This window comes from Anas platyrhynchos, chromosome 3, assembly GCF_047663525.1.
Source record: "Anas platyrhynchos isolate ZD024472 breed Pekin duck chromosome 3, IASCAAS_PekinDuck_T2T, whole genome shotgun sequence".
Lineage (NCBI taxonomy): Eukaryota > Metazoa > Chordata > Aves > Anseriformes > Anatidae > Anas > Anas platyrhynchos.
Window position 1 is genome coordinate 26,130 of NC_092589.1, and position 60,948 is coordinate 87,077.

The 60,948-nt window shown below is 49.5% G+C and overlaps 1 protein-coding gene and 1 long non-coding RNA gene across 3 annotated transcripts; one reads left to right on the forward strand and one right to left on the reverse strand.

The window, feature by feature from the left end:
* Nucleotides 1-39,769: 39,769 nt before the first annotated feature.
* On the reverse strand, nucleotides 39,770-41,645 carry LOC140001982 (uncharacterized). Its single transcript, XR_011807816.1, has 3 exons — nucleotides 41,441-41,645; nucleotides 40,005-40,183; nucleotides 39,770-39,905 (listed from the first exon to the last, which is right to left on the reverse strand). It is a non-coding gene; the product is annotated as an uncharacterized lncRNA (long non-coding RNA).
* Nucleotides 41,646-52,268: 10,623 nt separating this feature from the next.
* Nucleotides 52,269-60,651, forward strand: LOC140002055 (RANBP2-like and GRIP domain-containing protein 8). 2 transcript variants are annotated; one of them, XM_072035147.1, is made up of 6 exons: nucleotides 52,270-52,605; nucleotides 54,567-54,634; nucleotides 55,142-55,253; nucleotides 56,230-56,382; nucleotides 57,266-57,323; nucleotides 58,480-60,651. In XM_072035147.1, exons 1-6 carry the CDS (start codon nucleotides 52,531-52,533, stop codon nucleotides 58,584-58,586), a joined length of 573 nt encoding a protein of 190 aa, XP_071891248.1. In that variant the 5' UTR covers nucleotides 52,270-52,530; the 3' UTR covers nucleotides 58,587-60,651. The 2 variants fall into 2 exon arrangements, with proteins under 2 accessions (XP_071891247.1, XP_071891248.1); XM_072035146.1 differs by lacking the exon at nucleotides 58,480-60,651 and having other exon boundaries at nucleotides 52,269-52,605; nucleotides 57,266-58,376.
* Nucleotides 60,652-60,948: the final 297 nt, after the last annotated feature.

Sequence of the window (60,948 nt, forward strand, 5' to 3'; positions counted from 1 at the left end):
GGTGTGCCCCGCAAATGCGTCCCCCCGGCGACCGCACCCCGCACACTTGGTTCCCCCCTCATTTTGGTTCCACCCCCCCGGTGCGCCCCGCAAATGCGTCCCCCCGGCATGCGCACCCCGCACACTTGGTTCCCCCCTCATTTTGGTTCCTCCCCCGGTGCGCCCCGCAAATGCGTCCCCCCGGCAAGCGCACCCCGCACACTTGGTTTCCCCTCTCATTTTGGTTCCCCCCAACCCTTGGGGTCCCCCCAAGCCCCATGGACCCCCCCCCCACTTGGTGCCCCCCCCCAATTTTGTACTCCCCGCCGTCCTACCCGTGCCCGCAGCAGCCGCTCGCGCTCCGCCAGCGCCTCCCGCACCCGACGCTGCATCTCGGCCAGGTGGAGGCAGGCGCTGGGGGGGGGGGAATAAATTGGGGGGGGTCAATTTGGGGGGGGTCTGGGGGCATTTGGGGGTCTGGGGGCGCATTTAGGGGGCGGAGGGGACTGGTTCTCACCTGTAGGACTCGGCGTCGAGCCCCCCCGGGGGCAGCTGCAGGGCCAGGATGCCTGGGGGGGTGCGGGGGGGGGCATGTCAGCACCCCCCAGACCGAAACCCCAAAACCGCTGCCGTTGACTCCAAAACCGCTGCCGTTGACCCCAAGGTGGCCGCTGGTGACGCCGGTAGGGCCACGGGGCGCCCCGCGGGCCACTGGGAGCGGAAGACGGGCATGAAGCTGCCGGTGGACGGCGGCCACGCTAAAATGCTAGGTCAGCCGCGGGTTGGGGCTCTGGGGGGGGCACCCCATAGGGTCACATCCCCCCCAAAACCCCCCCGGCCCCATAGAGACCCCCCCCAGCCCCATAGATCCCACCCCAAACCCTGTAGGTGCTCCCCCAAACCCTACAGGCACCTTCTCCAGATGTTCCCCACAACCTCCCAGCCCCACAAGTACAATGTGTCCGGGCGGCGCTGCGCTAAAATGTGTCCGGGCGGCGCCGCGCTTAAATGTGCCCGGGCGGCGCAGCGCTTAAATGTGTCCGGGCGGCGACGCGCTAAAATGTGTCCGGGCGGCGTCGCGCTAAAATGTGCCCTAACCCTAACCCTAACCCTAACCCTGCATTTCCAGGCATGCTCTGGGCACCCAACATGGCCTCCCGGAAGCCTGGTGCCAGAAAACTATATTTACCAGCATTCCTTGGACAGCCGGCACAGCCAATCACGGGCCGAGTTTTCAAGAATTACATTTACCAGCACGCACTGTAACCCTAGCCCTTACCGCCTTTACAAAAAAGCCTCAAGCCCTAACCCTAAAAATCCTCGAAACCCCTACAGACATAACCCAAAATATTTACCACACTAAACACCTGAAGACCTATGCCTAAAACTCCTAACCCAATAAATTAAGACGTTCAAATCCCAAGCCCACAAAATTAAGACGTTCAAATCCCAAGCCCAAAAAACATGAATCTCAAAACCTAAACCCAAAAACGCTCCAAACACTAATCCAAAAAAATAAGACGCCCAAAGCACTAACACAAAATATTAAGATGCTCAAAACCCTAACGCAAAAAATTAAGATGCTCCAAACCCTAACCCAAAAAATTAGGACACTCAAAACCCTAACCCTGGAGAACCTAACCTGAAAAAATAAATAAATACATAAATAAATAAATAAATAAAAATAAAATTTAAAAACCCTAACCCTAAATAATTGACCAAAAAGAAAATCCTAAAACCCTAACCCTAAAAAACCTTTCAACACTACAACCCATAAACTCTAAAACCCTAACACACAAACCCTGAAAAACTTAAAACCTTAACCCCCAAATCCCTAAAATACTAACCGTTAAAAATCCAAACCTAAACAACTTAAAATCCTAAACATAAACCCTGAGAACATTTACCCTGAAACCCAACGCTAGTGCCCTACCCCTGAAACCTTAAAAGAGTCAATCAATCTTTGGAAAATAACATAGGCTCAGGAGAGGATCTCACTACGCTTACCCTGATTCTGACTCTGACCCTAACCCTAACCCTAACCCTAACCCTAACCCTAACCCTAACCCTAACCCTAACCCAAGCCCCATGGACCCCCCCCCGGTGCACTCCGCAAATGCGTCCCCCCGGCAACCACACCACGCACACTTGGTTCCCCCCTCATTTTGGTTCCTTCCCGGTGCGCCCCGCAAATGCGTCCCCCCGGCAACCGCACCCCGCACACTTGGTTCCTCCTTCATTTTGGTTCCCCCCCCCCCGGTGCGCCCCGCAAATGCGTCCACCCGGCAACCGCACCCCGCACACTTGGTTCCCCCCTCATTTTGGTTCCACCCCGCCGGTGCGCCCCGCAAATGCGTCCCCCCGGCATGCGCACCCCGCACACTTGGTTCCCCCCTCATTTTGGTTCCTCCCCCGGTGCGCCCCGCAAATGCGTCCCCCCGGCAAGCGCACCCCGCACACTTGGTTTCCCCTCTCATTTTGGTTCCCCCCAACCCTTGGGGTCCCCCCAAGCCCCATGGACCCCCCCCCCACTTGGTGCCCCCCCCCAATTTTGTACTCCCCGCCGTCCTACCCGTGCCCGCAGCAGCCGCTCGCGCTCCGCCAGCGCCTCCCGCACCCGACGCTGCATCTCGGCCAGGTGGAGGCAGGCGCTGGGGGGGGGGGAATAAATTGGGGGGGGTCAATTTGGGGGGGGTCTGGGGGCATTTGGGGGTCTGGGGGCGCATTTAGGGGGCGGAGGGGACTGGTTCTCACCTGTAGGACTCGGCGTCGAGCCCCCCCGGGGGCAGCTGCAGGGCCAGGATGCCTGGGGGGGTGCGGGGGGGGGCATGTCAGCACCCCCCAGACCGAAACCCCAAAACCGCTGCCGTTGACTCCAAAACCGCTGCCGTTGACCCCAAGGTGGCCGCTGGTGACGCCGGTAGGGCCACGGGGCGCCCCGCGGGCCACTGGGAGCGGAAGACGGGCATGAAGCTGCCGGTGGACGGCGGCCACGCTAAAATGCTAGGTCAGCCGCGGGTTGGGGCTCTGGGGGGGGCACCCCATAGGGTCACATCCCCCCCAAAACCCCCCCGGCCCCATAGAGACCCCCCCCAGCCCCATAGATCCCACCCCAAACCCTGTAGGTGCTCCCCCAAACCCTACAGGCACCTTCTCCAGATGTTCCCCACAACCTCCCAGCCCCACAAGTACAATGTGTCCGGGCGGCGCTGCGCTAAAATGTGTCCGGGCGGCGCCGCGCTTAAATGTGCCCGGGCGGCGCAGCGCTTAAATGTGTCCGGGCAGCGACGCGCTAAAATGTGTCCGGGCGGCGTCGCGCTAAAATGTGCCCTAACCCTAACCCTAACCCTAACCCTGCATTTCCAGGCATGCTCTGGGCACCCAACATGGCCTCCCGGAAGCCTGGTGCCGGAAAACTATATTTACCAGCATTCCTTGGACAGCCGGCACAGCCAATCACGGGCCGAGTTTTCAAGAATTACATTTACCAGCACGCACTGTAACCCTAGCCCTTACCGCCTTTACAAAAAAGCCTCAAGCCCTAACCCTAAAAATCCTCGAAACCCCTACAGACATAACCCAAAATATTTACCACACTAAACACCTGAAGACCTATGCCTAAAACTCCTAACCCAATAAATTAAGACGTTCAAATCCCAAACCCACAAAATTAAGACGTTCAAATCCCAAGCCCAAAAAACATGAATCTCAAAACCTAAACCCAAAAACGCTCCAAACACTAATCCAAAAAAATAAGACGCTCAAAGCACTAACACAAAATATTAAGATGCTCAAAACCCTAACGCAAAAAATTAAGATGCTCCAAACCCTAACCCAAAAAATTAGGACACTCAAAACCCTAACCCTGGAGAACCTAACCTGAAAAAATAAATAAATAAATAAATAAATAAATAAATAAAAATAAAACTTAAAAACCCTAACCCTAAATAATTGACCAAAAAGAAAATCCTAAGACCCTAACCCTAAAAAACCTTTCAACACTACAACCCATAAACTCTAAAACCCTAACACACAAACCCTGAAAAACTTAAAACCTTAACCCCCAAATCCCTAAAATACTAACCGTTAAAAATCCAAACCTAAACAACTTAAAATCCTAAACATAAACCCTGAGAACATTTACCCTGAAACCCAACGCTAGTGCCCTACCCCTGAAACCTTAAAAGCGTCAATCAATCTTTGGAAAATAACATAGGCTCAGGAGAGGATCTCACTACGCTTACCCTGATTCTGACTCTGACCCTAACCCTAACCCTAACCCTAACCCTAACCCTAACCCTAACCCTAACCCTAACCCTAACCCTAACCCTAACCCTAACCCTAACCCTAATCCAAGCCCCATGGACCCCCCCCCGGTGCGCCCCGCAAATGCGTCCCCCCGGCAAGCGCACCCCGCACACTTGGTTCCCCCTTCATTTTGGTTCCCCCCCCGGTGCGCCCCGCAAATGCGTCCACCCGGCAACCGCACCCCGCACACTTGGTTTCCCCTCTCATTTTGGTTCCCCCCCGGTGCGCCCCGCAAATGCGTCCCCCCGGCAACCGCACCCCGCACACTTGGTTCCCCCCTCATTTTGGTTCCTCCCCCGGTGCGCCCCGCAAATGCGTCCCCCCGGCAAGCGCACCCCGCACACTTGGTTTTCCCCTCATTTTGGTTCCCCCCAACCCTTGGAGTCCCCCCAAGCCCCATGGACCCCCCCCCCACTTGGTGCCCCCCCCCAATTTTGTACCCCCCGCCGTCCTACCCGTGCCCGCAGCAGCCGCTCGCGCTCCGCCAGCGCCTCCCGCACCCGACGCTGCATCTCGGCCAGGTGGAGGCAGGCGCTGGGGGGGGGGGAATAAATTGGGGGGGGTCAATTTGGGGGGGGTCTGGGGGCATTTGGGGGTCTGGGGGCGCATTTAGGGGGCGGAGGGGACTGGTTCTCACCTGTAGGACTCGGCGTCGAGTCCCCCCGGGGGCAGCTGCAGGGCCAGGATGCCTCGGGGGGTGCGGGGGGGGGCATGTCAGCACCCCCCAGACCGAAACCACAAAACCGCTGCCATTGACCCCAAAACCGCCGCCGTTGACCCCAAGGTGGCCGCTGGTGACGCCGGTAGGGCCACGGGGCGCCCCGCGGGCCACTGGGAGCGGAAGACGGGCATGAAGCTGCCGGTGGACGGCGGCCACGCTAAAATGCTAGGTCAGCCGCGGGTTGGGGCTCTGGGGGGGGCACCCCATAGGGTCACATCCCCCCCAAAGCCCCCCCGGCCCCATAGAGACCCCCCCCAGCCCCACAGATCCCACCCCAAACCCTGTAGGTGCTCCCCCAAACCCTACAGGCACCTTCTCCAGATGTTCCCCACAACCTCCCAGCCCCACAAGTACAATGTGTCCGGGCGGCGCTGCGCTAAAATGTGTCCGGGCGGCGCCGCGCTTAAATGTGCCCGGGCGGCGCCGCGCTTAAATGTGTCCGGGCGGCGACGCGCTAAAATGTGTCCGGGCGGCGTCGCGCTAAAATGTGCCCTAACCCTAACCCTAACCCTAACCCTGCATTTCCAGGCATGCTCTGGGCACCCAACATGGCCTCCCGGAAGCCTGGTGCCGGAAAACTATATTTACCAGCATTCCTTGGACAGCCGGCACAGCCAATCACGGGCCGAGTTTTCAAGAATTACATTTACCAGCACGCACTGTAACCCTAGCCCTTACCGCCTTTACAAAAAAGCCTCAAGCCCTAACCCTAAAAATCCTCGAAACCCCTACAGACATAACCCAAAATATTTACCACACTAAACACCTGAAGACCTATGCCTAAAACTCCTAACCCAATAAATTAAGACGTTCAAATCCCAAGCCCACAAAATTAAGACGTTCAAATCCCAAGCCCAAAAAACATGAATCTCAAAACCTAAACCCAAAAACGCTCCAAACACTAATCCAAAAAAATAAGACGCTCAAAGCACTAACACAAAATATTAAGATGCTCAAAACCCTAACGCAAAAAATTAAGATGCTCCAAACCCTAACCCAAAAAATTAGGACACTCAAAACCCTAACCCTGGAGAACCTAACCTGAAAAAATAAATAAATAAATAAATAAATAAATAAATAAAAATAAAACTTAAAAACCCTAACCCTAAATAATTGACCAAAAAGAAAATCCTAAAACCCTAACCCTAAAAAACCTTTCAACACTACAACCCATAAACTCTAAAACCCTAACACACAAACCCTGAAAAACTTAAAACCTTAACCCCCAAATCCCTAAAATACTAACCGTTAAAAATCCAAACCTAAACAACTTAAAATCCTAAACATAAACCCTGAGAACATTTACCCTGAAACCCAACGCTAGTGCCCTACCCCTGAAACCTTAAAAGCGTCAATCAATCTTTGGAAAATAACATAGGCTCAGGAGAGGATCTCACTACGCTTACCCTGATTCTGACTCTGACCCTAACCCTAACCCTAACCCTAACCCTAACCCTAACCCTAACCCTAACCCTAACCCTAACCCTAACCCTAACCCTAACCCTAACCCTAACCCTAACCCTAACCCTAATCCAAGCCCCATGGACCCCCCCCCGGTGCGCCCCGCAAATGCGTCCCCCCGGCAAGCGCACCCCGCACACTTGGTTCCCCCTTCATTTTGGTTCCCCCCCCGGTGCGCCCCGCAAATGCGTCCACCCGGCAACCGCACCCCGCACACTTGGTTTCCCCTCTCATTTTGGTTCCCCCCCGGTGCGCCCCGCAAATGCGTCCCCCCGGCAACCGCACCCCGCACACTTGGTTCCCCCCTCATTTTGGTTCCTCCCCCGGTGCGCCCCGCAAATGCGTCCCCCCGGCAAGCGCACCCCGCACACTTGGTTTTCCCCTCATTTTGGTTCCCCCCAACCCTTGGAGTCCCCCCAAGCCCCATGGACCCCCCCCCCACTTGGTGCCCCCCCCCAATTTTGTACCCCCCGCCGTCCTACCCGTGCCCGCAGCAGCCGCTCGCGCTCCGCCAGCGCCTCCCGCACCCGACGCTGCATCTCGGCCAGGTGGAGGCAGGCGCTGGGGGGGGGGGAATAAATTGGGGGGGGTCAATTTGGGGGGGGTCTGGGGGCATTTGGGGGTCTGGGGGCGCATTTAGGGGGCGGAGGGGACTGGTTCTCACCTGTAGGACTCGGCGTCGAGTCCCCCCGGGGGCAGCTGCAGGGCCAGGATGCCTCGGGGGGTGCGGGGGGGGGCATGTCAGCACCCCCCAGACCGAAACCACAAAACCGCTGCCATTGACCCCAAAACCGCCGCCGTTGACCCCAAGGTGGCCGCTGGTGACGCCGGTAGGGCCACGGGGCGCCCCGCGGGCCACTGGGAGCGGAAGACGGGCATGAAGCTGCCGGTGGACGGCGGCCACGCTAAAATGCTAGGTCAGCCGCGGGTTGGGGCTCTGGGGGGGGCACCCCATAGGGTCACATCCCCCCCAAAGCCCCCCCGGCCCCATAGAGACCCCCCCCAGCCCCACAGATCCCACCCCAAACCCTGTAGGTGCTCCCCCAAACCCTACAGGCACCTTCTCCAGATGTTCCCCACAACCTCCCAGCCCCACAAGTACAATGTGTCCGGGCGGCGCTGCGCTAAAATGTGTCCGGGCGGCGCCGCGCTTAAATGTGCCCGGGCGGCGCCGCGCTTAAATGTGTCCGGGCGGCGACGCGCTAAAATGTGTCCGGGCGGCGTCGCGCTAAAATGTGCCCTAACCCTAACCCTAACCCTAACCCTGCATTTCCAGGCATGCTCTGGGCACCCAACATGGCCTCCCGGAAGCCTGGTGCCGGAAAACTATATTTACCAGCATTCCTTGGACAGCCGGCACAGCCAATCACGGGCCGAGTTTTCAAGAATTACATTTACCAGCACGCACTGTAACCCTAGCCCTTACCGCCTTTACAAAAAAGCCTCAAGCCCTAACCCTAAAAATCCTCGAAACCCCTACAGACATAACCCAAAATATTTACCACACTAAACACCTGAAGACCTATGCCTAAAACTCCTAACCCAATAAATTAAGACGTTCAAATCCCAAACCCACAAAATTAAGACGTTCAAATCCCAAGCCCAAAAAACATGAATCTCAAAACCTAAACCCAAAAACGCTCCAAACACTAATCCAAAAAAATAAGACGCTCAAAGCACTAACACAAAATATTAAGATGCTCAAAACCCTAACGCAAAAAATTAAGATGCTCCAAACCCTAACCCAAAAAATTAGGACACTCAAAACCCTAACCCTGGAGAACCTAACCTGAAAAAATAAATAAATAAATAAATAAATAAATAAATAAAAATAAAACTTAAAAACCCTAACCCTAAATAATTGACCAAAAAGAAAATCCTAAGACCCTAACCCTAAAAAACCTTTCAACACTACAACCCATAAACTCTAAAACCCTAACACACAAACCCTGAAAAACTTAAAACCTTAACCCCCAAATCCCTAAAATACTAACCGTTAAAAATCCAAACCTAAACAACTTAAAATCCTAAACATAAACCCTGAGAACATTTACCCTGAAACCCAACGCTAGTGCCCTACCCCTGAAACCGTAAAAGCGTCAATCAATCTTTGGAAAATAACATAGGCTCAGGAGAGGATCTCACTACGCTTACCCTGATTCTGACTCTGACCCTAACCCTAACCCTAACCCTAACCCTAACCCTAACCCTAACCCTAACCCTAACCCTAACCCTAACCCTAACCCTAACCCTAACCCTAACCCTAACCCTAACCCTAATCCAAGCCCCATGGACCCCCCCCGGTGCGCCCCGCAAATGCGTCCCCCCGGCAAGCGCACCCCGCACACTTGGTTCCCCCTTCATTTTGGTTCCCCCCCCGGTGCGCCCCGCAAATGCGTCCACCCGGCAACCGCACCCCGCACACTTGGTTTCCCCTCTCATTTTGGTTCCCCCCCGGTGCGCCCCGCAAATGCGTCCCCCCGGCAACCGCACCCCGCACACTTGGTTCCCCCCTCATTTTGGTTCCTCCCCCGGTGCGCCCCGCAAATGCGTCCCCCCGGCAAGCGCACCCCGCACACTTGGTTTTCCCCTCATTTTGGTTCCCCCCAACCCTTGGAGTCCCCCCAAGCCCCATGGACCCCCCCCCCACTTGGTGCCCCCCCCCAATTTTGTACCCCCCGCCGTCCTACCCGTGCCCGCAGCAGCCGCTCGCGCTCCGCCAGCGCCTCCCGCACCCGACGCTGCATCTCGGCCAGGTGGAGGCAGGCGCTGGGGGGGGGGGAATAAATTGGGGGGGGTCAATTTGGGGGGGGTCTGGGGGCATTTGGGGGTCTGGGGGCGCATTTAGGGGGCGGAGGGGACTGGTTCTCACCTGTAGGACTCGGCGTCGAGTCCCCCCGGGGGCAGCTGCAGGGCCAGGATGCCTCGGGGGGTGCGGGGGGGGGCATGTCAGCACCCCCCAGACCGAAACCACAAAACCGCTGCCATTGACCCCAAAACCGCCGCCGTTGACCCCAAGGTGGCCGCTGGTGACGCCGGTAGGGCCACGGGGCGCCCCGCGGGCCACTGGGAGCGGAAGACGGGCATGAAGCTGCCGGTGGACGGCGGCCACGCTAAAATGCTAGGTCAGCCGCGGGTTGGGGCTCTGGGGGGGGCACCCCATAGGGTCACATCCCCCCCAAAACCCCCCCGGCCCCATAGAGACCCCCCCCAGCCCCACAGATCCCACCCCAAACCCTGTAGGTGCTCCCCCAAACCCTACAGGCACCTTCTCCAGATGTTCCCCACAACCTCCCAGCCCCACAAGTACAATGTGTCCGGGCGGCGCTGCGCTAAAATGTGTCCGGGCGGCGCCGCGCTTAAATGTGTCTGGGCGGCGTCGCGCTAAAATGTGCCCTAACCCTAACCCTAACCCTAACCCTGCATTTCCAGGCATGCTCTGGGCACCCAACATGGCCTCCCGGAAGCCTGGTGCCGGAAAACTATATTTACCAGCATTCCTTGGACAGCCGGCACAGCCAATCACGGGCCGAGTTTTCAAGAATTACATTTACCAGCACGCACTGTAACCCTAGCCCTTACCGCCTTTACAAAAAAGCCTCAAGCCCTAACCCTAAAAATCCTCGAAACCCCTACAGACATAACCCAAAATATTTACCACACTAAACACCTGAAGACCTATGCCTAAAACTCCTAACCCAATAAATTAAGACGTTCAAATCCCAAACCCACAAAATTAAGACGTTCAAATCCCAAGCCCAAAAAACATGAATCTCAAAACCTAAACCCAAAAACGCTCCAAACACTAATCCAAAAAAATAAGACGCTCAAAGCACTAACACAAAATATTAAGATGCTCAAAACCCTAACGCAAAAAATTAAGATGCTCCAAACCCTAACCCAAAAAATTAGGACACTCAAAACCCTAACCCTGGAGAACCTAACCTGAAAAAATAAATAAATAAATAAATAAATAAATAAATAAAAATAAAACTTAAAAACCCTAACCCTAAATAATTGACCAAAAAGAAAATCCTAAGACCCTAACCCTAAAAAACCTTTCAACACTACAACCCATAAACTCTAAAACCCTAACACACAAACCCTGAAAAACTTAAAACCTTAACCCCCAAATCCCTAAAATACTAACCGTTAAAAATCCAAACCTAAACAACTTAAAATCCTAAACATAAACCCTGAGAACATTTACCCTGAAACCCAACGCTAGTGCCCTACCCCTGAAACCGTAAAAGCGTCAATCAATCTTTGGAAAATAACATAGGCTCAGGAGAGGATCTCACTACGCTTACCCTGATTCTGACTCTGACCCTAACCCTAACCCTAACCCTAACCCTAACCCTAACCCTAACCCTAACCCTAACCCTAACCCTAACCCTAACCCTAACCCTAACCCTAACCCTAACCCTAATCCAAGCCCCATGGACCCCCCCCGGTGCGCCCCGCAAATGCGTCCCCCCGGCAAGCGCACCCCGCACACTTGGTTCCCCCTTCATTTTGGTTCCCCCCCCGGTGCGCCCCGCAAATGCGTCCACCCGGCAACCGCACCCCGCACACTTGGTTTCCCCTCTCATTTTGGTTCCCCCCCGGTGCGCCCCGCAAATGCGTCCCCCCGGCAACCGCACCCCGCACACTTGGTTCCCCCCTCATTTTGGTTCCTCCCCCGGTGCGCCCCGCAAATGCGTCCCCCCGGCAAGCGCACCCCGCACACTTGGTTTTCCCCTCATTTTGGTTCCCCCCAACCCTTGGAGTCCCCCCAAGCCCCATGGACCCCCCCCCCACTTGGTGCCCCCCCCCAATTTTGTACCCCCCGCCGTCCTACCCGTGCCCGCAGCAGCCGCTCGCGCTCCGCCAGCGCCTCCCGCACCCGACGCTGCATCTCGGCCAGGTGGAGGCAGGCGCTGGGGGGGGGGGAATAAATTGGGGGGGGTCAATTTGGGGGGGGTCTGGGGGCATTTGGGGGTCTGGGGGCGCATTTAGGGGGCGGAGGGGACTGGTTCTCACCTGTAGGACTCGGCGTCGAGTCCCCCCGGGGGCAGCTGCAGGGCCAGGATGCCTCGGGGGGTGCGGGGGGGGGCATGTCAGCACCCCCCAGACCGAAACCACAAAACCGCTGCCATTGACCCCAAAACCGCCGCCGTTGACCCCAAGGTGGCCGCTGGTGACGCCGGTAGGGCCACGGGGCGCCCCGCGGGCCACTGGGAGCGGAAGACGGGCATGAAGCTGCCGGTGGACGGCGGCCACGCTAAAATGCTAGGTCAGCCGCGGGTTGGGGCTCTGGGGGGGGCACCCCATAGGGTCACATCCCCCCCAAAGCCCCCCCGGCCCCATAGAGACCCCCCCCAGCCCCACAGATCCCACCCCAAACCCTGTAGGTGCTCCCCCAAACCCTACAGGCACCTTCTCCAGATGTTCCCCACAACCTCCCAGCCCCACAAGTACAATGTGTCCGGGCGGCGCTGCGCTAAAATGTGTCCGGGCGGCGCCGCGCTTAAATGTGCCCGGGCGGCGCCGCGCTTAAATGTGTCCGGGCGGCGTCGCGCTAAAATGTGCCCTAACCCTAACCCTAACCCTAACCCTGCATTTCCAGGCATGCTCTGGGCACCCAACATGGCCTCCCGGAAGCCTGGTGCCGGAAAACTATATTTACCAGCATTCCTTGGACAGCCGGCACAGCCAATCACGGGCCGAGTTTTCAAGAATTACATTTACCAGCACGCACTGTAACCCTAGCCCTTACCGCCTTTACAAAAAAGCCTCAAGCCCTAACCCTAAAAATCCTCGAAACCCCTACAGACATAACCCAAAATATTTACCACACTAAACACCTGAAGACCTATGCCTAAAACTCCTAACCCAATAAATTAAGACGTTCAAATCCCAAACCCACAAAATTAAGACGTTCAAATCCCAAGCCCAAAAAACATGAATCTCAAAACCTAAACCCAAAAACTAAAACCTAAAAACCCAAAAACCTAAACCCAAAAACGCTCCAAACACTAATCCAAAAAAATAAGACGCTCAAAGCACTAACACAAAATATTAAGATGCTCAAAACCCTAACACAAAAAATTAAGATGCTCCAAACCCTAACCCAAAAAATTAGGACACTCAAAACCCTAACCCTGGAGAACCTAACCTGAAAAAATAAATAAATAAATAAATACATAAATAAATGAAAATAAAATTTAAAAACCCTAACCCTAAATAATTGACCAAAAAGAAAATCCTAAGACCCTAACCCTAAAAAACCTTTCAACACTACAACCCATAAACTCTAAAACCCTAACACACTAACCCTGAAAAACTTAAAACCTTAACCCCCAAATCCCTAAAATACTAACCGTTAAAAATCCAAACCTAAACAACTTAAAATCCTAAACATAAACCCTGAGAACATTTACCCTGAAACCCAACGCTAGTGCCCTACCCCTGAAACCGTAAAAGCGTCAATCAATCTTTGGAAAATAACATAGGCTCAGGAGAGGATCTCACTACGCTTACCCTGATTCTGACTCTGACCCTAACCCTAACCCTAACCCTAACCCTAACCCTAACCCTAACCCTAACCCTAACCCTAACCCTAACCCTAACCCTAACCCTAATCCAAGCCCCATGGACCCCCCCCGGTGCGCCCCGCAAATGCGTCCCCCCGGCAAGCGCACCCCGCACACTTGGTTCCCCCTTCATTTTGGTTCCCCCCCGGTGCGCCCCGCAAATGCGTCCACCCGGCAACCGCACCCCGCACACTTGGTTTCCCCTCTCATTTTGGTTCCCCCCCGGTGCGCCCCGCAAATGCGTCCCCCCGGCAACCGCACCCCGCACACTTGGTTCCCCCCTCATTTTGGTTCCTCCCCCGGTGCGCCCCGCAAATGCGTCCCCCCGGCAAGCGCACCCCGCACACTTGGTTTTCCCCTCATTTTGGTTCCCCCCAACCCTTGGAGTCCCCCCAAGCCCCATGGACCCCCCCCCCACTTGGTGCCCCCCCCCAATTTTGTACCCCCCGCCGTCCTACCCGTGCCCGCAGCAGCCGCTCGCGCTCCGCCAGCGCCTCCCGCACCCGACGCTGCATCTCGGCCAGGTGGAGGCAGGCGCTGGGGGGGGGGGAATAAATTGGGGGGGGTCAATTTGGGGGGGGTCTGGGGGCATTTGGGGGTCTGGGGGCGCATTTAGGGGGCGGAGGGGACTGGTTCTCACCTGTAGGACTCGGCGTCGAGTCCCCCCGGGGGCAGCTGCAGGGCCAGGATGCCTCGGGGGGTGCGGGGGGGGGCATGTCAGCACCCCCCAGACCGAAACCACAAAACCGCTGCCATTGACCCCAAAACCGCCGCCGTTGACCCCAAGGTGGCCGCTGGTGACGCCGGTAGGGCCACGGGGCGCCCCGCGGGCCACTGGGAGCGGAAGACGGGCATGAAGCTGCCGGTGGACGGCGGCCACGCTAAAATGCTAGGTCAGCCGCGGGTTGGGGCTCTGGGGGGGGCACCCCATAGGGTCACATCCCCCCCAAAACCCCCCCGGCCCCATAGAGACCCCCCCCAGCCCCACAGATCCCACCCCAAACCCTGTAGGTGCTCCCCCAAACCCTACAGGCACCTTCTCCAGATGTTCCCCACAACCTCCCAGCCCCACAAGTACAATGTGTCCGGGCGGCGCTGCGCTAAAATGTGTCCGGGCGGCGCCGCGCTTAAATGTGTCTGGGCGGCGTCGCGCTAAAATGTGCCCTAACCCTAACCCTAACCCTAACCCTGCATTTCCAGGCATGCTCTGGGCACCCAACATGGCCTCCCGGAAGCCTGGTGCCGGAAAACTATATTTACCAGCATTCCTTGGACAGCCGGCACAGCCAATCACGGGCCGAGTTTTCAAGAATTACATTTACCAGCACGCACTGTAACCCTAGCCCTTACCGCCTTTACAAAAAAGCCTCAAGCCCTAACCCTAAAAATCCTCGAAACCCCTACAGACATAACCCAAAATATTTACCACACTAAACACCTGAAGACCTATGCCTAAAACTCCTAACCCAATAAATTAAGACATTCAAATCCCAAACCCACAAAATTAAGACGTTCAAATCCCAAGCCCAAAAAACATGAATCTCAAAACCTAAACCCAAAAACGCTCCAAACACTAATCCAAAAAAATAAGACGCTCAAAGCACTAACACAAAATATTAAGATGCTCAAAACCCTAACGCAAAAAATTAAGATGCTCCAAACCCTAACCCAAAAAATTAGGACACTCAAAACCCTAACCCTGGAGAACCTAACCTGAAAAAATAAATAAATAAATAAATAAATAAATAAATAAAAATAAAACTTAAAAACCCTAACCCTAAATAATTGACCAAAAAGAAAATCCTAAAACCCTAACCCTAAAAAACCTTTCAACACTACAACCCATAAACTCTAAAACCCTAACACACAAACCCTGAAAAACTTAAAACCTTAACCCCCAAATCCCTAAAATACTAACCGTTAAAAATCCAAACCTAAACAACTTAAAATCCTAAACATAAACCCTGAGAACATTTACCCTGAAACCCAACGCTAGTGCCCTACCCCTGAAACCTTAAAAGCGTCAATCAATCTTTGGAAAATAACATAGGCTCAGGAGAGGATCTCACTACGCTTACCCTGATTCTGACTCTGACCCTAACCCTAACCCTAACCCTAACCCTAACCCTAACCCTAACCCTAACCCTAACCCTAACCCTAACCCTAACCCTAACCCTAACCCTAACCCTAACCCTAATCCAAGCCCCATGGACCCCCCCCCGGTGCGCCCCGCAAATGCGTCCCCCCGGCAAGCGCACCCCGCACACTTGGTTCCCCCTTCATTTTGGTTCCCCCCCCGGTGCGCCCCGCAAATGCGTCCACCCGGCAACCGCACCCCGCACACTTGGTTTCCCCTCTCATTTTGGTTCCCCCCCGGTGCGCCCCGCAAATGCGTCCCCCCGGCAACCGCACCCCGCACACTTGGTTCCCCCCTCATTTTGGTTCCTCCCCCGGTGCGCCCCGCAAATGCGTCCCCCCGGCAAGCGCACCCCGCACACTTGGTTTTCCCCTCATTTTGGTTCCCCCCAACCCTTGGAGTCCCCCCAAGCCCCATGGACCCCCCCCCCACTTGGTGCCCCCCCCCAATTTTGTACCCCCCGCCGTCCTACCCGTGCCCGCAGCAGCCGCTCGCGCTCCGCCAGCGCCTCCCGCACCCGACGCTGCATCTCGGCCAGGTGGAGGCAGGCGCTGGGGGGGGGGGAATAAATTGGGGGGGGTCAATTTGGGGGGGGTCTGGGGGCATTTGGGGGTCTGGGGGCGCATTTAGGGGGCGGAGGGGACTGGTTCTCACCTGTAGGACTCGGCGTCGAGTCCCCCCGGGGGCAGCTGCAGGGCCAGGATGCCTCGGGGGGTGCGGGGGGGGGCATGTCAGCACCCCCCAGACCGAAACCACAAAACCGCTGCCATTGACCCCAAAACCGCCGCCGTTGACCCCAAGGTGGCCGCTGGTGACGCCGGTAGGGCCACGGGGCGCCCCGCGGGCCACTGGGAGCGGAAGACGGGCATGAAGCTGCCGGTGGACGGCGGCCACGCTAAAATGCTAGGTCAGCCGCGGGTTGGGGCTCTGGGGGGGGCACCCCATAGGGTCACATCCCCCCCAAAGCCCCCCCGGCCCCATAGAGACCCCCCCCAGCCCCACAGATCCCACCCCAAACCCTGTAGGTGCTCCCCCAAACCCTACAGGCACCTTCTCCAGATGTTCCCCACAACCTCCCAGCCCCACAAGTACAATGTGTCCGGGCGGCGCTGCGCTAAAATGTGTCCGGGCGGCGCCGCGCTTAAATGTGCCCGGGCGGCGCCGCGCTTAAATGTGTCCGGGCGGCGACGCGCTAAAATGTGTCCGGGCGGCGTCGCGCTAAAATGTGCCCTAACCCTAACCCTAACCCTAACCCTGCATTTCCAGGCATGCTCTGGGCACCCAACATGGCCTCCCGGAAGCCTGGTGCCGGAAAACTATATTTACCAGCATTCCTTGGACAGCCGGCACAGCCAATCACGGGCCAAGTTTTCAAGAATTACATTTACCAGCACGCACTGTAACCCTAGCCCTTACCGCCTTTACAAAAAAGCCTCAAGCCCTAACCCTAAAAATCCTCGAAACCCCTACAGACATAACCCAAAATATTTACCACACTAAACACCTGAAGACCTATGCCTAAAACTCCTAACCCAATAAATTAAGACGTTCAAATCCCAAACCCACAAAATTAAGACGTTCAAATCCCAAGCCCAAAAAACATGAATCTCAAAACCTAAACCCAAAAACGCTCCAAACACTAATCCAAAAAAATAAGACGCTCAAAGCACTAACACAAAATATTAAGATGCTCAAAACCCTAACGCAAAAAATTAAGATGCTCCAAACCCTAACCCAAAAAATTAGGACACTCAAAACCCTAACCCTGGAGAACCTAACCTGAAAAAATAAATAAATAAATAAATAAATAAATAAATAAAAATAAAACTTAAAAACCCTAACCCTAAATAATTGACCAAAAAGAAAATCCTAAGACCCTAACCCTAAAAAACCTTTCAACACTACAACCCATAAACTCTAAAACCCTAACACACAAACCCTGAAAAACTTAAAACCTTAACCCCCAAATCCCTAAAATACTAACCGTTAAAAATCCAAACCTAAACAACTTAAAATCCTAAACATAAACCCTGAGAACATTTACCCTGAAACCCAACGCTAGTGCCCTACCCCTGAAACCGTAAAAGCGTCAATCAATCTTTGGAAAATAACATAGGCTCAGGAGAGGATCTCACTACGCTTACCCTGATTCTGACTCTGACCCTAACCCTAACCCTAACCCTAACCCTAACCCTAACCCTAACCCTAACCCTAACCCTAACCCTAACCCTAACCCTAACCCTAACCCTAACCCTAACCCTAACCCTAACCCTAACCCTAATCCAAGCCCCATGGACCCCCCCCGGTGCGCCCCGCAAATGCGTCCCCCCGGCAAGCGCACCCCGCACACTTGGTTCCCCCTTCATTTTGGTTCCCCCCCCGGTGCGCCCCGCAAATGCGTCCACCCGGCAACCGCACCCCGCACACTTGGTTTCCCCTCTCATTTTGGTTCCCCCCCGGTGCGCCCCGCAAATGCGTCCCCCCGGCAACCGCACCCCGCACACTTGGTTCCCCCCTCATTTTGGTTCCTCCCCCGGTGCGCCCCGCAAATGCGTCCCCCCGGCAAGCGCACCCCGCACACTTGGTTTTCCCCTCATTTTGGTTCCCCCCAACCCTTGGAGTCCCCCCAAGCCCCATGGACCCCCCCCCCACTTGGTGCCCCCCCCCAATTTTGTACCCCCCGCCGTCCTACCCGTGCCCGCAGCAGCCGCTCGCGCTCCGCCAGCGCCTCCCGCACCCGACGCTGCATCTCGGCCAGGTGGAGGCAGGCGCTGGGGGGGGGGGAATAAATTGGGGGGGGTCAATTTGGGGGGGGTCTGGGGGCATTTGGGGGTCTGGGGGCGCATTTAGGGGGCGGAGGGGACTGGTTCTCACCTGTAGGACTCGGCGTCGAGTCCCCCCGGGGGCAGCTGCAGGGCCAGGATGCCTCGGGGGGTGCGGGGGGGGGCATGTCAGCACCCCCCAGACCGAAACCACAAAACCGCTGCCGTTGACTCCAAAACCGCCGCCGTTGACCCCAAGGTGGCCGCTGGTGACGCCGGTAGGGCCACGGGGCGCCCCGCGGGCCACTGGGAGCGGAAGACGGGCATGAAGCTGCCGGTGGACGGCGGCCACGCTAAAATGCTAGGTCAGCCGCGGGTTGGGGCTCTGGGGGGGGCACCCCATAGGGTCACATCCCCCCCAAAGCCCCCCCGGCCCCATAGAGACCCCCCCCAGCCCCACAGATCCCACCCCAAACCCTGTAGGTGCTCCCCCAAACCCTACAGGCACCTTCTCCAGATGTTCCCCACAACCTCCCAGCCCCACAAGTACAATGTGTCCGGGCGGCGCTGCGCTAAAATGTGTCCGGGCGGCGCCGCGCTTAAATGTGCCCGGGCGGCGCCGCGCTTAAATGTGTCCGGGCGGCGACGCGCTAAAATGTGTCCGGGCGGCGTCGCGCTAAAATGTGCCCTAACCCTAACCCTAACCCTAACCCTGCATTTCCAGGCATGCTCTGGGCACCCAACATGGCCTCCCGGAAGCCTGGTGCCGGAAAACTATATTTACCAGCATTCCTTGGACAGCCGGCACAGCCAATCACGGGCCGAGTTTTCAAGAATTACATTTACCAGCACGCACTGTAACCCTAGCCCTTACCGCCTTTACAAAAAAGCCTCAAGCCCTAACCCTAAAAATCCTCGAAACCCCTACAGACATAACCCAAAATATTTACCACACTAAACACCTGAAGACCTATGCCTAAAACTCCTAACCCAATAAATTAAGACGTTCAAATCCCAAACCCACAAAATTAAGACGTTCAAATCCCAAGCCCAAAAAACATGAATCTCAAAACCTAAACCCAAAAACTAAAACCTAAAAACCCAAAAACCTAAACCCAAAAACGCTCCAAACACTAATCCAAAAAAATAAGACGCTCAAAGCACTAACACAAAATATTAAGATGCTCAAAACCCTAACACAAAAAATTAAGATGCTCCAAACCCTAACCCAAAAAATTAGGACACTCAAAACCCTAACCCTGGAGAACCTAACCTGAAAAAATAAATAAATAAATAAATACATAAATAAATGAAAATAAAATTTAAAAACCCTAACCCTAAATAATTGACCAAAAAGAAAATCCTAAGACCCTAACCCTAAAAAACCTTTCAACACTACAACCCATAAACTCTAAAACCCTAACACACTAACCCTGAAAAACTTAAAACCTTAACCCCCAAATCCCTAAAATACTAACCGTTAAAAATCCAAACCTAAACAACTTAAAATCCTAAACATAAACCCTGAGAACATTTACCCTGAAACCCAACGCTAGTGCCCTACCCCTGAAACCGTAAAAGCGTCATTCAATCTTTGGAAAATAACATAGGCTCAGGAGAGGATCTCACTACGCTTACCCTGATTCTGACTCTGACCCTAACCCTAACCCTAACCCTAACCCTAACCCTAACCCTAACCCTAACCCTAACCCTAACCCTAACCCTAACCCTAACCCTAACCCTAACCCTAATCCAAGCCCCATGGACCCCCCCCGGTGCGCCCCGCAAATGCGTCCCCCCGGCAAGCGCACCCCGCACACTTGGTTCCCCCTTCATTTTGGTTCCCCCCCGGTGCGCCCCGCAAATGCGTCCACCCGGCAACCGCACCCCGCACACTTGGTTTCCCCTCTCATTTTGGTTCCCCCCCGGTGCGCCCCGCAAATGCGTCCCCCCGGCAACCGCACCCCGCACACTTGGTTCCCCCCTCATTTTGGTTCCTCCCCCGGTGCGCCCCGCAAATGCGTCCCCCCGGCAAGCGCACCCCGCACACTTGGTTTTCCCCTCATTTTGGTTCCCCCCAACCCTTGGAGTCCCCCCAAGCCCCATGGACCCCCCCCCCACTTGGTGCCCCCCCCCAATTTTGTACCCCCCGCCGTCCTACCCGTGCCCGCAGCAGCCGCTCGCGCTCCGCCAGCGCCTCCCGCACCCGACGCTGCATCTCGGCCAGGTGGAGGCAGGCGCTGGGGGGGGGGGAATAAATTGGGGGGGGTCAATTTGGGGGGGGTCTGGGGGCATTTGGGGGTCTGGGGGCGCATTTAGGGGGCGGAGGGGACTGGTTCTCACCTGTAGGACTCGGCGTCGAGTCCCCCCGGGGGCAGCTGCAGGGCCAGGATGCCTCGGGGGGTGCGGGGGGGGGCATGTCAGCACCCCCCAGACCGAAACCACAAAACCGCTGCCATTGACCCCAAAACCGCCGCCGTTGACCCCAAGGTGGCCGCTGGTGACGCCGGTAGGGCCACGGGGCGCCCCGCGGGCCACTGGGAGCGGAAGACGGGCATGAAGCTGCCGGTGGACGGCGGCCACGCTAAAATGCTAGGTCAGCCGCGGGTTGGGGCTCTGGGGGGGGCACCCCATAGGGTCACATCCCCCCCAAAACCCCCCCGGCCCCATAGAGACCCCCCCCAGCCCCACAGATCCCACCCCAAACCCTGTAGGTGCTCCCCCAAACCCTACAGGCACCTTCTCCAGATGTTCCCCACAACCTCCCAGCCCCACAAGTACAATGTGTCCGGGCGGCGCTGCGCTAAAATGTGTCCGGGCGGCGCCGCGCTTAAATGTGTCTGGGCGGCGTCGCGCTAAAATGTGCCCTAACCCTAACCCTAACCCTAACCCTGCATTTCCAGGCATGCTCTGGGCACCCAACATGGCCTCCCGGAAGCCTGGTGCCGGAAAACTATATTTACCAGCATTCCTTGGACAGCCGGCACAGCCAATCACGGGCCGAGTTTTCAAGAATTACATTTACCAGCACGCACTGTAACCCTAGCCCTTACCGCCTTTACAAAAAAGCCTCAAGCCCTAACCCTAAAAATCCTCGAAACCCCTACAGACATAACCCAAAATATTTACCACACTAAACACCTGAAGACCTATGCCTAAAACTCCTAACCCAATAAATTAAGACGTTCAAATCCCAAGCCCACAAAATTAAGACGTTCAAATCCCAAGCCCAAAAAACATGAATCTCAAAACCTAAACCCAAAAACGCTCCAAACACTAATCCAAAAAAATAAGACGCTCAAAGCACTAACACAAAATATTAAGATGCTCAAAACCCTAACGCAAAAAATTAAGATGCTCCAAACCCTAACCCAAAAAATTAGGACACTCAAAACCCTAACCCTGGAGAACCTAACCTGAAAAAATAAATAAATAAATAAATAAATAAATAAATAAAAATAAAACTTAAAAACCCTAACCCTAAATAATTGACCAAAAAGAAAATCCTAAAACCCTAACCCTAAAAAACCTTTCAACACTACAACCCATAAACTCTAAAACCCTAACACACAAACCCTGAAAAACTTAAAACCTTAACCCCCAAATCCCTAAAATACTAACCGTTAAAAATCCAAACCTAAACAACTTAAAATCCTAAACATAAACCCTGAGAACATTTACCCTGAAACCCAACGCTAGTGCCCTACCCCTGAAACCTTAAAAGCGTCAATCAATCTTTGGAAAATAACATAGGCTCAGGAGAGGATCTCACTACGCTTACCCTGATTCTGACTCTGACCCTAACCCTAACCCTAACCCTAACCCTAACCCTAACCCTAACCCTAACCCTAACCCTAACCCTAACCCTAACCCTAACCCTAACCCTAACCCTAACCCTAATCCAAGCCCCATGGACCCCCCCCCGGTGCGCCCCGCAAATGCGTCCCCCCGGCAAGCGCACCCCGCACACTTGGTTCCCCCTTCATTTTGGTTCCCCCCCCGGTGCGCCCCGCAAATGCGTCCACCCGGCAACCGCACCCCGCACACTTGGTTTCCCCTCTCATTTTGGTTCCCCCCCGGTGCGCCCCGCAAATGCGTCCCCCCGGCAACCGCACCCCGCACACTTGGTTCCCCCCTCATTTTGGTTCCTCCCCCGGTGCGCCCCGCAAATGCGTCCCCCCGGCAAGCGCACCCCGCACACTTGGTTTTCCCCTCATTTTGGTTCCCCCCAACCCTTGGAGTCCCCCCAAGCCCCATGGACCCCCCCCCCACTTGGTGCCCCCCCCCAATTTTGTACCCCCCGCCGTCCTACCCGTGCCCGCAGCAGCCGCTCGCGCTCCGCCAGCGCCTCCCGCACCCGACGCTGCATCTCGGCCAGGTGGAGGCAGGCGCTGGGGGGGGGGGAATAAATTGGGGGGGGTCAATTTGGGGGGGGTCTGGGGGCATTTGGGGGTCTGGGGGCGCATTTAGGGGGCGGAGGGGACTGGTTCTCACCTGTAGGACTCGGCGTCGAGTCCCCCCGGGGGCAGCTGCAGGGCCAGGATGCCTCGGGGGGTGCGGGGGGGGGCATGTCAGCACCCCCCAGACCGAAACCACAAAACCGCTGCCATTGACCCCAAAACCGCCGCCGTTGACCCCAAGGTGGCCGCTGGTGACGCCGGTAGGGCCACGGGGCGCCCCGCGGGCCACTGGGAGCGGAAGACGGGCATGAAGCTGCCGGTGGACGGCGGCCACGCTAAAATGCTAGGTCAGCCGCGGGTTGGGGCTCTGGGGGGGGCACCCCATAGGGTCACATCCCCCCCAAAGCCCCCCCGGCCCCATAGAGACCCCCCCCAGCCCCACAGATCCCACCCCAAACCCTGTAGGTGCTCCCCCAAACCCTACAGGCACCTTCTCCAGATGTTCCCCACAACCTCCCAGCCCCACAAGTACAATGTGTCCGGGCGGCGCTGCGCTAAAATGTGTCCGGGCGGCGCCGCGCTTAAATGTGCCCGGGCGGCGCCGCGCTTAAATGTGTCCGGGCGGCGACGCGCTAAAATGTGTCCGGGCGGCGTCGCGCTAAAATGTGCCCTAACCCTAACCCTAACCCTAACCCTGCATTTCCAGGCATGCTCTGGGCACCCAACATGGCCTCCCGGAAGCCTGGTGCCGGAAAACTATATTTACCAGCATTCCTTGGACAGCCGGCACAGCCAATCACGGGCCGAGTTTTCAAGAATTACATTTACCAGCACGCACTGTAACCCTAGCCCTTACCGCCTTTACAAAAAAGCCTCAAGCCCTAACCCTAAAAATCCTCGAAACCCCTACAGACATAACCCAAAATATTTACCACACTAAACACCTGAAGACCTATGCCTAAAACTCCTAACCCAATAAATTAAGACGTTCAAATCCCAAACCCACAAAATTAAGACGTTCAAATCCCAAGCCCAAAAAACATGAATCTCAAAACCTAAACCCAAAAACGCTCCAAACACTAATCCAAAAAAATAAGACGCTCAAAGCACTAACACAAAATATTAAGATGCTCAAAACCCTAACGCAAAAAATTAAGATGCTCCAAACCCTAACCCAAAAAATTAGGACACTCAAAACCCTAACCCTGGAGAACCTAACCTGAAAAAATAAATAAATAAATAAATAAATAAATAAATAAAAATAAAACTTAAAAACCCTAACCCTAAATAATTGACCAAAAAGAAAATCCTAAGACCCTAACCCTAAAAAACCTTTCAACACTACAACCCATAAACTCTAAAACCCTAACACACAAACCCTGAAAAACTTAAAACCTTAACCCCCAAATCCCTAAAATACTAACCGTTAAAAATCCAAACCTAAACAACTTAAAATCCTAAACATAAACCCTGAGAACATTTACCCTGAAACCCAACGCTAGTGCCCTACCCCTGAAACCGTAAAAGCGTCAATCAATCTTTGGAAAATAACATAGGCTCAGGAGAGGATCTCACTACGCTTACCCTGATTCTGACTCTGACCCTAACCCTAACCCTAACCCTAACCCTAACCCTAACCCTAACCCTAACCCTAACCCTAACCCTAACCCTAACCCTAACCCTAACCCTAACCCTAACCCTAATCCAAGCCCCATGGACCCCCCCCGGTGCGCCCCGCAAATGCGTCCCCCCGGCAAGCGCACCCCGCACACTTGGTTCCCCCTTCATTTTGGTTCCCCCCCCGGTGCGCCCCGCAAATGCGTCCACCCGGCAACCGCACCCCGCACACTTGGTTTCCCCTCTCATTTTGGTTCCCCCCCGGTGCGCCCCGCAAATGCGTCCCCCCGGCAACCGCACCCCGCACACTTGGTTCCCCCCTCATTTTGGTTCCTCCCCCGGTGCGCCCCGCAAATGCGTCCCCCCGGCAAGCGCACCCCGCACACTTGGTTTTCCCCTCATTTTGGTTCCCCCCAACCCTTGGAGTCCCCCCAAGCCCCATGGACCCCCCCCCCACTTGGTGCCCCCCCCCAATTTTGTACCCCCCGCCGTCCTACCCGTGCCCGCAGCAGCCGCTCGCGCTCCGCCAGCGCCTCCCGCACCCGACGCTGCATCTCGGCCAGGTGGAGGCAGGCGCTGGGGGGGGGGGAATAAATTGGGGGGGGTCAATTTGGGGGGGGTCTGGGGGCATTTGGGGGTCTGGGGGCGCATTTAGGGGGCGGAGGGGACTGGTTCTCACCTGTAGGACTCGGCGTCGAGTCCCCCCGGGGGCAGCTGCAGGGCCAGGATGCCTCGGGGGGTGCGGGGGGGGGCATGTCAGCACCCCCCAGACCGAAACCACAAAACCGCTGCCATTGACCCCAAAACCGCCGCCGTTGACCCCAAGGTGGCCGCTGGTGACGCCGGTAGGGCCACGGGGCGCCCCGCGGGCCACTGGGAGCGGAAGACGGGCATGAAGCTGCCGGTGGACGGCGGCCACGCTAAAATGCTAGGTCAGCCGCGGGTTGGGGCTCTGGGGGGGGCACCCCATAGGGTCACATCCCCCCCAAAGCCCCCCCGGCCCCATAGAGACCCCCCCCAGCCCCACAGATCCCACCCCAAACCCTGTAGGTGCTCCCCCAAACCCTACAGGCACCTTCTCCAGATGTTCCCCACAACCTCCCAGCCCCACAAGTACAATGTGTCCGGGCGGCGCTGCGCTAAAATGTGTCCGGGCGGCGCCGCGCTTAAATGTGCCCGGGCGGCGCCGCGCTTAAATGTGTCCGGGCGGCGACGCGCTAAAATGTGTCCGGGCGGCGTCGCGCTAAAATGTGCCCTAACCCTAACCCTAACCCTAACCCTGCATTTCCAGGCATGCTCTGGGCACCCAACATGGCCTCCCGGAAGCCTGGTGCCGGAAAACTATATTTACCAGCATTCCTTGGACAGCCGGCACAGCCAATCACGGGCCGAGTTTTCAAGAATTACATTTACCAGCACGCACTGTAACCCTAGCCCTTACCGCCTTTACAAAAAAGCCTCAAGCCCTAACCCTAAAAATCCTCGAAACCCCTACAGACATAACCCAAAATATTTACCACACTAAACACCTGAAGACCTATGCCTAAAACTCCTAACCCAATAAATTAAGACGTTCAAATCCCAAACCCACAAAATTAAGACGTTCAAATCCCAAGCCCAAAAAACATGAATCTCAAAACCTAAACCCAAAAACTAAAACCTAAAAACCCAAAAACCTAAACCCAAAAACGCTCCAAACACTAATCCAAAAAAATAAGACGCTCAAAGCACTAACACAAAATATTAAGATGCTCAAAACCCTAACACAAAAAATTAAGATGCTCCAAACCCTAACCCAAAAAATTAGGACACTCAAAACCCTAACCCTGGAGAACCTAACCTGAAAAAATAAATAAATAAATAAATACATAAATAAATGAAAATAAAATTTAAAAACCCTAACCCTAAATAATTGACCAAAAAGAAAATCCTAAGACCCTAACCCTAAAAAACCTTTCAACACTACAACCCATAAACTCTAAAACCCTAACACACTAACCCTGAAAAACTTAAAACCTTAACCCCCAAATCCCTAAAATACTAACCGTTAAAAATCCAAACCTAAACAACTTAAAATCCTAAACATAAACCCTGAGAACATTTACCCTGAAACCCAACGCTAGTGCCCTACCCCTGAAACCGTAAAAGCGTCAATCAATCTTTGGAAAATAACATAGGCTCAGGAGAGGATCTCACTACGCTTACCCTGATTCTGACTCTGACCCTAACCCTAACCCTAACCCTAACCCTAACCCTAACCCTAACCCTAACCCTAACCCTAACCCTAACCCTAATCCAAGCCCCATGGACCCCCCCCGGTGCGCCCCGCAAATGCGTCCCCCCGGCAAGCGCACCCCGCACACTTGGTTCCCCCTTCATTTTGGTTCCCCCCCGGTGCGCCCCGCAAATGCGTCCACCCGGCAACCGCACCCCGCACACTTGGTTTCCCCTCTCATTTTGGTTCCCCCCCGGTGCGCCCCGCAAATGCGTCCCCCCGGCAACCGCACCCCGCACACTTGGTTCCCCCCTCATTTTGGTTCCTCCCCCGGTGCGCCCCGCAAATGCGTCCCCCCGGCAAGCGCACCCCGCACACTTGGTTTTCCCCTCATTTTGGTTCCCCCCAACCCTTGGAGTCCCCCCAAGCCCCATGGACCCCCCCCCCACTTGGTGCCCCCCCCCAATTTTGTACCCCCCGCCGTCCTACCCGTGCCCGCAGCAGCCGCTCGCGCTCCGCCAGCGCCTCCCGCACCCGACGCTGCATCTCGGCCAGGTGGAGGCAGGCGCTGGGGGGGGGGGAATAAATTGGGGGGGGTCAATTTGGGGGGGGTCTGGGGGCATTTGGGGGTCTGGGGGCGCATTTAGGGGGCGGAGGGGACTGGTTCTCACCTGTAGGACTCGGCGTCGAGTCCCCCCGGGGGCAGCTGCAGGGCCAGGATGCCTCGGGGGGTGCGGGGGGGGGCATGTCAGCACCCCCCAGACCGAAACCACAAAACCGCTGCCATTGACCCCAAAACCGCCGCCGTTGACCCCAAGGTGGCCGCTGGTGACGCCGGTAGGGCCACGGGGCGCCCCGCGGGCCACTGGGAGCGGAAGACGGGCATGAAGCTGCCGGTGGACGGCGGCCACGCTAAAATGCTAGGTCAGCCGCGGGTTGGGGCTCTGGGGGGGGCACCCCATAGGGTCACATCCCCCCCAAAACCCCCCCGGCCCCATAGAGACCCCCCCCAGCCCCACAGATCCCACCCCAAACCCTGTAGGTGCTCCCCCAAACCCTACAGGCACCTTCTCCAGATGTTCCCCACAACCTCCCAGCCCCACAAGTACAATGTGTCCGGGCGGCGCTGCGCTAAAATGTGTCCGGGCGGCGCCGCGCTTAAATGTGTCTGGGCGGCGTCGCGCTAAAATGTGCCCTAACCCTAACCCTAACCCTAACCCTGCATTTCCAGGCATGCTCTGGGCACCCAACATGGCCTCCCGGAAGCCTGGTGCCGGAAAACTATATTTACCAGCATTCCTTGGACAGCCGGCACAGCCAATCACGGGCCGAGTTTTCAAGAATTACATTTACCAGCACGCACTGTAACCCTAGCCCTTACCGCCTTTACAAAAAAGCCTCAAGCCCTAACCCTAAAAATCCTCGAAACCCCTACAGACATAACCCAAAATATTTACCACACTAAACACCTGAAGACCTATGCCTAAAACTCCTAACCCAATAAATTAAGACGTTCAAATCCCAAGCCCACAAAATTAAGACGTTCAAATCCCAAGCCCAAAAAACATGAATCTCAAAACCTAAACCCAAAAACTAAAACCTAAAAACCCAAAAACCTAAACCCAAAAACGCTCCAAACACTAATCCAAAAAAATAAGACGCTCAAAGCACTAACACAAAATATTAAGATGCTCAAAACCCTAACGCAAAAAATTAAGATGCTCCAAACCCTAACCCAAAAAATTAGGACACTCAAAACCCTAACCCTGGAGAACCTAACCTGAAAAAATAAATAAATAAATAAATACATAAATAAATGAAAATATAATTTAAAAACCCTAACCCTAAATAATTGACCAAAAAGAAAATCCTAAGACCCTAACCCTAAAAAACCTTTCAACACTACAACCCATAAACTCTAAAACCCTAACACACTAACCCTGAAAAACTTAAAACCTTAACCCCCAAATCCCTAAAATACTAACCGTTAAAAATCCAAACCTAAACAACTTAAAATCCTAAACATAAACCCTGAGAACATTTACCCTGAAACCCAACGCTAGTGCCCTAACCCTGAAACCGTAAAAGCGTCAAACAATCTTTGGAAAATAACATAGGCTCAGGAGAGGATCTCACTACGCTTACCCTGATTCTAACCCTAACCCTAACCCTAACCCTAACCCTAACCCTAACCCTAACCCTAACCCTAACCCTAACCCTAACCCTAACCCAAGCCCCATGGACCCCCCCCCCGGTGCGCCCCGCAAATTTGTCCTCCCGGCAACCGCACCCCGCACACTTGGTTCCCCCCTCTTTTTGGTTCCTCCCCCGGTGCGCCCCGCAAATGCGTCCCCCCGGCAAGCGCACCCAGCACACTTGGTTCCCCCTTCATTTTGGTTCCCCCCACCCTGTGCGCCCCGCAAATGCGTCCCCCCCGCAACCGCACCCCGCACACTTGGTTCCCCCCTCATTTTGGTTCCACCCACCCTGTGCGCCCCGCAAATGCGTCCACCAGGCAACGACAACCCGCACACTTGGTTCCCCCCTCATTTTGGTTCCCACCACCCTGTGTGCCCCGCAAATGTGTCCCCCCGGCAACCGCACCCCGCACACTTGGTTTTCCCCTCATTTTGCTTCCCCCCAACCCTTGGGGTTCCCCCAAGCCCCATGGACCCCCCCCCCCTTGGTGCCCCCCCCCAATTTTGTACCTCCCGCCGTCCTACCTGTGCCCGCAGCAGCCGCTCGCACTCCGCCAGCGCCTCCCGCACCCGACGCTGCATCTCGGCCAGGTGGAGGCAGGCGCTGGGGGGGGGGGAATAAATTGGGGGGGGTCAATTTGGGGGGGGTCTGGGGGCATTTGGGGGTCTGGGGGCGCATTTAGGGGGCGGAGGGGACTGGTTCTCACCTGTAGGACTCGGCGTCGAGCCCCCCCGGGGGCAGCTGCAGGGCCAGGATGCCTGGCGGGGTGCGGGGAGGGGCATGTCAGCACCCCCCAGACCGAAACCCCAAAACCGCTGCCGTTGACCCCAAGGTGGCCGCTGGTGATGCCGGTAGGGCCACGGGGCGCCCCGCGGGCCACTGGGAGCGGAAGACGGGCATGAAGCTGCCGGTGGACGGCGGCCACGCTAAAATGCTAGGTCAGCCGCGAGTTGGGGCTCTGGGGGGGGCACCCCATAGGGTCACATCCCCCCCAAAACCCCCCCGGCCCCATAGAGACCCCCCCCAGCCCCACAGATCCCACCCCAAACCCTGTAGGTGCTCCCCCAAACCCTACAGGCACCTTCTCCAGATGTTCCCCACAACCTCCCAGCCCCACAAGTACAATGTGTCCGGGCGGCGCTGCGCTAAAATGTGTCCGGGCGGCGACGCGCTAAAATGTGTCCGGGCGGCGTCGCGCTAAAATGTGCCCTAACCCTAACCCTAACCCTAACCCTGCATTTCCAGGCATGCTCTGGGCACCCAACATGGCCTCCCGGAAGCCTGGTGCCGGAAAACTGTATTTACCAGCATTCCTTGGACAGCCGGCACAGCCAATCACGGGCCGAGTTTTCAAGAATTACATTTACCAGCACGCACTGTAACCCTAGCCCTTACCGCCTTTACAAAAAAGCCTCAAGCCCTAACCCTAAAAATCCTCGAAACCCCTACAGACATAACCCAAAATATTTACCACACTAAACACCTGAAGACCTATGCCTAAAACTCCTAACCCAATAAATTAAGACGTTCAAATCCCAAGCCCACAAAATTAAGACGTTCAAATCCCAAGCCCAAAAAACATGAATCTCAAAACCTAAACCCAAAAACTAAAACCTAAAAACCCAAAAACCTAAACCCAAAAACGCTCCAAACACTAATCCAAAAAAATAAGACGCTCAAAGCACTAACACAAAATATTAAGATGCTCAAAACCCTAACGCAAAAAATTAAGATGCTCCAAACCCTAACCCAAAAAATTAGGACACTCAAAACCCTAACCCTGGAGAACCTAACCTGAAAAAATAAATAAATAAATAAATACATAAATAAATGAAAATATAATTTAAAAACCCTAACCCTAAATAATTGACCAAAAAGAAAATCCTAAGACCCTAACCCTAAAAAACCTTTCAACACTACAACCCATAAACTCTAAAACCCTAACACACTAACCCTGAAAAACTTAAAACCTTAACCCCCAAATCCCTAAAATACTAACCGTTAAAAATCCAAACCTAAACAACTTAAAATCCTAAACATAAACCCTGAGAACATTTACCCTGAAACCCAACGCTAGTGCCCTACCCCTGAAACCGTAAAAGCGTCAATCAATCTTTAGAAAATAACATAGGCTCAGGAGAGGATCTCACTACGCTTACCCTGATTCTGACTCTGACCCTAACCCTAACCCTAACCCTAACCCTAACCCTAACCCTAACCCTAACCTAACCCTAACCCTAACCCTAACCCTAACCCTAACCCTAACCCTAACCCTAACCCTAACCCTAACCCTAAACCTAACCCTCTAACCCTAACCCTAACCCTCTAACCCTAACCCTAACCCTAACCCTAACCCTAACCCTAACCCTAATGGCGGATCTAACCCTAACCCTAACCCTAACCCTAACCCTAACCCTAACCCATTTTGTACATTTGTGATGATTTAAAATCTATTCTGCAAAAGCTTATTTGAAATGAATATATAAAATGAATAGATAAACAATGTAGGAAAAAATCTCTTTAAATGCATGTCTTTATCAGTTTGCTTTCATGTGATTGAACTTTGTGAAACTTGAGGTATTATTTCCACTTTGGCTCTTCTGCTTTATGGTAAAATTCCCTCAGCGTATTTTTTATATTGTTTTATAAACCTCACAGTTAAAACATTTTACAGTGTATCTGTATGTATATGTGTGTGTATATATATTAATAAAGTTTTTTTAAGATACCTTAAGACCGGTATTTTTAATAATAAAATAATACAGTATTATTGAGACCAGTAAGAACAAGCCAGCAAAGAAATGGCCAAGTAAGCAGAATATGGTATTTGTTTACACCTACAAAAAGGAATTTAAGGCATTTTTAGATATTTAAGGATATTTATAGGAATAAATTGTAGGACCTCCTTCTTCTACAGTAAAAGTAGAATAATATTACAATAACTATTAATTTAATGGCATATTCGAAGTAACTATATCCTGGGGCATACCAAGTGTGTTTATACGCTAAGGGCAGAGTGCAGTGAATAGTGACTTGTTTTGTTGGATTCCTAACAAATGTGTTCAGTTCTGTGACCTATTAAATCGGTACTTATGTTCTTTATGGTGTTGCTCTAAATCAGTCTGTACTATTAGAATCAAGAGTGAAATAACACAAGGGAACAGATTTTACTTTATTCTGAATTGACTAAGTTTTGGGGAGCAGGATAAATAGAAAAGATTATACTATATGGCCATGTTTAAAAATTATCCAGCATTTTACAGGAATTGTTTTGATATTCAGGTGTTCTTATCCAACTCTGACCTCTCAATTACGATTCTGCCTGTCTTGAAACGGTACGGTGACAGTTTTGATAATGAAAAGCTGTCTAGTCATCAGTGTCTACATGTACTATTTCCGTACGTCATTTTGCAGCAGCTTAAAATATTTCCTTGTCAGTTTTTTTAGCATAGCTTAGTGTTCTCCTCATGTCATCATAAGAAAAGGAGCATTGAATAAACATGTTGAAGATGAGATTTTTTTATCTGAGTTTAAAATTGCTCAGTGTCCTGTTTTCCTTTGTTCTCAAGGGAATAGGCCTTGTTTTAATACCACAAGTGCTGGTAATATCAGAATTCTTAGGAACTTGGGTGAGTTTTGTTCGCGGTTTTACCTGATTTTTGCATCACATGCCTAGAATATACCCAGTTAGTACATTGTTCTCATGGTTGCACAGCATGAGGCGCATATAAAACCCTCAAAAGCTATAAATCAATGATTTAGTTTTCCATGAGCCAAGTGCTGTGATTAAACTTTTTAACTATTTTCTTTTACAGTTTACTTAAAGATTTTCCTGGAAGACTGCAGTAATGAACGCTTTTTCCATACTTTGGCTGCATTGCTTCAGAATCGCGAGCTAGACATTTCGATTTTGGAAAGGATTTGTTTTATATTACAGAAACTCTCCGAAATAAAGTAATCCTTTACTACCGTTTTTCTGTTAATTGCCATTAGATCACTGAACTTGGGGACCTTTCTCTTTTTTTAAAAGCGCATCTCTGTTTTGACGTTCATTTGCTCCAATACAAATAATGCTGGACTTTCATTGTTAGCAATTATGTTTAAAATGTTTGTCACAGATCTGTAAGATGAATCTCTCAATTTGCCTATATATCTGTGTAGTTCAGAATATGAACTAAAAAATAACTAGCCTAAAGAACATATATTCCTCATTTATTTAGATGACGAGAATGCTTAGAAGAAAACCCTTCTTTTCTTCCCCCTGACCTTCGGTTTTACTGAGTTACTTGGTAAAAATGTCCTCTGAAAATTGTTTTGTATGTGACTTAAATTTCAGTTTTGTCAATTTTCATCTCTATTAAAACAAACAAACAAAACAAACAAAAAAACAACACACGGTTTAAAGTCTTGAGCCATTTAAGACTTTGGGGGAATGTTAACCTTTACAGAATAGGTTTCTGTTGCTTACTGGTTACTAATTTATTATAACAAAGACCTTCAGCATGTCAGTGGTAGAATGCTGCTGAGTTCTGTTGATGTGCATTATTTAATGGGATTGTTTCATTTATAAAAGCAGGTATTTACACTAAACTGTTGCTTACATTAGAGTTAGTTATTTACAAAACTGAGGGTTTTGTTTGATTTTTCTTAGGAACAAAACTGAACTCTGGGGGAAAAAAAAAAAAAAACTTCCTGTAAAATACTCTAATTTAAATCATATTTTTCATCGGAAATAAACTAAAAGTGTACTCAGAAATCCAGATTTTTTAATTTGTTTAATTAAAAGGCAACCTCACAGGTGGTGCCATAAATCTTAAGAAATGAACCTTGAAATATTCTTTAATTTTTTTATCCTTGGTTTTGTAGTAGTTCATTACTGTATTTGCCTCGATGTTATTGTGGATTTTCTGTACACATCCTGTTTCTGAAATCTTGCTTCTCACTGGGGAAATTTTTTACAGGTTTTCCTTGATCTTCCACTGTACTACATGTAAATACCATTTAGTCAAGAGAAAGCATAGTTCTTGATGACTTTTGTCAAGATTTTTCTTACCATGCATTGATAACTTTCTGCTTAGAGACAGAGTTATGTGAAGCTCCCAATATGTTTTTTTTTCACTGAAAGATAATAAATCTGTAAAATCTTTACTGTAAAGTTGAAACTTGTTAATTATCTTATGTCACTTATTCTATGTTAAATCTTTTGCAGAAGCAATAAGAATATGTTTGAATTACTTGCGCTTCGCCAAACCATTGAAGGACTGCAAGGAATAGAACATCCACAAGGCTTTCTTGTCACCATAAACGCCAAAGCAATTCTACATAATTTGGGAGTGGCATAAATGCCTAGCAGTATCTTTCAATCAAATTGTTGTTCTGGGTGAGGTATGCCAACTCTCTTTTGTTCTTGAAAAAGTGTTTATTTGTTTTAGTGTTTTCAATAAATTTGTTGACCAAACCCTCTGTATTCTGTAAGTTACTTTGTATCATGTAGAATCGTACTGGTATTTCCCTCATTCACGAATAGGTGTGGTGGTTTTACCGTGCTGGGCAGCTAAACCCCACAACTGCTCTCTCACCCCCCCCCTCCTTTAGATGAGGAGGGGGAGAAGTAAAGCAAAGAACAACTCACAGGTTGAGATAAGGATAATTTAAGTAAAGGGAAATAATAATTAAATAAAGATTATTATGAACTAAACAATTTAACTAAGGGGAAATAAAAAGGGAAAGGGGAAAAGGGAGGGGGAAAGGGAAAAATAAAAAGAAGGGAGGAAAACAAACAAATAAAATAAATGAAGGCTATGTGGAAGTGCAGAGGAAAGAAATTACTCTCTGCTTCCCACAAATGAGCCATGATTGACCACGTCCTTGAAGCAAGGCCTCAGCGCACGCAGCCGGTGTTCAAGAGGAGGACCGACGTTTTCCCAAGGAGAGCCCACCCCTCCCCTCTTCTTCCTGTTTCCACCTTTTATTGCTGAGTGTGACGTGATATGGAATATCCCTTTGATTGGTTTAGGTCAGCTGCCCTAGTGATGTTTTTCTCCTCACTTTTTGCCCGCCCCCTAGGAGAGTTAGAGTAAGGCCCAATGCTGTGCCACTGCTGCTCAGCAGTAGACACGACACTGGTGTGATAACACTGCTGTTCCAGCTACGAGTACAGAGTACGGCACTGTATGGGCTGCTGCCGGGAAAGTTAACATTCCAGCCAGACCCAGTACAACCTCCACCCCTTATTCCATAACATTTGTGTCACACTCAGATCCCCATATTTTAGCATACAAGCATTCTCATCATTATTCCTGGTCCTTTAACAGGACAGGAATAATAGGCAGGCGAATCTTTTCATTCCATAGGTCTTTCCTGGAAAATGTTCATAAGAACTGTTGATGATTAGGTCTTCATCTGCCAAAGTGGCCACTCAAGGCAGGTGGAGTTGGATGTCTGGACGCCAGCACCAGCTTAGCTCAAGTCCTTGTTGCACTGCCCGGCTCCTTGCAACGTTGACCTGTCGTTGATCCTACAGCATCTTCCTACAACATATAACTTAGATTACAGATTAGTTTTCTCTCAGTGTCAAATCTCCTTGAGGCACACACTTGATATCCCCATTCTTTTGCATGACCCACCAGGTGTACCCTGGTCCTTGGGCGAAGACAATCCCACGAGTGGGTTTGCCTTTTCCCGAGGCAGGAGCAACCCACACTGCCTTCCCCATCCACCTTCCTACATGCACTACGGGAACTTTAGCTCCTTTCACAGTGTGTAGGGGTTTTGTTTCGGCAGGACCAGCACGGCTGTCAGACCCCCTATTGTTAACTAGCCAAGTGGCTTCTGGTAGATTTGTGTCCCATTGTTTCCACGTCCCAGCACCTAATGCTCGTAACATAGTCTTTAACAGTCCATTGTACCTCTCAACCTTCCCAGAGGCTTGTGGGTGATAAGGGATGTGGTACACCCACTCAATACCATGCCTGTTTGCCCAGGAGGTAACAAGATTGTTTTGGAAATGACTCCCATTGTCAGACTCAATTCTCTCTGGTGTACCATGACGCCACAATACTTGTCTTTCCAGGCCCAAGATAGTGTTTCGGGCCGTGGCATGGTTTACAGGGTATGTTTCCAGCCACCCAGTAGTTGCTTCTACCATGGTGAGTATGTACCGTTTGCCTTGGCGGGTTTTTGGAAGTGGTCCAATATAGCCAATTTGCCAGGCCTCACCATATTGAAACCCTAGCCATCTCCCCCTGTTCCAGGGAGATTTTACCTTCATGGCTTTCTTGATTGCAGCACAGGTCTCACACTCATGGGTAACCTGTGTGATAGCTTCAATGGTCAAGTCCACCCCTCGATCACGAGCCCATCTCTAAGTGGCATCCCTCCCCAGATGTCCTGATGTTTCATGGGCCCATCGAGCTACAAACAGCTCACCCTTACGTTCCCAGTCTAGGTCCACCTGAGCCACTTCAATTTTCGAAGCTCGATCCACTTCTTCGTTGTTCCGATGTTCTACAGTAGCGCGACTCTTGGGCATGTGGGCATCTACATGACGTACTTTAACATCCAGGTTTCCTACCCGGGCAGCAATATCTTGCCACAGGGTAGCAGCCCAGATAGGTTTACCTCTGCGCTGCCAGTTGCTCTCTTTCCATTGCTGCAGCCACCCCCACAGAGCATTTGCCACCATCCATGACTCAGTATAAAGATACAATACTGGCCAATTTTCTCTTTCGGCGATATCTAGGGCTAGTTGTATGGCTTTTACTTCTGCATACTGACTCGACTCACCTTCCCCTTCCATGGCCTCCACAACTCGTCGTATGGGATTCCACACAGCAGCTTTCCATTTCCGATGACTCCCTATCACACGGCAGGATCCGTCAGTAAACAACGCATACCGCTTTCTGTCTTCTGGCAACTCATTGTATGGTGGTGCCTCTTCAGCACGGGTTACCTCTTCTGTTGGTACTCCGAAATCTCTGCCTTCCGGCCAGTCCATAATCTCTTCCAGGATTCCTGGGCGATTGGGTTTTCCCATTCGAGCCCGCTGTGTAATTAGCGCTATCCACTTACTCCATGTAGCATCAGTTGCATGGTGTGTAGTGGGAATTTTCTCTTTGAACATCCAATGGAACACAGGTAACCGCGGTGCCAAGAGGAGCTGTGCCTCTGTACCCACAACTTCTGAAGCAGCTCGAACACCCTCATATGCTGTGAGTATTTCTTTTTCAGTTGGGGTGTAATTGGCTTCTGATCCTCGATAGCCCCGACTCCAGAAGCCCAGAGGTCGGCCTCGAGTTTCTTCTGGGGTTTTCTGCCAAAGGCTCCAGGTGAGGCCATGCTCCCCAGCTGCAGTGTACAGTATATTTTGCACAGCTGGTCCAGTACGGACAGGCCCAAGGGCTACTGCACGAGCTATTTCTTGTTTGATTTTTTCAAATGCCTGTTGTTGCTCAGGGCCCCACTCGAAAGAGTTTCTCTTTCGAGTCACTCGATACAGAGGACTCACAAGCTGACTATAGCCTGGCACATGCATTCTCCAGAATCCCACGAGGCCTAGGAAAGCTTGCGTTTCTTTTTTGCTAGTTGGCGGAGACATTGCTGTTATTTTATTGATCACATCCATTGGAATATGGCGACGTCCATCCTGCCATTTTACCCCCAAGAACTGGATTTCCTGTGCAGGCCCCTTGACCTTGCTCTGTTTAATGGCAAAACCAGCTTTCAGGAGAATTTGGATTATTTTCTTCCCTTTCTCGAAAACTTCTTCTGCTGTGTTGCCCCACACGAGGATGTCGTCAATGTACTGAAGGTGCTCAGGGGCTCCCCCTTGCTCCAGTGCAGACTGGATCAGTCCATGGCAAATGGTAGGGCTGTGTTTCCACCCCTGGGGCAGCCGATTCCAGGTGTATTGGATGCCCCTCCAAGTGAAAGCAAACTGCGGCCTGCATGCTGCTGCCAAAGGGATGGAGAAAAATGCATTAGCAATATCAATTGTGGCATACCACTTGGCTGCCTTTGACTCTAGTTCGTACTGAAGTTCTAGCATGTCCAGCACTGCAGCACTCAGTGGTGGCGTGACTTCATTCAGGCCGCGGTAGTCCACTGTTAGCCTCCACTCGCCATTAGACTTTCGTACTGGCCATATAGGACTATTAAAGGGTGAGCGAGTCTTGCTGATTACTCCCTGACTCTCCAGTCGGTGAATCAACTCATGGATGGGAATCAGGGAGTCTCGGTTGGTGCGATATTGCCGTCGGTGCACCGTTGTAGTAGCAATTGGTACCTGTTGTTTTTCAACCTTCAGCAATCCTACAACAGAAGGGTCTTCTGAAAGGCCAGGCAAGGTAGACAGCTGCCTAATCTTCTCTGTGCTCAAAGCAGCTATGCCAAAAGCCCACCGGTATCCTTTTGGATCCTTGAAGTACCCTCTCTTGAGATAGTCTATGCCAAGGATACATGGAGCCTCTGGGCCAGTCACAATGGGATGCTTTTGCCACTCATTCCCAGTTAGACTCACTTCAGCTTCCAGTACAGATAGTTGTTGGGATCCCCCTGTCACTCCAGAGATACAGGTGAGTTCTGTCCCTTGCTAGCCTGATGGCATTAAGGTACATTGTGCGCCAGTGTCCACTAGAGCTTGGTATTCTTGTGGTTCTGATGTGCCAGGCCATCGGATCCACACAGTCCAATAAATCCAGTTATCCCTCTCCTCTACCTGGCCAGAGGCAGGGCCCCTCTAGTCCTGGCTGGAGTGTCTGCCACTTAATTCTTGCAAATGAGAGGCAGAGGTCCCTTCATCAGGGTCAAGAATAACATCAGCTCTTCTACTGCCTCTGGGGTACTGCCCAATAGAAACCGGAGCAGCATTTCTCTTAGGAGCCCCTCTTCTTGCTGCTGTATTTCCTTTCAGTTCACGTACCCGAGCAGCTAGGGTTGAAGTAGGTACACCATCCCATTTCCTCATATCTTCCCCATGGTCACACAGATAAAACCACAAGGTGCCACATGGTGTACGTCTTGGGTACTCTCTCTCTTGAGCAGGCAAATGCTGATTCTTAGTGGCTGAAGTATCACTCTGTCTAAATGAGGGGGAATATACTTGTTCCACGAGCTGGTCAAGTCCTTTAGACAGTTTCTCCACAGCTGAGACACAGGACTGTAGCGGAGCAGAGAGATTGTCTTCATATTTTTGAAGCTGGCAGGACAGACAGATCATACATTCTTGGTCCCATCCCCTCATCCCAGTTAATTACTGCCAGGGTACTGGCATGTGCTGGTGGTGCACTCCGCACAAATTTATGCCACATGGATGTTGTGCACTGGACTTCATCGGGGTCTTGATGTGTCTGGGCATTGTCCGAATCACTATACATCATCTCCCGCACAGCTAATTCCCGCAGATGCTGGAGACCTTTATCCATAGTGGTCCACTTGCCTACGTGATTATACAATATCTTCCTTATGGGGATATCTTTCTCTCACAGCTGCCAGGAGTCGTCTCCAGAGCCTGAGGGCCTGTGCTCGTCTCCCGATTACCTTGTCAATTACCCTTTCTCTAGAGAGAGATCCCAGCTCTTAAAAACGAAAGATTCACTTTCTTTTTTATTTGCCAGGTTTACAGGTTTCTCATCATCTGCTGGTAAACTCTGCCCTATATGAATGTTGCCTGTGGTGGAATCTCGCTTCAAATCAGCTGATGGAGCTGGTACTTCTTTAATGGCAGGGACTAAATCGGTAGAGCTGGTAACTTCATCGTCCTGAGAAGTTGAATAAAGAGTAAATTAATTAAAAAATCAGCAACAACTTACCTGTTAACGGAGCTTCATGAAGATTTTGTGCTCTCTGATAGCTCTCTGACCTAGAGTCTGCTCCATAGCTTTCACCAGGCCAGCGATGAGATGATACATTCCAGTTGGAATTATTGCGTTGCATTTTTTGCATCTCATTCTATTAAGACAGTGTTTCAATTAAGATAATGTAACTGCATATACAGGCATTTGTAGAAGAAAGCATAAGGAGCAATACCTACACTAATTACAATCGTGTTCAAGCTCTGAAAAAAAAATCAAGAGGTGGCTGCTGGAATAACCCAAGATCTGTTTATGCTATACAATATGCTGGGAGTGTTTCCTAAAGCCAGAAACAAAAATCCCAGAACCAACTGGATGATACCCAAGCTGATGAGAAAAGAACTTTCTGCACACACAGTCCTTGGAAGGTTTGCCTCCATACCCCTGACTGAGTCCCAAATCGGGGTTTTTAGGCAACAAGTGCACTCATTTTGCACTCATTTTAGGTAGATGTTTACCGAAGATATTGTCACTGAGTTACGTGGTGGCCTAGCAAGCAAGCATTAGTTCATGCTAGGATCACTGAGTCCGAACAGCATCCCACCAGGCTCTTTGCTTTTCAGTATAGAGCTGTTTGCACACTGGCAACGGTAAGAACTGAGGCTGATGTGCACTGTAGAGAGCGTTAAACTTCTCTTGCAATTTTAAGTTGCTAGTGAATACCACTCCAAGCAGAAATACCTATTTTTGTAAAATTAAAAGATAAACAAATAAAAGGTATTAGATAATAAAAACTCTTAAACTGCATAGTACATCTAAGAACTGGGAAAATTTACTTACTGCAAGATCTAACAGGCAAATGGATTCAGGAGCATCTGTCTCTAGTCTTGATGTTTCTTGGGGCAAGTGAAAAATTTGTTTTAGCCATCTGCGCACTGGGGGGAATGCTGACATCAAGATCCACTGCAAACAAAGCCACACGAGGTGCTGGAGACTACCATTGTGCATTCGAACGGCACCTATGCAAAAACAAAGTTGTAGGAAGTTAATACCTGCATCCTAGTTGGGAAGACTTGTATCTGATCAAAGCCAGATTTCGTTAAATGAAAAGTAGAGTTTTAGTATATATATCACACTGAAGGAGCTTCCTAGCAGTCTCTTCCCATCTTTTTGCCTCCATCTAAGCTGGAAATAAGCATTTTAAAAATAAGACATAGCACAAAGTGATTTCAGCATCTATTTATATTATATAAATATCTTCTGAAGAAGCAGCATCCACTTCATGGAGTGCACAAGCTAAGTGTATTATGGAGATAACATTTCCACTGAAATGCATAAGGATTTTAAATTTTAGCCTCTTCATTTCGAGGCAGCAGATTAAACTAATGTATTAAACCGGAGTACTGCAGTTTTTCTAGTTCTGTAATGCTCGTGAAATCTCTGTCTTCAGCAAAGTTAAAATAACTTGAACACAGTTTCTAACTTAAAGCCAGACTTTTTTTTGGCAATTATGTTTTTGCACTTATTTCCTTATCAGGGAAGATCTGCAGAGGCTGCATGCAATACACACAGACTTTCGTTGTTTTAAAACACATAACAAAAAATACCATAAATAAACTGCTTATGAGAGGTTGTGGTAGTATAAGCTTTTAGTTATTTAAGATAAAGGACTGTAAGCCTTATTGTCTAAAATTACCTAAGAGAGTTAGGTAGTATGCACAACAGATTTAACAGCCTAAAAGTTTCTAAAAATTATCAGCCAGGTAAAAAACTACTAGTACTCTAACCTTATTACACCAAAATTCAAAGCCAGACTTCATCATCAAGTCAAGTTCCAAAAAGGAGAAGTTTTTACTAGTTTGCAACTCCTCCTAAAGTTACTTTTTTTGTGTGCTCATAAGCCTGTATTCATAGGTCGCATAGGAAGACAGACCTGCCTTCCCATTGACGCTTACCGATGTCCAAACACAAAGAGCTAAACAGGCAGCAGCAAATGAAAATGGATCAGAACAGACTAGAGAACACAGAAAGGATAGAAGTAGGGAAGTATGTGACAGATTCTTAAGAACCAAGCATAACAATACTGCTTCTCAGCAACATGTTACAGCATAAATTGGAACTCCTTACATATTCACTCCTCTTTTGGAGTGATTAGGGCCATACTAGCTGTTCAGTGTTGCTATCTGTCTTCTTACTGCAATACGAAGTATTTCTAGAAGAACCTCTGGTACAGACAGTCATGTTTATGCTGAGTTTCAGAGAGTAACACCTCTTACCAACATCATATTTATGAAGTTCCGCTAGCGCTGGTGCTTGCGTACTGACATTTCCGATATCCTCTGTACCAAGGAAAGACCTCTCTCTGGAAACTCCACTCTTGAAGAGATGATCAAACAGTGCAGATGAACCACTTTTGTTTGCCAAAGATTCCACTACCTTTGTCAGGAAGTCTTCCTTGCCGTGGCTCAATTTCAGCAGCATATGACCTAGAAAACAGAAACATCACATAGATAAAGAGTGAACTTCACTAAGGAAAGTAATATTTGATACAGTGGGCTGTATCAAATATTACTTTCAGAAATTCAGAAATTACTTACAGAAATACCTATTTTATCACTGAGTCCTTACTATAACAAAAAGATGAGCTGATCTGCATTGAACGTGGCGACAAAGTTGTTTACCTTTAAAGCTTCCACTTGCTGACAGATCATTTGGAGTAGAGATCTCTGATCTTCTGCCCACTGAGGGGGAGTTTTAGGAGAAAACTGGGGAGTGGAAGAAAAGTTCATTTAATCTTTTGAATTTTTATTCAAATCTAACACTTCCCTAAAATAATATCTGGCTAATGTACCTTGTAGCTCTTAGTCGGTGAGACAGAGAACTTATCAGACAACGGAGTGGAATGTTTCACTTCTGATACTACAGCTGGTGACAGATCGTTTCTGAAGGCAAGACTTCCCTCTTCATCATTCTCTCCGAGTTCCTGACTCACTGCATCCAACATTTCCCTCACGGTTTCAACAGATACCGGCAGCTAGAAAGTTATTTGAAAGGCAAGTCATGATTGCATTCTTCCTCAGAGGAGGAGACTACGTTTTGATCTCTGGTTGAACAATTCACAAGGTTTTCATTACAGAAACACTGTTTACTCAGCAAAGCTCTAAATTTTTTCGGGATTTCGGAATGGATGCCTCAGCTCTGCCCCCTTCTTACTTGTCCTGGTTTCGGTTAGAACAGAATTAATTTTCTTCCTAGTAGCTGGTGGAATGCTGTGTTTTGGCTTAGGATGAGAAGAGTGCTGATAACACCCCGATGCTTTAATTGTTGCAGAGCAGTGCTTATACTAAGCCAAGGACATCTCAGCCTTTTGCTCTGTCCTGCCAACGGGCAGGCTGGGGGTGCAGTAAGAGCTGGGAGGGGACAGACCCAGGACAGGTGACCCAAACTAGCCAAAGGGGTATTCCATACCATCTGACGTCATGCTAAACAATATATAGGGGTGGCTAGCCGGGGGGAGGGGGCCGGACTGCTCGGGGTGAGGCTGGGCATCGGTCAGCGAGTGGTGAGCAATTGCATTGTGCATCACTTGTTTGTACATATTATTATTATTTCCCTACTATCACCATTGTATTATTATTGTTATTATTGTTATTATTATTTTGTTATTATTATTTTCCTGTCTTATTAAACTGTCTTTATCTCAACTCACGGGCTTCACTTTCCATTTCTCTCTCCCGTCCCAGAGAGGGAGGGGGGAGGGTGAGCGAATGGTGTTTAACTGCCGGCCGGGTTAAACCACGACAGTCTTTTTGGCGCCCAACGTGGGGCCCGAAAGGTTGAGATAACGGCAGATCTGACCAGAGTGTGTTAAACTAAAACTGGTGTAAGGATTAGACCTGCATAATAGTCACTTGTCATAATGCTGATTGCTTTAATCTCAACTCTGCTGCGCCTGTTTTCCAAATTGAGTATTATAGTACATTATTTTCCGTATTTGCTCTCTGTCGTGTTGTTTATCCTCTCCGGGCCCTGGTTTCAGATCATTATGGTACTGTGTGTTGTAGCAATGGCTTATGAGACGATGAAATATGTGGTCATGACTCTAACTTGTTATTTGTATTCAGTAACATCGTCGACTCTGTACTTTGGAAACTGTATCTTGGAAACTATTAGCAATTATTCCTATTGTTTTTTTCCATTAGGGAGTCAATCTGTGGAGGGGAAAGGGGAGGATATTTTTCCTTACTTGCTTACTCTCCCTTTCTCCTTCACCACCCCTGTATCCTCCTGGATCACTTTGCCTTCCTCCTTCACCACCCTCTTATCCCCTGAGCTTGTCACAATAGCTCTCCAAGATATTGAATATTCTTGGGATACTCAGACCACCATAGTCTTGTTGTTCTGCCTCCTGAATGCACTTCAGGTTCTGCTTAAAGTTAAACAATTACTTAGGAAGCTCATCCGGAGATCTGCCCGGAGGCAGTATAGTTGTGGGTGGCAGGGAGTATGGGTGGATATGGGCAGGCATCTAGAGCAGTTGGCACCCCCAGTGTGTTGGAAATTCACCCCTGAACAATGGCAAAATCCTCAAAAACTGGCAGAATGCTTGAAAAAAAGGTGTCATGATTCTGGCAGTTCCAAAGTAACACAAATCATTGTAACGTGCTGGGGCCTGGCTCATGCCTATCGAGCTGCCATTGATACTGCTATCAACTTAGTGACAGACCCTGCGGCCACTCCAAGCCCTGTGACAGATCCAACGGCCACTGTGACCCCTACGGTGGACTCTGCAGCTGCTCCAGTCCCAGTTCCTGCAACTGCTCCAGTCCCAGCTCCTGCACCCGCTCCGGCTCCAGCTCCTGCACCCGCTCCAGTTCCAGCTCCGGCTGCTACTCCAGTCCCAGTTCCTGCAGCCGCTCCAGCTCCAGCTCCTGCAGCCGCTCCAGCTCCTGTGGCTGTGTCAGAGAAACGAGCTGTAGCAGTGCAAGTTGACCCTGCAGAGGGTATTCCAACCTCTGTGGCAGACCCTGTAACAAAGTCAGAGAAACGAGCAGTAGCAGTGCAAGCTGCCCCTGTAGAGAAGGTGAAAAAATGGTATAGAGAGTCAGGTCGTTTAGAACGCAGAGAGTCTTCTGCCAATCCAGGTGAGGCTTCTGCCAAAACTAGGTATAGAGATGACGAAGATGACGACGATGCTGGGCCATCAAGGATTCAGGAGGAGGAAGATGAGGATGTCGAAAAATCAACAGTAACTACCCGAAGCCTAAACGAGCGCGAGCTACGAGATGTGCGAAAAGATTTTGGTCGCTGTATAGGTGAGCAGCTTGTCACCTGGCTGCTCCGGTGCTGGGACTCTGGAGCCAATTGTGTGGAATTAGACGGCAGGGAAGCCAAGCGGCTGGGATCCCTTGCTCGAGACGCCGGCATTGACAAAGCAATTGCAGATGGAGCACAATCCACCAGCCTCTGGAGGCGTCTCCTCTCAGCTGTGAGGGAAAGGTATCCCTTCAAGGAAGAACTTTTATGTCTACCAGGCAAGTGGACCACTATGGAGAAGGGAATCCAGTACCTGAGGGAATTAGCCGTACGGGAAGTGATTTATGAGGATCCAGACCTCAGACAAACATCCAAAGACCCAGATGAAGTCAAGTGTACACGACCCATGTGGCGGAAGTTTGTACGGAGTGCACCATCATCATATGCCAGCTCATTGGCAATAATGGCCTGGAAAGAGGATGAGGAACCCACAGTGGATGAAGTGGCTAAACAACTCCGGCAGTACGAAGAAAGTCTCTCCTCTTCCTTACAGGCCTGCGTCTCAGCTGTGGAGAAACTTTCTGAAAAGGTTCACCAACTTGAAGAGAATCTATCTTCCTCCCCACCTGAACCAACCAGTGTCCAACGACCGAAAGAGAACACCTGGGAGAAAACACTTTCTGAAAAGTTTCACCAACTTGAAGAGAGATTATTCTCCTCTGTACCTGTACAGAGCAGTGTCTCAGCTATCAGGGGTAGGCGTTCATCTACACAAGGAAGACGGTATGGTGGGTACTCACCCCGTGCCACCCTGTGGTTTTACTTACGAGACCATGGAGAGGACATGAGAAAATGGGATGGAAATTCTACCGCGACCCTAGAGGCACGGGTACGTGAGTTGCAAAAGAAAACAATCAGGAAAAAGGGATTCTCTGAAAAGTTTGCTGCTCCAACTTCCAGCAGACAGTCCTTCAAACACAGAAACGAAGAAGATTCTGACCAGGATTAGGGGGGCCCTGCCTCCAGCCAGGGGGAGGAAAGGGACAATCGAGTTTATTGGACTGTGTGGATTCGATGGCCTGGCACGTCACACGCACAGAAGTATAAGGCTTTAGTAGACACCGGTGCACAATGTACTATAATGCCATCGAGCTATAAAGGACCAGAGCCCATCTATATTTGTGGAGTGACAGGGGGATCTCAGCAATTGACTGTATTGGAGGCTGAAGTAAGTCTGACTGGGAATGAGTGGGAAAAGCACCGCATTGTGACTGGCCCGGAGGCTCCATGTATCCTTGGCATAGACTATCTTAGAAGAGGATATTGCAAGGACCCAAAAGGGTTCCGGTGGGCTTTTGGTATAGCTGCCTTAGAGACAGAGGGCATTAAACAATTATCTACCTTGCCTGGTCTCTCAGAGGACCCTTCTGTTGTGGGGTTGCTGAGGGTCGAAGAACAGCAAATGCCAATCGCTACCACAACTGTGCACCGGCGGCAATATCACACTAACCGAGACTCCCTGATTCCCATCCATAAGCTAATTCGTCAATTGGAGAGCCAAGGAGTGATCAGCAAGACCCATTCACCTTTCAATAGTCCCATATGGCCAGTGCGAAAGTCTAATGGCGAGTGGAGACTAACAGTGGACTATCGTGGCCTGAACGAAGTGACGCCACCACTGAGTGCTGCAGTGCCGGACATGCTGGAACTTCAGTACGAACTTGAGTCGAAGGCAGCCAAGTGGTACGCCACAATTGATATTGCTAATGCATTTTTCTCCATCCCTCTAGCAGCAGAGTGCAGGCCACAATTTGCCTTCACTTGGAGGGGAGTCCAATATACTTGGAATCGGCTGCCCCAGGGGTGGAAACACAGCCCTATCATTTGCCATGGGCTGATCCAGTCTGCGCTAGAGCAGGGGGAAGCTCCTGAACACCTGCAGTACATCGATGACATTATTGTGTGGGGTGACACAGCAGAAGAAGTTTTCGAGAAAGGGAAGAAAATAATCCAAATTCTCCTGAAAGCTGGTTTTGCCATTAAACAGAGCAAGGTCAAGGGGCCTGCACGAGAGATCCAGTTTTTAGGAATAAAACGGCAAGATGGACGTCGTCAAATCCCAATGGATGTGATCAACAAAATAACAGCTATGTCTCCACCAACTAACAAAAAAGAAACACAGACTTTTCTAGGTGTTGTGGGGTTTTGGAGAATGCACATCCCAAATTACAGTCTGATTGTAAACCCGCTCTACCAAGTAACCCGTAAGAAGAATGAGTTTGAATGGGGCCCTGAACAACGACAAGCCTTTGAACAAATCAAGCAGGAAATAGTCCATGCAGTAGCCCTTGGGCCAGTTCGAACAGGACCAGATGTAAAGAATGTGCTCTACACTGCAGCTGGGGAGAATGGCCCCACCTGGAGCCTCTGGCAGAAAGAACCTGGGGAAACTCGAGGTCGGCCTCTGGGGTTTTGGAGTCGGGGATACAGAGGATCTGAGGCCCGCTATACTCCAACTGAAAAGGAGATATTGGCAGCATATGAAGGAGTTCGATCTGCTTCGGAGGTGGTCGGTACTGAAGCGCAGCTCCTCCTAGCACCCCGATTGCCGGTACTAGGCTGGATGTTCAAGGGAAGGGTCCCCTCTACGCATCATGCAACTGATGCTACATGGAGCAAGTGGGTTGCACTGATTACTCAGCGGGCTCGAATAGGAAACCCCAGTCGCCCAGGAATATTGGAAGTGATCATGGACTGGCCAGAAGGCAAATACTTTGGGATATCATCAGAGGAGGAGGTGGGTCGTGCTGAAGAAGCCCCGCTGTACAACCAGTTACCAGAGAATGAAAAGAAATATGCCCTGTTCACTGATGGGTCCTGTCGTATTGTGGGGAAGCATCGGAGATGGAAGGCTGCTGTATGGAGTCCTACGCGACGAGTTGCAGAAGCTGCTGAGGGAGAAGGTGAATCGAGTCAGTTTGCAGAAGTGAAAGCCATTCAGCTGGCTTTAGACATTGCTGAACGAGAAAAATGGCCAGTTCTCTATCTCTACACTGATTCATGGATGGTAGCAAATGCCCTGTGGGGATGGTTACAGCAATGGAAGCAAAACAACTGGCAGCGTAGGGGCAAACCCATCTGGGCTGCTGCATTGTGGCAAGATATTGCTGCTCGGGTAGAGAACCTGGCTGTGAAAGTACGCCACGTAGATGCTCATGTGCCCAAGAATCGGGCTACTGAAGAACATCAAAACAACCAGCAGGTGGATCAGGCTGCTAAGATTGAAGTAGCTCAGGTGGACCTGGATTGGCAGCATAAAGGTGAGTTATTTATAGCCCGATGGGCCCATGACACCTCAGGCCATCAAGGTAGAGATGCAACATACAGATGGGCTCGTGATCAAGGGGTGGACCTGACCATGGACGCTATAGCACAGGTTATTCATGACTGTGAAACATGTGCTGCAGTCAAGCAAGCCAAACGGTCAAAGCCTCTTTGGTATGGAGGACGGTGGCTGAAATATAAATATGGAGAGGCCTGGCAGATTGATTACATCACACTCCCTCAAACTCGCAATGGCAAGCACCACGTACTTAACAATGGTGGAAGCAACCACCGGATGGCTGGAAACATATCCTGTGCCTCATGCCACCGCCCGGAACACCATCCTGGGCCTTGAAAAGCAAGTCCTATGGCGACATGGCACCCCAGAAAGAATAGAGTCAGACAATGGGACTCACTTCCGAAACAACCTTATAGACACTTGGGCCAAAGAACATGGTATTGAATGGGTGTATCACATCCCCTATCATGCACCAGCCTCCGGGAAAGTTGAACGATACAATGGCCTGTTAAAGACTACCTTGAAAGCAATGGGCGCTGGGACGTTCAAAAACTGGGATACGCATTTGGCAAAGGCCACCTGGTTAGTCAATACTAGGGGATCTACCAACCGAGCTGGACCTGCCCAATCAAACCTGTTACGTACTGTAGATGGGGATAAAGTGCCTGTAGTGCATGTAAAAAATATGCTGGGTAAAACAGTCTGGGCTACTCCTGCCTCAGGAAAAGGCAAACCTATTCGTGGAATTGTTTTCGCTCAGGGACCGGGATACACTTGGTGGGTGATGCAAAAGAACGGAGAGGTCCGGTGTGTACCTCAAGGAGATATAATACTGGGTGAGAATAGCCCATGAACTGAATTGTACCATGTTAATTAGTATATTATACTGTATGTTATCACTACCATGATTACTATAGGTGACTAATTAGAATGTATGGAAAAGAGTGTAACCTGAGCATGACATAAATGGTATGGAATAAGGGGTGGATAGATGTCCTGGTTTCAGTTAGCACAGAATTAATTTTCTTCCTAGTAGCTGGTGGAATGCTGTGTTTTGGCTTAGGATGAGAAGAGTGCTGATAACACCCCGATGCTTTAATTGTTGCAGAGCAGTGCTTATACTAAGCCAAGGACATCTCAGCCTTTTGCTCTGTCCTGCCAACGGGCAGGCTGGGGGTGCAGTAAGAGCTGGGAGGGGACAGACCCAGGACAGGTGACCCAAACTAGCCAAAGGGGTATTCCATACCATCTGACGTCATGCTAAACAATATATAGGGGTGGCTAGCCGGGGGGAGGGGGCCGGACTGCTCGGGGTGAGGCTGGGCATTGGTCAGCGAGTGGTGAGCAATTGCATTGTGCATCACTTGTTTGTACATATTATTATTATTTCCCTATTATCACCATTGTATTATTATTGTTATTATTATTTTGTTATTATTATTTTCCTGTCTTATTAAACTGTCTTTATCTCAACTCACGGGCTTCACTTTCCATTTCTCTCCCCCGTCCCAGAGAGGGAGGGGGGAGGGTGAGCGAACGGCTGCGTGGTGTTTAACTGCCGGCCGGGTTAAACCACGACATTACTTTTACACTGTGAGTGTAAATATATGTGGTTTGATCCTGCTAGGATCTATTTCTTTAGTCATCCTCAAGAACTGAGTTCACAAGTCATCAGAATTCCTTATAACATACACCTGATTGTTTTATACCGTTGAGTTCTGTTCATGCACACCTGTTTTATTTTTCCCTTTTCTATTGAAAATGCAGTTGCTCAGGAATTCCTGATGGTACTGTGTTACCAACTACACGTGTTTGTTTTTTCCTTTTTATACTAGTGACTTACACAGATTTTATGTAATTACATCATAGCAAGCAAAATTTCCTTTCCTGTTTATGGAAAACTGGTTGCTTCAAAACATCTTTCCAGTGTCATCAATAAAGGCTATGTTATTAAGACTTGTATCAGCTCTCTTCAATGAGTGTTTGAGATGGATGGAAAAGCAGCAAGGCAGCCTTTCTTCCCTATGCTTCTACCTGTGCCTATGTAAATACTTCCTTATCCTGATTTAAAGGAGACACACACCTAACCTATGTATGCACTTTAGTTATTAGGTTTAAGACAGAAACTGCAGTTTGCTTCGTAATGAACAACTTGGTTCTTCTGGCTGTTTTCTGAATCGGCACAGTCAGGAGGTTTTCCTAAAGAAAATACCTTGTCTGAGTTTAAAATGCGTACCTTCCTACCACATCTTTCTCTCTTGTTTTCAATGTAATGCGGCTTTCACCTCAAGCCTATAGTTTAGTGCTAGGTAAGGTCTTTTTGATTGTTATTATTTGTTATTATTGTATGTAGTTATTCAGTGCAGTAACAGTTCAGTAGCTGAATGCAGTCCTTACTGTGTTCATGACGAGAAGCCCTCTTCCCCCCCAAAAAAAAGTTTATATAACTAGCCTGATAACACCGTTGGGATTTCGGACTGTGCCATGGGTTCGGGAGACCACTCTCAGCAATACTTCCATTAAATTGTAATTCAGTTCTTCTAGTTTTTTCATGCTCCGCTGACCGTATGCGCAGCCCTACTGTGGGTGGAAACAGCCCCTGACCCCAAGGGGTATGGCCTGCCTTGTGTGGTTATATCCCAGAACGTGGCAGCCTCGTTTGCACCTCCTCCAGGCTCCGCAGTAACCCTGTGGCCCGAACTCCATGGTTTTTGCTGTGTTTCCACGTTCTTGATCATGAAGACTGCGCTATCGTGCAGTAGCACCAAGGTGGTGGTCTCTGTGTCATTAACAGGAGTGTAAGTGTTTCAGACCCCACTACGTAGCACTAAGAGCATCCAAGGGTTCCGGGGTTCAAAGCCTGCTCCGTCACAGAAATATTTCAGAAGGATGGGGCTGCTACAGGCCAGGTAGTCCAAACATTTGCTCAAGGCAGGTCTACCTTCAAAGCTGCCCCAACAGCAAAAGTCATACCCAGCCAAGTTTTGAGTATCTCCAAGGGAGATCTCACAAGCCTCTGTAGGCAATATGTCACAGTGTTCAATCACCCTCCAGGTGTTGGTGGTTTGTTTTTTTTTTCTGTATTCTTATTATTGCAGTCCTGTCTCCAGTGGTGGGTTGCCCAAATTCACACTGCTCCCTCGGGAGTTGTCTTCAGAGTGGACTATCATTGAAATAATACCCATGGAGTTTGTCATCAAGGGCATTATGAAAAGCAGCGCAAAACAGGGAGGGAGCTAGCAATTAGACAATTAACCTGGACAATTGCCGGTCTAGTGTTGAAGCTGACTTCCTGGCCTGTCAGCATTATAAATATTTCACCTAGCTGGACATGCTTTCTTTAAAGAGGCTGAGTTTATTATTGTTGTTTGAACCGTGACCCCTACTAGGTCTCTCAAAGAAGGCTGTGGGCCTGGGATTTCGGAATGGATGCCTCAGCTTTGCCCCCTTCTTACTGCATGGGATCAATCATGCACGAGGAAGAGAGATTCCTTTTGAAGCTCCTGCTTAGAATAACAGTAGGGAGCGCTTCAGAAAGCCCAATGGATGTAGCTGTAGGGGGAAGGAGCTGAGCCTAAAGCCTTCCTGCCTCCAGCAGCGGCAAATCCTGAGCTCAGTTCCCACCAAGGTATCAAAACATGTAGTGAGCCAAGCTGAGTGTGGTCTGGTTGTAAGGTTAGCAATGAATATGGTCAACTGCTGTCCTGCCGGGCGGGCTACCCTCCTGGTGCTGCAACCACTGGGGACAACACGGTGCCAATTCCACAGAGATGCTGACCAGCGTCAAGGCGCTTGACCTGGTCTGCATGAAGGCAATTTCACATCACGAAAAGCAAAGATTTCCTCCAGTGACTCCCGAGCCAGCTCTCAGGTTCTCCTCTGCACCAGCGCTAAGACTTTTAATCCTCAGCCTGGCAGGTGTTGACAAACTTTGTAATCCTCGTCATTTAAAAAGAAGAGGGGAAAAAAATGCTGTTTCTTCTTATGGAATTAAAGCCAATGTGTAAAGAAATCCCCATTAATAGGGCAAATAATAAAACAGAGGGTTAACTCCGGCAGGGTGTCAGGTGGCTGCTGCTTACAGAAATAAGGTGGATACTTTATTATTATTTTTTTTTTTTATAAAGGCGGGAGGAGTTGTGGAGATGTGGGTAGTGCTTAGGTCCAGCAGGAAACTTGTGCATGTCAGTGGGACGCTAGAGACTGAGGAGGGGATGAATTTTTAACGCAGCCTGTCCACAGAGATATCACACCATTTGGGGACAGCCCAGTGGCCTCCATTTGACCAAAGTGCCTGGAACTTGCAGAAAAGCGAGAGGGGCACACCTCCAGCAAGCCGCGGGGCAACCGCCTTACGGCTTACAAAATTAAATCAATCAATCCAAAAGAATAAGTTACAGCTCGTGTCTCAAACTCTGCAGCCTGCGCGTCTTCAGGGCTGCTCCCAGCTACTTTCTGAGGGACCCTTTGCAAACTCAGTTCCTAAAGCCCTGTCAGGGAGCCCCAGCGGCCGCCCCGCGCATGCGTCACAGCCTCGCCCCTCCCCTCCCCGCACTGTGGCAACGGCTCCTGCGCATTCAGCGGGGGCGTGCGCAGTGTGCGCAGTGTGCGCAGTGTGCGTAGCGCGCTGCGTGCGCGGCGTTCCTAGGGCGCGGCCGGTGCCCCGCCTGGAGCTGTTTGTTTGTGCCGCTGCGGCGGCGCGGCGCGGCACGGGAGCGGAGCGGAGCGGAGCGGAGCCCGGCCGGGCTCGGCGCTGCTGCGGTCGCCATGTTGAGGCGCAGCAAGGCCGAGGTGGAGCGCTGTGTCGCCTCCGTGCAGGCCTCTGCGGCTTCTCGGAGAGAGGTGAGCGAGGCCTCGCCGCTTCCCTTGGCCGGCGGGGGGGGAGGCGGAGGGGGTCCCGGTGGGGTCCCGGTGGGGTCCCGGGTGGGGTGGGGGGCTAGGGGGGTGGCCGGCGTCGTGAGGGGAGGGTTGGGGCTGCCCCTGCCCCTGCCCCTGCCCCGCGGCGCCTCACGGACAGGAGGGGTTTTATAGCAGGGCTTTCCTCGGGGCCGGAGCGAGGGAGAGGTACTTTCCTTCACAAACGAAGCACCGCGCCGCCTTCAAGTTTCAGTGTCCTTTCCGTGCGGCGCCGTGGAGGTTTCTGGCCGGCCGCTCGCTGAAGCGACAGCGCCGAGCGAGGGGGGCTGGGGGCGCACAGCTCCGCTCCCTGTCAGCCAGCGGGCCCGGGGGTGACAAACGCCACCCGTGCCCATTTTAGCTGGGAAACGCTCAGCCGCCTGATGCGATTCAGCGGGCCCTAATCCTGAAAGATCCCGGCCTGCCGCTCGGAGTTGCTTTGAAGCGGCGTGAATGTGCCCGAGCTAAGCGTGATCCGGTAGGGACTGCGTGCAGGGGCTGTTCCTTTGGTTGGTGCCTTTCCCAGCAGCAGCAGCAGCAGCAAAGCTGTCCTGTGACTTTGTGGGTTCGACTTGGGCACTGTTTGGGCTAGACAGCGTCAAGTGCATCGCCGCCAGGTGCACAGATACGTTCCCACAGTGTTGATACTCCCCGGTGGCCTCGACACAAAATATTTCCTCTCCTCTTCTTGTGCTCAAGGCCACCGGACGCGTTTAGTTTTGACTTTCGAGCGATGCTTACAGCTGACTGTGTAGCACAGTCCACCGAGGGAATAGTTACTGGTTTCCTTGTTGTGTTGATTTCGGAGGGAAGGGTCTGCCAAGGCTGCAAGCGTTTCTTTTGAGGTTGCTTTTCATCCCTGTCCGCAAGGTGTCAAGCGTGAGTCCGCTCTGGCGTGTCAGTGATACCTGAAAAGATGGACCGAAAACGCGGAGGCCTGTTTTCATTGAAATTCGCTTAAAGTTTTACATAGATCACTTGGGGGTGGGGGAGGGGTGGGGAGTAGCAATTTGAGTGTATTTCGAATGCAGACCGTTGATTCATGTTTTGCGTCGTTGGGCCTAACTACCTCCAGTAGTTTGGAGTTCACAGACAAAACCTGCTTTTTGATCCGATGTTGGGAGCTCGGATTTTAAATACATATTTAAAAATAGCTTCTACCTTGAAGTTTTTGCTTGTGACTTTGTAGTTCTCTAGCTCTTTCCTTTGACTCATTTCCTCCTGCCCGTGCTTCTCCCATCTTGCCCTCTTGCTTGCTCAGTTTTCTGTTTTGCTTTTTCTCGCTTTCGTTTCCTTGTTTTATTCCTCCTTAAATACCTTTCGTCTTTCATCCCCAGAACAAGTGTGTTCAAGCTATCTCAGACTGATGACATCAGAAATAAATTACTGTATTGATGCATTTTGTATATAAACTGAGAGTAGGTGGGATTTCTTAGGTGGGAAGAAAACATTTTACCTATATTGAAACAGTTGTGAGTGATATGTACTAGACCAGGACTAAGTACCATCTTTTTTGTTTACTCTGTCAGATTTTAGGGGTTCTTTTTGCAACATTGTTACATTGGGGGAAAAAAACAGGCTGTACTTTAAATGTAGCAGACTCTCTTCTACTTCTTCTACACTCTTCAGTAAGAAGTGGTTGTGAAATGTCACAAGTATTAAGGCTTGTTGCTTGCTTCACCAGTAACCTCAATTTCACGTTTGTAGCCTTGGCCAGTTACAGGAAAAACATTGTTTTCCAAATCCCACATCTTTCAAAAACAAAACTTTGGTTATGAGGAGCGGACTGGAGCTGATAACTAGTTATCAAATTCAGTCTCTCAAAAAGTATCAGAAGGGTCTTCCTATGCAATTACTTTGAAAGTGTTGTACATCTAAAATGTGCTTGTTGTGTGTTTTCCATTCAGAAATCGTTGAAAGGATTCCAGTTCGCTAAGCTGTATTTTGAAATAAAGGAATATGAACTTGCTAAAAGGTAATACGCGTTGCTGTATTCTGCTATTCTGTTCTCTAAAGTACTTTAGAAAAGCTAAGTGAATATGAAGTAGACTGGAGAAATCAAGATCACTATCATGCTGCTTTACAGTAGCAGTAGATGTGGGTATCAAGTGCTGTTTAAATCTTTATAAAACAGCAACTTAGATAATTAGTTACGTGATATTGAAAAACTTGCTGTTTGAAATGGCTTTTATTCCATTGTATTATGAAGCAATTACAGTTACAGTTTCTTTCTCTTTTTTTTTTTTTTTTTTTTTTTTAATAAATACCAATACTTGGTGGCAAATAAGTAGCGTCTGTACATGTAAAAATAATGTTCTGTACTTTAAGGTCCAGACCAGGTATCTGGAACCAACCATGACTGCATTTCCTGTATCACATGTTAAATTCCTGCCCCGCTTCCATGGACACTGGGGGGGGGCGGGGGAGGACAGAGGGACTCGTATTATTGAGGAATATTGATCCTTTTTTTCCTGCTCCATAGGTATATATTTACATACCTCAGTGTGCAAAAGAGAGATGCGAGAGCACACAGATTTCTTGGACAAATTTATGAAGCTGAGGACAACATAGAAGAAGCTTTTGGATGTTACAGGGTAAGTACTCCACCGACCTCCGATGTCCTGCTTTAATCCATTGTAAAGGGACTTTTAAAATCATTCTGTTCTGGACTTTTCTTAAATGCATAGAAGAAAACATGTTTGTGGAAAAAGTGTAATATGTATGCTTTCTGTTGCCAAAGGTGTATATGACGTACTGCAGAGGGGATTCTTCATTTGATGTGTTTTGCTTCATCAGTATTTTTTTTTAAGATGATTCTTTTGTGACCTAGACTGGGTCTTTGTGCTAGCTGCTACTAAATTCTTTCCATATCTTACATTGCCCTTTGGATTAGGGAATTTGACAGCAGTGACAGATTCTTAGCAAGGGCTCAGGTGACAGCAGTAATCTAGTTGCTACTGGAAGACTAGACCTAGGGTGTTTTCTAGTTGTTCGTATTTATTGCTTTTTTGGGGGGTTTTGTTTGGGGGGGTGTGAGATGGGGCAGGGCGAACATAATTGACATTTATTTATATGATTGCCCAATGAAAAATTCACCATCAGAATGCCTTTGTTCAGGTTTTGGGGAGGGAGAGGATGTGCTCAAAAGTTTTGCTGCCAATACATCCCAGCTTGTCGTAGGGTGTGACTTAATTATATATTTCTTCAAAAATGTCTATATGGAGTTAGACTAAAGGTACGTAAGAGTCCAGCTGCCTGCGTATAGCTGGTGGTGGGGGCAGAGTAGCTGTCTTCTGCGTTTTTTCCCTTGGAAATTCTTTCTTTTCTGAATTTTTGCTCTTTTGAGTTGCAGCAGATGTATCTGGGTGCTGTAGACTAGTGATGCATTTAGCAACTGAGGTCTTTCTTAACTCATTCAAAAAGTATTTACTAATAGATCTGTCTAATTTGAATACCTGTGTCTTTTCAATGACTGTTATAATTTTCTTTCCCATTCTGTGTGGATTGCAAGATCAAGTTACCTTTTTTTTCCTGCCTTTTTTTCCGGTGTGCGTGCATGGGGAAAACTAGCGTTCTGTGGAGTTGAACCCAATGCAGAAAGATCTAGTACTGAAGATAGCGGAGTTACTGTGCAATAATGCCGTCACTGATGAAAGAGCAAAATACTGGGTTGAAAAATCTGCTAAGTTGTTTCCTGGAAGCCCTGCTGTTTACAAGTTGAAGGTAAATGCCAATTTCCAACCTCTGTTCTGTGACGTTCAGAAGCTTCTAGCGTCTGACTGGAGGAGCACTTTTCCCGTGTCATCTTCTGTAAAACTTCCTGGCTAAATTATTTTAGAATCTTGAATATTAAATCTAATGGAATTAATATTCTTTAGATGTAATTCTTCTAGAATTTATTCTATTTTTCTAGATTTCCTATTCTTCTATTTAAAGAAATGTTAATTTCTCTGCCATTTGACACTTCGGTCTAGCTTTCAAGAAAACTGCAACTGCAGGCTTTCGTACACTTGTCAAGGTTTCAGGGTTGACAGTCTTCAAAAATGCAGGAAAATCATGCTAGTAGTCACATCCAAGAAGTTAAGACTAGGTAGGCAGTTCTCTATTTATTGTGTGACTGGCAGGAAGGTATCAGGCCTGAGAACTCAGACTTCCTTGCCCTCTATGCTGCTTGTTTGTTTTCTAAATTTGGATTAAATAGAGCAGAAAGTAAGGAATGCTCTAACTCTCGATTGCTGCGTAAAAGCCTTCAGTCGCACAGTCTGACTTTTGCACAGGTATTAGTTTTGTGTAACACAGCAGCAATGACACTTAGTCTTAAGATGTTTGTTTTAGACAGGCTATTCTGTGGCAGGGTATGCTGCCTTTGAACCAAATGGTTTCACAAGCTGAACATGCCATCCATAAGAGACAAATTCTGATTTTTTTTCCCTATTTTAAATGTTTGAGTGTTTCATTAAGCTTCGTAATAACTGGAAGCTTTTCAGCTTTAATAGTTTAAGTAATGTAGTTTGTGTGGTGGAGGCAAGAGTTGTCTGTTAATGTAGTTGTTGAAAAGGCCCACATGCAAGATGAAATATTAATGCGTTGCCTTCATGTTCAATAGGAGCAGTTGCTGGATTGTAAAGCACCATCGCTAGCGGAACTTCATAAATATGATGTTGGTAAGAGGCGTTACTCTCTGAAACTCAGCATAAACATGACTGTCTGTACCAGAGGTTCTTCTAGAAATACTTCGTATTGCAGTAAGAAGACAGATAGCAACACTGAACAGCTAGTATGGCCCTAATCACTCCAAAAGAGGAGTGAATATGTAAGGAGTTCCAATTTATGCTGTAACATGTTGCTGAGAAGCAGTATTGTTATGCTTGGTTCTTAAGAATCTGTCACATACTTCCCTACTTCTATCCTTTCTGTGTTCTCTAGTCTGTTCTGATCCGTTTTCATTTGCTGCTGCCTGTTTAGCTCTTTGTGTTTGGACATCGGTAAGCGTCAATGGGAAGGCAGGTCTGTCTTCCTATGTGACCTATGAATACAGGCTCCGAATATGTTTCTAACCATCTAAGAATGAATTCAGCTCTGTAATAATGGCAGTGTCGGACTAATACTGGTTTGGAACAATGGGCAGTAATGTTTGTGTTATCGTCATTTGTGCCAAAGATGTACACTTGGGTCTTCAAGACAGAACAAGGGAGGACCAGGAATGACAAAAAGGAATTTGCATTGGGGCTATATGGGTGCTCATGCTCATTGCTAATGTAGTCGGTTAGGTAGGACTAAATATTCGAGCAAGAGGCGTATCTATTAGTATTTTTAGAGTCGAGTGTGAGGCAGCCTTTATCAGAAATGAAAGTGCTCAGGTTCCCTAAATGGTGGACTGGCTTCTCTTTATTCTAAACTAAATTCTTAACAGAGAAACTGTGACTATTGTACATCAATTCTCATTGTATACAACTAAATTCCTCTTAATTTACTCAGTAGCAATTTGTTAAATTGCAGTTCTGAAGTGTTTCACTCAACGGGAAATAGGAGAGGTCCGGGTCTATTCAGCAGTTAATCACTTTCCTGAAGCCATAACAAAAAGGAAACTTTGGCTACCTCATGTTTCAGTCCGTGCATAGATTGATTCAAACAAGTCATGGAACAAAACTTTGAGCATTTCTCCGTAATTCTTTAGGAGATTACTTTTTCATTTCAATATGTCTTGCTTTATGCTGGTCGCTGTAAACGCTTAAAATACACTTTCGCTGGTTTGGATAAGCAGTCTTTATTTATTTAAGACTATATTTTTAATGTAAAGTGTGTTCTTTTTCTCCACAGATAACACCTTACCATCCCATTTAGGTAAAAGTCAGAGTAATAGCGAACTGCAAGTCGCCCGTCAGAATCTCCAGGTAGGAACTGTAATGGCCTCAGACATTTTGTAATGATCAGTAATGTTACAAAGATTCTCACTTTTGACAGAGAATTCAGAAATTACTAACTATATCACTGTCATCATCCACCTCTTCCCCTAAATTAGTTCACTGACTTGGTAATGACATGGGTAGTGGTTAGATCAGATATTTGCTCTGCTGAAGGGAGTTTGAACACAGTGCTATTATTCCAAGAGTTGTGTCTTGTGATGCGGTGTTGGCATGGAGAGAAACACCTGCAAGCACTGCTTTTCCTGACAGCACCTGAAACTATGCTCTTCACTCTGGGCATTCAAGAGCACTTGCCCTCTTGACTTGATCTTCTGTGAAGACCATCCCTTCTGCCTTTACTTTTCTGCTGCTGGTGACTCCCAATAGTTTATCCACCAGCAGGCTTGGGCCACTAACTAAAGAGCTCCCAAACCTGCATTGGTTTTATTCTGTAACAGCTTCTGTGCTTCTGCTAGATTTCCTGCTGGGACTGTCTTTTGCACCATCCAAGATGAAAAGAATTGTGCGTATCTTTTTTCTCACCACTTTCCTAGAGGTGCTTTCCACTAACTGAAGAAACAATACAGCAATCTAGTGTTTAGGGCACTGGACTCTTTTGTCTTACAGATAATAGCATTATCCAAAACTTCTGGAAACAAAATCCTACTTTTAATTGTCTATGCTGTTACTTGAACAGCCATGCAGAGTTGAATTCTGCATTTTGGAAGGCCAAGCAGTCCTGCCGCAAATCCAATTGAATGTAGATGGCCATTAGGATACTTCTAATTAGTCAGCTATTGTGTAACACTATAATTAAAAACAAAACCTAAGCATATCTGCAGAGGAAAGAATTCTAGTTCACTATAAATCGGTAATTTCATGTGTTTCGAAGGCGTTTCAACATTTTTTTTCCTTGGTATAGAGGGAGCGTTCAGCACAGGAGAAATATGCACTGGAACTTGAGAGACGAGAACGTGCTCTAGTTGAGCGAGAAGAATTGCTTCACAGATGTGAAGCAGCTTTCGCTGCAATAAAAGATGCTGATGAAGACGTTTAGGCAGTACTTGGAACTATGAAAAAAGTACAATAACTTACTTAGTGATTCTTATTGCTCCCCATACATTTTAACTTGCTTGTAGTTTTCTTAAGCCATCATATGTTTGCTGGATATAATGCTTATTTCTTTAAAGTGTTTGAAACCCCCAAATGAAAGATTTAGCATAAAAAGTGCCAAACTGTTGTTAGTGAGTTTGGTGTGGTTTCCAGTTCAGAATGGTGCAATGAATTGTGGGATGTGTAGGTACAGATTACTGTTGAAATTTGGGAAAACTAGATTAAAATGAAGCAGTTAACCACTGGGTTAGAGAGGTCAGTAAGACTGGTGCTTCCAGTATTTGCAGGTCTTCGGAACAGACTAGACAAACATTTGGCAGGAATGAAGTGATGCACTTTATTATGATACAGATGGTACCCGATTTGATAATGGAATTGGATGGTTTAGACATCCTGGCACCACCTACAACAGCCCTGTGGTCTGTGAAATTATTGCCAAATCCCTGAAGAACTGTGAAATTATTGTCAAAACCCCAAATATGCAAGCCTTATAAAGCATTGTGTAATGTGGTTTGGAGAAATTGAGAATATTAATTCTTTTTTATTTCCTCTCAAAACCTTTCACTTATAATTCTGCTGTCCCTGACTGTTTTGAAAGTTTATGGTCAATTTCAAGCCACCTTGCTCCTGTTCCATCCCAAGCTGGGCAAGCTTTTCCAAGGCTTGGTTAACTCTAAAGGTTTGGCCTTTTCAATGGAAGTAATTGAGCACTCCGTTTGGAGCCTATCTGTAGCATTTTCTTTGTTGATGAGATCATTTCTATATTTACCGCTTAAGTCCTTTTTGCAGCATGATAACAGTCTGAGAGTGAGGCTTAAGAAAATGTAGTAGATGGTTGAATTCCTAGTGCAGAAGACAACACTTCTGAACAAAAAGCTATTTTCACATAGAAGATTCTCACGGTTTCTGAGAAATGGAATGTTACTTTCTGAAAACATTTGTTTTATACTCGGCTTCAAAGCCTCAGTGTTGTTTTTTTTTTCAGAATCTGCTGGAAAATATTTAATTATATTTCAAATTTCCAGTGAAGGGGAAAAAAGACACATTCCTTGGTTTCTTTTTCAAGGCACGCAGGTTTTTGACTGTTACAAGTAATTGTCGCTTCAATTTTCCTTTGTTGCAGTTTCTTTTGTCTGTTTTTGCTTATATTTTAATGGTATGTACTGGTATTAAATTATATTGTGGACTAATAATAACAACAAATATTAAAAGATTACTATCTTGAGTTTCACAATTATTTTTTTCCAATTCGATGAAATGTAGCACGTAT

Excerpts from the sequence above, each read along its gene's own strand:
- LOC140002055 (XM_072035146.1), top strand. The coding sequence starts at position 52,531 with ATGTTGAGGCGCAGCAAGGCCGAGGTGGAGCGCTGTGTCGCCTCCGTG. Across the intron at positions 54,635-55,141 it reads GAATATGAACTTGCTAAAAG|GTATATATTTACATACCTCA; the intron begins GTAATACGCGTT and ends CCTGCTCCATAG. Across the intron at positions 56,383-57,265 it reads CTGCTGTTTACAAGTTGAAG|GAGCAGTTGCTGGATTGTAA; the intron begins GTAAATGCCAAT and ends CATGTTCAATAG.